This window comes from Archocentrus centrarchus, chromosome 1, assembly GCF_007364275.1.
Source record: "Archocentrus centrarchus isolate MPI-CPG fArcCen1 chromosome 1, fArcCen1, whole genome shotgun sequence".
In the NCBI taxonomy this organism is placed as follows: Eukaryota; Metazoa; Chordata; class Actinopteri; order Cichliformes; family Cichlidae; genus Archocentrus; species Archocentrus centrarchus.
In genome coordinates, this window is record NC_044346.1 from 17632556 (window position 1) to 17703916 (window position 71361).

The 71361-nt window shown below is 39.0% G+C and overlaps 5 protein-coding genes across 8 annotated transcripts; 3 read left to right on the forward strand and 2 right to left on the reverse strand.

Annotated features, from left to right (window-relative positions):
* The first annotated feature begins 300 nt into the window (after window positions 1-300).
* On the forward strand, window positions 301-2771 carry slc25a4 (solute carrier family 25 member 4). Its single transcript, XM_030731131.1, has 4 exons — window positions 301-489; window positions 1197-1683; window positions 1774-1914; window positions 2002-2771. Exons 1-4 carry the CDS (start codon window positions 379-381, stop codon window positions 2160-2162), a joined length of 900 nt encoding a protein of 299 aa, XP_030586991.1. The 5' UTR covers window positions 301-378; the 3' UTR covers window positions 2163-2771.
* A 345-nt stretch (window positions 2772-3116) lies between these two features.
* On the reverse strand, window positions 3117-13529 carry cfap97 (cilia and flagella associated protein 97). Of its 2 annotated transcripts, none has more exons than XM_030737429.1 (5): window positions 13363-13529; window positions 11307-12223; window positions 7456-7736; window positions 4469-4631; window positions 3117-3700 (listed from the first exon to the last, which is right to left on the reverse strand). In XM_030737429.1, the coding sequence occupies exons 2-5, from the start codon at window positions 12214-12216 to the stop codon at window positions 3594-3596; spliced, it is 1461 nt and encodes a 486-aa protein (XP_030593289.1). In that variant the 5' UTR covers window positions 12217-12223; window positions 13363-13529; the 3' UTR covers window positions 3117-3593. The 2 variants fall into 2 exon arrangements, with proteins under 2 accessions (XP_030593289.1, XP_030593281.1); XM_030737421.1 differs by having other exon boundaries at window positions 3117-3703.
* Window positions 13530-17728: 4199 nt separating this feature from the next.
* LOC115786068 (ufm1-specific protease 2-like) lies at window positions 17729-22853 on the reverse strand. Of its 3 annotated transcripts, none has more exons than XM_030738096.1 (12): window positions 22721-22853; window positions 22447-22528; window positions 21630-21813; window positions 21108-21174; window positions 20063-20217; window positions 19779-19971; window positions 19379-19525; window positions 19112-19276; window positions 18872-18996; window positions 18713-18789; window positions 18130-18254; window positions 17729-18034 (listed from the first exon to the last, which is right to left on the reverse strand). In XM_030738096.1, the coding sequence occupies exons 1-12, from the start codon at window positions 22721-22723 to the stop codon at window positions 17948-17950; spliced, it is 1410 nt and encodes a 469-aa protein (XP_030593956.1). In that variant the 5' UTR covers window positions 22724-22853; the 3' UTR covers window positions 17729-17947. The 3 variants fall into 3 exon arrangements, 2 of the variants coding, with proteins under 2 accessions (XP_030593956.1, XP_030593963.1); XM_030738103.1 differs by having other exon boundaries at window positions 21761-21813; window positions 22721-22781; XR_004020396.1 differs by having other exon boundaries at window positions 18017-18034; window positions 18713-18785.
* Window positions 22854-31456: 8603 nt separating this feature from the next.
* Window positions 31457-42242, forward strand: LOC115780295 (guanylate cyclase soluble subunit alpha-1-like). Its single transcript, XM_030729418.1, has 8 exons — window positions 31457-31831; window positions 32098-32165; window positions 32967-33055; window positions 33153-33868; window positions 35003-35488; window positions 38819-38962; window positions 40781-40935; window positions 41648-42242. Exons 1-8 carry the CDS (start codon window positions 31592-31594, stop codon window positions 41784-41786), a joined length of 2037 nt encoding a protein of 678 aa, XP_030585278.1. The 5' UTR covers window positions 31457-31591; the 3' UTR covers window positions 41787-42242.
* Window positions 42243-44147: 1905 nt separating this feature from the next.
* On the forward strand, window positions 44148-69150 carry LOC115780305 (guanylate cyclase soluble subunit beta-1-like). Its single transcript, XM_030729428.1, is given in 14 exon segments — window positions 44148-44281; window positions 44600-44673; window positions 47284-47384; window positions 47481-47599; window positions 56555-56752; window positions 57815-58045; window positions 58139-58255; window positions 60385-60518; window positions 62522-62719; window positions 64409-64596; window positions 64599-64645; window positions 65308-65448; window positions 67984-68138; window positions 68346-69150. Coding segments are annotated over 14 exon segments (1854 nt in total). The 5' UTR covers window positions 44148-44278; the 3' UTR covers window positions 68494-69150.
* Window positions 69151-71361: the final 2211 nt, after the last annotated feature.

A 71361-nucleotide genomic window follows, 5' to 3' on the forward strand; every position in this document is an offset into this window, starting at 1 on the left:
TATGTATAGACAAACTGCAAATGCTGTTCACTAGCTGGACTTTAGATAAGGGACTTCTCCATCACAAGGATTAGAGACATCTGATTTGCAATAATTATCAAATTACACACATTGTGTCCTTTAAACGTCCCCGGTTTGGCCGACTCTTGACTTCAGAAACATGGCGCACGAACTTTAACCTCGGAAATTTATTCAGCCTCGTTTATCTGTTCGACAAACTGCAAATCCATCACTCAAGAGTCTCGCGATAATTGCCCCCCATATATTAAGACACATGGGGGTGCCTCGTCCACTTGGAGGGGCGTAGGGTTTCCTTGAGGAACGTGGTAAGGTTTGGAACAGTCAGAAGTCTCAGATCTCCACAAGAAACAGCCAGCCATGTCGGACGCGGTGGTTAGTTTTATGAAAGACTTTTTGGCCGGTGGCATTGCCGCTGCCATCTCCAAAACAGCTGTCGCTCCCATTGAGAGAGTCAAGTTGTTGCTGCAGGTAAAATGACTGACCTAACTGCTGCCTATAGCATGGTCGCATGGCTACTCTTTTATGCGTAAAGCGTGCGTAATTGTTGGGTTTCTGCGATAAACCAAACATGAATTGTAAAAAAAAAAAAAAAAAAGAATTGTTTTAAAGGAAGAGAAAGTCAGCTGAACACTGACTCTGGCTGATTTGGTTTCGTGCGTAATGCCAACGGGCACGTGAGGGGTCATGAATTAATGTGGAAACAGTTTTACGCACCGGATTGTGCAGAAATGCTCTGGTGACCACAAAGGTGGCAGGCCCTCCTAATATGCGCTTCAATAAAACAACCATTATTATTCATTATGCTGTATGTGCTTTTACTGAGTTAATTAATCTTTTATTATTACAGATGACCGCTGTAATATTCAGTGAAAGTGGACTGCTAAATTTAACCTGAAGTGTGTAATATAATACACAGTGGGGTCTCGAGTGACAGGAATGTGCCTTTAGACTGCTGGGCGTACAACTACATAATGTCTGTTCAGAGAATATTAAACATAGTCTAAGATTATGTAAATACGATAAAAAGGTGTTATAAAAATCCAAATTTCACATAAATATTTTATACTATTTAGAGGAATTGGTTTCTGACATTGTTATTTTCCACAAAGCTTTACCTTTAGGTGTAACTCTGGCACAAGTGTCTCCAACATAGAACTTTTACACTTTGTTTGCAGGTACAGCATGCCAGCAAGCAGATCACAGCAGAAACACAGTACAAGGGAATCATTGACTGTGTGGTTAGAATCCCGAAGGAACAGGGATTCATTTCCTTCTGGAGAGGCAACCTGGCCAATGTCATCCGTTACTTCCCCACCCAAGCCCTCAACTTCGCCTTCAAAGACAAGTACAAGAAGATCTTCCTTGGTGGTGTGGATCAAAAAAAACAGTTCTGGCGTTACTTCGCTGGTAATCTGGCATCTGGCGGTGCTGCTGGTGCGACTTCGCTCTGTTTCGTGTATCCTCTCGACTTCGCCAGAACGAGACTGGCTGCTGACATCGGCAAGGGCGCAGCAGAGAGAGAGTTCACTGGTCTTGGAAACTGTATTGCCAAGATCTTCAAAACCGATGGCCTCAGGGGTCTTTATCTCGGATTCAACGTGTCAGTGCAGGGTATTATTATCTACAGAGCGGCCTACTTTGGATGCTTCGACACAGCTAAAGGTGCGCACACCTGTTGCACTAGCCCTTTAGGATGTGCTAACAATGTATTTTAAAGCGACTTGCAGGTGACTGTACTTGTGCTTCGTATAGGTATGCTGCCAGATCCCAAGAACACGCACATTATCGTCAGCTGGATGATAGCCCAGACTGTCACTGCTGCAGCTGGTCTCGTCTCATACCCCTTCGACACCGTCAGACGTCGTATGATGATGCAGTCCGGACGCAAAGGAGGTGAGCTTCACTTGTGCTTGTGAAATTATGTTCGATTTGGTCATTATTATTATTTATGCGGTTTATTTCCTTATCTTTTTTCCAAAGCTGACATCATGTACAAGGGCACAATTGACTGCTGGAGGAAGATCATCAAGGACGAGGGATCAAGAGCCTTCTTCAAAGGTGCCTGGTCCAACGTGATCAGAGGCATGGGTGGTGCCTTTGTGTTGGTGCTTTATGATGAGTTCAAGAAGTTGGCATACTAAACTTCTTAATCAGCCAGTCCCCAAGGAAACCCTTCACTTGATTTAAGTCTTATTTATTGTGATACAGTGATAACAGCTTGGTGAATTACAGTGTGGGTCTGTACCATATGACAGCCCGCTAAGGTGGGTAGGTGAACTCGAAATGTGTATATATCCCATCTAGGACATGCCAACAGGCAAGTCGTTCAGTAAAGTCAAGCCAGTGGAGATGTTGTGATGACGCACACGATGATGTCACTTCAGGTCATGCTTCCCATGTTAGTCAGTTTGGGAAGCAGTTGAGGAGACCCATGTGTTATGTTGTGACCACTCTGACCCTCATAAATTATTTTATTAAGAATAAAAATTTATTATTCTAACAGTCCGGTCTTTTTGATACATGCACTGTTATTGTAATCTTGTTGGTTGTCACAGTTGGAAAAATCACTAGAAACTCTTCATTGTTCTCTAAGTTCCCACAATAGTGACACCGACCCAATGCACACAATGCCTGTGCCTCAAAAGCGAAGCAGCAAAATGGACTTGCCAATTTATTATTTACACCCATTTTTTTTTCCTGTTGTCCCGTCAATTGTCTTCTGTGATAAAGGCTCATAAATATAAAAATATCCACAATTTTACTTGTGATTTTCTTTTTAGTAGCACTTAAATGTTGATGCATTTTATCTGACCCAAGTCAGTGGCATCGGCAGCATTTCAAAAAACTTAACAAATGTAGTGGAAGGCGTGTATGTACCGCAGCACATTAAAAAGTTGAACGCCATCAGTCCTGCAGAAATTAATAGCAGTTTTATAGAAAATCTTATAACCAAAAATTCTGTCTGTATTTACTATGGCTTTGTTTATTTGATGCAACAATGTTTTAAACAAAAATCTGACAACTTTAGGCAAAACGTTCTGTTGGACATTCTCCTGTTTAAAGATGCAAAACAGCACACTTTAAATTAGTGGGAAAACAGCTTTACTTAACAAGACACAGAATAAACATGTAAACCTTTAAGTAACTATTAAAAACAAGTTCTTTGTGTATCCTCTTTAATCAAAGGGATAAAAAAAAACAAACAGTTAAAGAAAATAAAAGTCAAACTATGAATTGTAGATTACTTTTTATAGTTTTGACATGGCTGTTGAATATAAGCGATATCTCCTGGAAATATGCAGCTAACCTTTGTAATGTGACACCGCTGCAGAAGCCACAGTTACCATATTTCAGAATCAAAGTTAATCTTCATAATGGATAATCATGGTGACACCAAAACCACTGAAGTTGATTAAGTCAACTAAAGGTAAGATGAACCCATTTATGTGAAAAGATCCTTTGCGCTTCGTACCTTTTAAATATTTTGCTGTGCAAGGACGCCAACTTAATATGAATAATGGAAACCAGTCGTGCTTTTTTAGTAGATGAAATGTTGTTAAACAGCAGCGCTCTCAGCACCAGGCTGGTCGGGTGGCACCTGGTTTTTTTGACTTGGGTGCAGGTCTGTTGCTGGAGTCAGCGGAGGGGAATGCTGCTCTGGAGCTGACTTGCCTGGGACCTGCTGTGTGGATAACAGAGAGATGCCTTCTGATTACAGGCTTTTCATTAGATTTTAATCAGAAAGTAAAACACACATTTTAAAATGTTATTACACCACTGAGAAAAAAAATGACCTGTTTTATTGGAACTTTTCATCAAAAACAAACAGAAAATAGGCAAGCACACACACAAGCACAACTGTGTTTTATAACAGGTGGAATCTGCTATTTATATGTTATTCAAATGTTACTTTAAAACTGGGTAGCAACAATAAAACACAAATATTACAAAGAGAGAAAAAAAAGGGTTTATGGATCAGTTACTGATCCATAAATTAATGGGCAAGTCATACCAGTACTAAGAGCTATTTTTTTTTTTTTTACAGTCTTCTCTTTCTGTTAATTAAGTCTCTACAACCATCTGGAGATAAATTTGCAGTACCACACATGCTACTACCTTAATTAAAGCAACACGCACAAATAACAGCAGGCTTCTACGAAATGCCTACACACATTTCTGCTGGTGGTAAGCTGTGCTTGTGGAGGTTTGCATGCTAAAGAATTATTTTTCATTATTATTCTGTAACCACACTTTAATTGTAGTATATGATAAACTGTAACTGGATGAGGATATAGCACAGACTAGAAAGCATGTGCCTGTTATCTAAACGGCTGTGTTTGGCTGCAAGTCTTCTATAACTAGGTCTTCAATACCCATGTGACCATACGGTCTAAGGTATTTAAAATGAACAAGTGTTTCAAAACAGAGAAAGATGCAAGACACCAACCTGAGGTAGTCCTACTGCTAGATCGATCTTTCTTTGTGGTGGACCTGCAGATGGGATATGAAGAACCTCCCAGGTATCCGGCTTGGCGCTGGTAGTCTGCCAGTTGCTCTGAGCGCCTCAGGCCAGGTGTAGGCTTCACAGACTCCAGTCTCTTCAGGAAAGCCTGAGAGAAACAAAAATTCTTGCCTCATAAATACTCAGAACATACTGTAAAAGCAAGCTGTCCTTGCACACCACTTCGGATATTTCACCAAAGATATATATATATATATAAGTCAAACTTACCAGTCAACAAAAGTTAAGTCAAATGATTAAAATACACAAAGTCTGGTACACAGTAACCCCAACAAAACAGTGTGAGGCAAATCAGTGTAGACAAGTGGCTAAATGTCATGCATTCACTGCCACAGACAGGGTCCTTATGAAGCAAGGCAACAAGAAAAAGCTCAAGCATCATCACCAGACTGTTGTGTTGGAGATCAAAAGTCCTCCGAAGGACATGAAAAGGCACTGCAGGCTCCTAACTGCACTCAGGATTATCACCTACAGTATTTCCAATGTTTGAATTAAAGGAAACCTCTTCAAACCAAATCTACCTGCCGTATTAATTTCATTTCTCTGAAAGAATAGTAAGTATGTAGTGTAATTGACCACTTGAAATACACATAAGTGGTACTACTTGTGCAGGACTTAAGTGTCTCATATGTGTGATGTGGGGGGCGTATACACTGATCACACAGCAGATTCAATTACTAATCTCTAAGAATAGAGAGGGCGAAAAGCACTCCTGACGCAGAGCTGGGCTACGGGGAGCCAACAGCCTGTCCTAATATGACACAAACATACTGTCGGATAGCAGCAACACTAGGGATTACATGAAGATATCATTACTACAGGGAAACATAGGTAAAGAAAGAAAAAGTATGCAGGTTTTCACTTAGTAACACAAACACCGTGCTGGCAACCAATGACTAATACAATCTTCATTTCCCTAGCTCATCTTTTTAACCTCTGCTGCATGTAGAGATAAGAGCATGTGTTTTTATCTCTATATGGTCATCGGATCAATGTATGGGATGAGAGACTAAAACTGCAGAGACTGAACTCTGTCATAATGTCAGTCTGTGGCACTGCTGCTGTCCTCCACCTGCTGCCATCAGTCCAAGTCCTTCTGTGTGTGTTTTCAGAGGTGGTGCTCTCAGACTAGTTAAACTCAACCATTCAAAACACATCTTAGACAAATTACACAGGCTAGAGATACCAAAAATAAATAAAATGTATTTTAAAGCATATATATATATATATATATATATATATATATATATATATATATATATATATATATATATATATATATATTTATATATATATATTTTTTTTTTTTTTTTTTTCCAGCTCCACAAAATGTTTTCTTTATGCTTCTTTAATAGTTTATTAAAGGCAACTGCAAGAACCTTGAAAAGAAGAGAAAAAACAAAACACCAGTATGCAGGCTTTCAAGGATGTTACTGACTTGAGTAACAAAGTCTAGTGGAAAAAGTAACTACTATATCTATAAGCTACATCTATAGGCTAGTTAAAAATTTAAATTACAGAAAGATTATTATTATTATTATTATTAGAGTAAGAACCCAAAAATCTTATTCAGACTTCCACTAACAAAAAAATAATGTATCTGTAAAACTGAATATTCAGTGAATAGTCATATTCAATTAATTCCACAACTGTAGACATTCAGATTTAATAAGAAAGAAAAATTACATTTATAAATGTAAGGAGTCTGAGTTGAAAATAAGTGACTGTCTGAAGATAAAGTTCAGTTTGCAAATGAGTTTTAATTTGTATCATTTTTCCTTCATCCTCCATTTTTATGCAATTTATCGCTCACAGTAGCACTGCATATGTCTGAATGGCTACATCAGGTTTTTCAGGGAAAAAAAAAAATCACACTGATAATGTGGAGGTCTCAAAAAGTCATGTATCAAATATGATACACTGGCATTACAGGATTAATCGTTGAGTGATATTATTAACCTATCCATTCTCTCACAGAGTGACAAACCTGTCCAGAGCAACACTGAGCCTCTCTGGGATGCTCTGTGACAGCCCTCTGCCTTGGCCAGGGCCTGCTGTTGTCTCCTGTTGATCTCTCCGTGTTGTCTTGGAGGCTCCTTGTTGGCAGGGTTAATTAGTGCAACTGGGAGCACCTGGCCAGTCTCCCTGGAGCATTTTAAGAACTGGCTGTTTCAGCTCTTAGCTCTCTATTCATCCAGCACCATGTTTTTTTTTTTTGGTTGGTTGGCTTTAGACTGGTTACTTTAGGTTTTACAATGTACATCAATTGGTGAATCTTGGTTAAAGTGGTGTCTCTGCTATTATTTGTCATGGGCCTCGAGCCAGATTATGACAGCTCTTTTTGATAGCCATTCAAGTTACTAATGACCTTTTATTAGTACTGAGAATTTCTGCCAGGTGTTTATTCTTTTTAGTCTTTGTCCTGAAAACCATATTGATGGGTTTGAAGAAAATTGTTTTCAACGAAGAGACACTTTGAGATACTTGAATATTTGAAAAACAAGCTGAATACTGAAAAAATATCACCTATAATAAAAGAGAAGATACTTTCTTTTGAAAAAATAGAAAAAAATAAAAAACAAAACATGAAAATAAAATCAGAGCAGCTGTAAAGGCTGATATGAATTTATAAAACTATAACAGCTAATGCTGCCATGCATTAGCTGTTATATTAACATTCTAATAAAAATGTAGTTTTCTGGGTGAAGAGTTGCACAAATCAATGGTGGAACTCTTCTCACGGTGTGAATATATGAGTGTGTATGTAAAATAAAATAGCTGTATGTAACTGAGAAATCATGTGTCTGTACTTCAAAGTGCATCTTTTTCTTTACAAATGTCTGCAAAGAAAGACTCACAGGTGAAATTAAGCAAATCAAGTATTGAGATTTGACCCAAGAAGGAAAACTTACCAGGTTTTCCCTCTCAATCCGTTGCTGTTCCCGCTGCCTGTTTACTGCACTGTGGGTGAGGCGAATTTGTGGAGAGGCACTCGGCCTGCAGGTTTTCTTCACCGGTACACTTCCCGGTCTGGGCCCTGGAGAGAGGTGAGACAGCTCACGAAGAAGTCGCTGATTCTCTAAATCTATGCGCCGGACCTCCTCATTGGAGAACGAGTAGTTTTTCCTGTTTCTCCCTCCAGGATAGTGGAAGACCAGTTTTCTTCCAAGCTGGCTTTCTAAATTGAGAGAGCCTGAATGGAAAAAGGGAGACTTGTATCATAATCTGAGTCTCCAATGACAGTTTGATGCATAGTGATGCAGGAAAATGCTTTATTTTACTGATGCTGGACCTGACCTCAGCCTTTGAGACTATTAACCATCACATTATGTTCGACAGGCTGTGGGACTGGGTGGGTGCATCAGGGTCTGCTTTGGAATGGTTTTCATCATAGCTGTCTGAACATTTCTTTTCTGTGGCTGCTTGTAAGTACAGGTCCTCTTCCAGCTCTCTTGCCTGCAGTCTATTTTTGGGGCCACTACTGCTTCTGTTATATCTGTTCCTTCTTAAATATTCTAACAGGAACCTTGGGGCAACTTTTGACTCAGCCTTCACTCTGGATGCTCACATTAAATCTCTAGTTCTCTCTTGCGTTTATCACTTAAGAAATATTGACAAGTTGAGTTCCACTGTGTCACACTCTGAATTGTTATTCATGCCTTTATTTCATCACATCTGGATTATTGTAATTTATTATTTACTCGTCTTAAACCTTTCTTAGAACATCTGCAAGGTGATCAGAACGCTGCTGCGAGGCTTCCAACTAAGTCTTCTAAGTACTCACAAATCACACTGTTGCTAATTCAGTTGCACTGGCTCCCCGTTAACTTCAATGTCCACTTTAAGATTCTGGCTTTGACTTTTAGAGCCCTGCATAGAAAAGCACCAGCATACATCAGTGAACTTTTACATCCATTCATCCCCAGTAGGTCTCTGAGGTCATATGATCAGGGCCTGTTGGCCATGCATCATACAAGACTGAGAACTAAAGATGACAAAGCTTTTGCATCAGTAGCCTCCAGGTACACTCTCCCTCTGAGCCTGAGATTTGTGAACTTAGTGGTCTCTTTTAAAAAGCAGCTAAAAACTCTTTTTTTGAACTTGCTTTAGGGTAACTTTTTTTCATAAGCATTTTTGTTATAAAGCACCTTATGATATTTATCTGTATAAATGAAATTTTATTTAATTACTTACTCTGCTTCAAAAACAGAATTTTTGAAAAGCCGTGTTCTCAATCTACCACGCAGATTCAGACAAAGTTGAGGTTATTGTACTTGGTCCTAAAAATCTTAGAAACCCAATATTTACTTTAGAGGGCATTACCTTGACTTCCGGTAACACTGTGAGGAATCTTGAAGTCATTTTTGATCAGCGTGCACATTAAACAAATATGTAGGACTGTCTTCATTTGTGCAATATTGCTAACATTAGAAACATCCTGTCTCAGAGTAATGGTAAAAAATTAGTTCATGCATTTATTACTTCTAGGCTGGAGTATTGTAATTAATTATTATCAGGTCACTCTAAAAGCTCCCTGAAAAGCCTTCATTTGATCCAGAACGCTGCAATGGAAGTACTAACTGAGGCTAGAAAGAGAGATCACATTTCTCTCATATTGGCTTCCCTTCATTGTCTCCCTGTTAAATTCAGAATTGAATTTCAAATCCTTCCTCTCACATTCAAAATCCTGAATAATCAGGCCCCATCTTATCTTAAAGACCTTATAGTACCTTATTATCCTAACAGAGCTCTTCTTCTCAGACTGCAGACTTACTTGTGGTTCCTAGATATTCTAAAAGTAAAACTCAGGCCCCTCTCCTGTAGAATGGTAAATGGACTAGTTCTTATATAGCGCTTTTCTACTCTGTCTGAGTGCTCATACAACACGTTTACATTTACCCATTCACACAAGCATTTCCATCAATAACTAAGCTAAGTGCTTACTGTCTAACATTCACACACATTGTGTCAGAGAGCAACTTGGGGTTCAGTATCTTACCCAAGGATACTTTGGCACGCATCCCAGAGCAGCCAGGAATCGAACTGCCAACCTTCCGATCAGTGGGTGACCTGCGCTTCCTCCTGAGCTACAGCCACCTTAACCAGCTCCCAGTTTGGATTCAGGAGACAGACACCCTCTCTATTTTTAAGATCAAGCTTAAAAGTTTCCTTTTTCATAAAGCTTATAGTTAGAGCTTGATCAGGTGACCATGAATCCTCCCTTAGTCATGCTGCAATAGGTTTAGGCTGCTGTAGGGCTTAACATGATGCACTGAGCATTACCGTATTTTTCGGACTATACGTCGCTCCGGAGTATAGGTCGCACCAGCCAAAAAATGCATAATAAAGAAGAAAAAAACATATATAGGTCGCACTGGACTATAAGTCGCACTTTTTTTTTGGGGGGGGGGGGGGGGGGGGGGGGGGGGGGTGATAGAATCCGAGACCCAGAGCAGAAATTCCATCTTGAACGGCAATTTAAAATAATAATGGATTAAAGAACAGGACGAACACGGTTACACCTACGTTATGCTAACGTAGCACATTCAGCTACATGACGCACAACGAACACGTGTTCGGTATTGTAACGTTGTAAACACACTTCCAAAGTCCGCGATATTCACAACAAAGGTCGTCTTTATTAACAGAAAAACGGCTGCTGTAGGCCACAGCCACGCCAACCACAACTACAACTACAACAGCGGAACAGCAACACACACACAGGCAAGCTCTCGGTCTTTTTCTCTCTCTCCATGCTGCCTTCACGAACCTCCCGAACAGTCCGAAATCCCACAACATCAACACGCTCTCTAACTAAGAGAATCGCTACAGTATGTTAACGTAACATTAAGTTATTCAGATAACCATAGCATAAAGAACATACTAACAAGTTAACCAAACCATCAATCCATTGAATTCTTCATCCTCGGTGTCACTTCTAAACAATTCCGTACACTCCGTAGACGAAGCGCCGCTTCCTGTTCTGTGTCACGTTAGTCAGACTCGTCATCAGCTGCAGTTCCAATTATTCCAGCCTTTCTGAATCCCAACAGGATGGTTTGTCACTGAAGCCCATGTTTTCTTGATCCATCCAATGACTTCCAGGAAAGTTGGGTGGCGCATTCTCCCAGTTGCCGTTAAGCTGTGCTCTCCATCCATCATCCACTGCGCCCACAGGTTACGCAAGACTGCCTTAAAGCTGCAGTTCACGGAGATGTCAAGTGGCTGGAGTATTTTGGTTCATGTGTTATAAATGTCACATATACGTCGCTCCGGAGTATAGGTCGCACCCCCAGCCAAACTATGAAAAAAAGTGCGACTTATACTCCGGAAAATACGGTACTTCTTCACACATCTCTTTTCAATCCCTGTGTGTTTATACATATAATATTAAACTCTGGCTCTCTTCTATAGCGTGTCTTTTGTCATGTTGCTCTCTCTTCTCTTTTCCCTCACGCCCAACCAATTGTATGCGTAACACGTAATTTTCATCACTGCAATTGGCCTTTTCCCAACAGGCATTCTGCATTTGCAGATTAATCATATTTATTTAAGAGCATTAATTATGGTTTTATCCTTAGTAATGTGCACGCTGGCTCTCTGAAATGACAGCCACATATTAAATGAAATGGTACCATCAATTACACATCTATTTACCCTGCTATGACATGTCAAAATCAGCGCTGTGAAAAGGGGCCTATGGCATAACTCCATGTGGGCTGAGAGATATTGGCATTATAATGTAAACCTCAACTGTACTCACACTCATCCACATCCTGATCTGAGTCCTCATCTTGATGCATGTTTCTAAAACCACTGGAGGGCACACTCTGCCGTGGCTGCTCCTCTTTATGACTTTCCTCTTCGACCTCTGTGACATTCAGGTCCAATGACTGGAGGGGACTGGAGTCAGGTGAAGAGAGCGGGGTCACATCTGTCACTGTATCATCTGACTCTACCGTACGGCCAGCAGGCAAATCCCGAGGCCTTGCTGAGCCTAATCTGGTCCTTCTTACTCCAGGACATGAAGAAGATGAGATTGGTGTAGGGAGGGCAGGGGACTCCAAGCTGCTCCGCTGACTGCTACTGCTATTGGAGCCCTCTGAGTCTGCATCTGCACTAGTCTCAGTTGATGAAAGAGCAGGACTCTGGGACCTTCTTGGAGGACCTGAAGGACTTTGGTTGTGCCTATTTCTTATTAGTTTTTTAGGAGATTGTTTGTTTCTCCTTTTTGAGCTGGCTCTAAATGGTAATGCTTCTTCTTTGGTCTCTTTTGGATTCTGGTTGTAAACATCTGTATCTTTTACCTCTTTGGCCTCAGCCAGCAAAGCCACAAAGGTTCCACTGGGCCTTTCAGAGTGCAAATTGGAGCAATCCTCACTATCACTGCTCTCGTTGCTGACTTTATCTGATGTACTGGAGACAGATGACATACTGCTGCTATTACTGTTCTCTACTTGTTTCAGATGTTTTCTATTCTGATCAGTCCTTGATGACAGGTCACTTTGATAATTTTCTCTGTGTTTTGCACATAACTTATGTGCTGCTGGAATCTCCTTCTCATCCTTCAAGACCTTCTCCACCATGTGCCCTACATCTGCGCTGTTTTCAGCAGAATCGCTGTCGAAAAATGAGTGATCCACTTCACCTTCCAATTCACTGGGGTTGAACATGGCACACCTGTAAGGATGCAATATGAGATACTTTAAAGTTTAAATAATCATGATTTTTTTTTAACCCATTTAGCTTTATATAACAGCTAACCTTTTTGCAAAACCTGCAAGAGTCACTGCTTTCAAAGAGTGGATTGGAGTGACCAGGTGTCCCTTTTTATGCTGGACTGCACAGCCGTTTTATCCTTTGTCCCCTTTCCCACATATTGAGACAATGTTCCACATTTGAACTAGTTTACTAAAGTACTCATGAGAAACATGTGGCTCAAACAGAAATTTGCAAATAGGGATCCCTACTGAAATCGAAAATAACAGTTAAAAGTTGTTGCAATATAAAAAGTTTGATAAAAACACGCTGCTTACAAAAAAGCTAGGAAATGCTCACAAATAAAATAAGTGTACAGTTTTGGTCAGAAGTTTGTATGCATTCATCATGGGAATGTCATGGTAATTTGGGGCTTTTAATGATTTCTTTGAACTGCTCTTTTTCTAGGGTGGAATGATTGTACAGCATACATCTTTAATGACTAAAAAAAACAAAACAAGAACTGAGTTGCTTATTCTGTGCTTTTATGTATTATCTTTGATTTGTTATGTTTTTACCTCTGTGCAGTGTCCTTGGGTGTCTTGAAAGGTGCTTACAAATAAAATGCATTATTATTATTATTATTATTATTATTATTACTCATATGTATGCTGGACAATCATTCCACCCTGGAAAAAGTCTGCATAGTTTGTGTGTGTTTGTTCATGTTAGATATACAAGACTAGCCTAGCTTTAGTAACATGTCCTACTTTGTCACGAACAAACACAGTCTTTTCCCTCAAATTTTGCTTGTTGGTCATCTTAGACTATCTACATTTTGCTTAAAGCAAACTCTAATAAACTAAACGTAATCGATCCAAAGTGTGCAGTAAGCTTTGAAAGACTACAACTGCTGGATATCGATTTAGCTGCACTTTCAACTTCCATTAATACAACAATGTAACAATGCATGTAATAAAATGCAGTTAGCTACAGTCCAAACCTTTTACATGTGTTTTAACCCATAAATAACACACTTTACAGGTAACAAACGTAGCTAACTTATTCTATTTGTTTAGTTTAGCTAACTTAAGCTGAAAGACCACGTAGAGTTATCTCACCTGAAGAAAGAAGGCACGATAAAGAGTTTGTCACGTCACAATTGATGTTCTTCTTTAGAAATGTGTACCGTTAGGAAGCCGAATAAATAAAACGCAAACCTGCAGTAAAAAGAAGTTTAGCGTTAGCGGGCTACAGCCGGAGTAACACGGTGCCTGGTAACTACGTGACGTCACTTCCTGGCAACTGTCGCTCTTAGGAGACCTCTGCAGCAGGCAGGAGAAGCTTTAGTCCCCTGTGGCATTTTATCGCTCTGCCGATTACCTAAGTTAGATTTATTTAATAACAATAATCACAGTGACAATACTAAGTAAAATTCAGCCGCTGCTTTACTAAATCTAATGACTTTAAACCCAAACTAAGTTAAACTGATGACAACTACTGAAAGCATGTTACAAAATAAATATCTTTTGTGATAATGAATCTAATTACGCATGCACTTCTTCAAAAAAGGGTTTATATGAAACAAAAAGGGCTTTCTGTGCAAATGACTCTTTAGATTATGTTATGATCTGGGATCATATATGTGTTACAGGTCACACCCACATACACTCCAGCGGGAGGGCCAAGTAGAAAAACAGGACATATATGATCTTGGATCATAACAATTATATTGTAAAGTGTTCGGGATTAAGTTCAGTTTATACACTATTTCCAAAATATTTTTTTGGGTGAATAACATTGGACAAAACTCAGTGAACTTTCAGGGTAAAATTTTAGAGTGATTATTTGTTTTTTCGGGATTTTTTTTCTGTGTAGATAAAAAATTATTTTGAGTGATGGAAAACATATTAACAATATGGAATACACACACTGGGACAATCGAGCATTATATAATTTGAATTTTAATCACCTTTAATTCTGATCTGTATGGTTTATTTATGTTGTGTTACTTTTACCACTCCTTTTGTTTATTTATGCATATTTACATGGGTTTATACAATTAGACTTTTTATATTTTATGATTTTCACCCTTTGCCTTGAGATTTTGTTAAATGCTTTTGCCCTTCCTGAACAACAAAATTTACTTCCACTTTAATGCTATCTGGTACCTTTCTGTTTTATGCAGAAACCAAACAAAGAGAGAGAGTTGCACTATAGTGATTTGTATTTTTGTGTAAACATTTCTAATCAACTCAAACACATCAAAAAACAGAGACTGGAGACAAACTGAGGGGAGGTCATAAAGTTTCTCCTTGGGGATCCATTATGCCAAAGTAACTGCTCTCCCTGGTGCATCTCCATTAACAAGAAGGGGATTATCTGGAGGCGCGTCCCCTGAAATTACAATTTGTCATGGTTTTACTCTTAATAACATAATTAGACCAAGAAGTGACACACACTAATGAAATGCCGATGTCCTGGGACAATAGTCTTTGCGGGAATCTGTCATATAAACTTGTGTCTGGTCACTGTCATACAATTTACATGCCAATGCAGGATGGGTAGAAATGAGGATTGAATGGGGCCCATACTCATACAATGAAGCCATAAAAAAAAAAAAATCACAAATATAAAAAAAAAAATCTAATGTCTGTTTTCATTGGGAAAAAAAAAAGACCTGTTTGATTGGGTGACTAGTGTTGAAACTTCAGTTACAGGGAAGAACTGTTTTCCATGAATAATCCATTCTCTTCCGCTTGTCCTGTTTGGGGTTGCAGGGGAGGGCTGGGGCCTATCCCAGCTGACGTAGGGGGAGAGGCAGGGTACAGAGCCAGCCTGCTGCAGGGCTAATACAGAGAGACAGACAACCATTCACACTCATGGGCAATTTAGAGGGACCAAATAACCTTCGGACTGTGGGAGGAAACCAGAGGTTGGTGGAATTGGACCCAGACCTTCTAGATGGCATTCTAGCTGTGAGGCAGTGGTGCTAACCACCACGCCACTGTGCTGTAGCCCATTTATTTTTATTTTCTAACAGAACTTCACACACAAGTAGGAAAAAGATGCCCAGATATCCTTCACATTTCCCAGCTGTTCCACAGCAAATTGAGAATTACTGTAACTTCACTGAAATGTATAGTCTATAAAAAAAAATGTTTTAACCACATAATTAATTTCTCTCCTTTTCTCCTGTAAATGGTTTACAAATTAATACAGAATGCATATCCTTAAAAACTAGAAAACGCAGCTGATGTGTAAAGTTGGGCTATTTAGTTGTCTTAAGAAAGGCTACAACTAATATTTATTTATATTTAGATAGTTTATTTTTAAAAAATGCCTTAGTTCTTTGGGGCATAGATTCAACGTGCCTCAGAGATTTTGACGTCACATCACACAGTTGTTGCAGATTTGTGGGCTGCACATCCATGATGAGAGTCTCTGGTTCCACCACATCCCAAAGGTGCTCTGCTGGATTGAAATCTGGTGACTGTGGAGCAGGGTTATTATAGTTAACGAAAACGAACGAAATAACGAAAACTGAAATTGAAAAAACATTGTCGTTAACTGAAATAAATAAAAACTATAATTAAAAGGAAAAAACGATAACTAATTAAAACTGAATTGTGAGTTTACAAAACTAACTAAAACTAACTGAAATTATCGATAAACTGACTTTCATTTTAAGCCTTGTGGATTGATATGAAATCATTGTTTCCGCTCTCCGAGTTTAAGCTGGGAGCGCCACAGGACAACTGTGTGAGTGCGCATGTGCGTGCGCTCACCGCGCTGGTCCGCAAAGTAATTGCTGCGGTCTGCCGAGAAAGCGGCAGAGTCCCGTATGGAGGTTCTTTGAGTACAAACACCTGCACACGACCACAAGGTAATAACACACACAATCCAGCTACACAAGCATAAATGCGGACATGAGGTCGGACACTTCTGTAGGTTGTGTACAGAGGCCGCAAAGACCCTGCAGGTTTAATTAGCAGCATCTAACCAAGCTAGCTCCAAAACAGAAGCAGCTTCAGGCGGTGAGAACATCAGGATGCAGCTGGATTTGAGCTTTGACTCCTTCAAAGAGTTTGTTTTTGTTTAACACCACATGTAGGCGTTATTAATCTGCTGCACTGATGCTGAACTTTATTGTGGAGTTTATTGTAGAAGTTATTGAGTTTGGGAGTTCATGTTTTTCTTTGTTTCTCCCTGTTGATGTTCATGTGTGTCCTTAATATTACACACATTTAGCATGTCTTGTGAACAGCTGGTTGTTGAATATATTTCTTTAAACTGTATCTTTTGTCAAGTTTTCATTACACAATAGTCACTTTTGCGCCTTGAATCTTGCACCTGATTAGGTATGAAAATACTAAAACTAATACTGAAACTAACTGAAACTAACTAAAACTAAGCATGAAACCAAAAATAAAAACTAATAAAAACGAGCAAAACCACTCTGAAAACTAATTAAAACTAACTGAATTAGAGAAAAAAAAGTAAAAACTAACTAAAACTAAACTATAATGTAAAATCCAAAACTATTATAACCCTGCTGTGGAGACAATTTGAGTACAGTGAACTCAATGTGATGTTCAAAAAACCAGTTTGAGATGATCTGAGCTTTGTGACATGGAGCGTTATATTGCTCGAAGCAGTAATCAGAAGATGGATACAGTGGTCATAAAGGGACGGACATGGTCAGCAACAAAAATCAGGGAGGCTTTGGTGTTTAAATACTCCACAGTCAGTGCTAAGGGGCCCAAAGTCTGCCAAGAAAATATTCCTCTGAACCACTGAGTGGCACCAGTGTCATCTTTTCTTGCTGCAGTCCATCCATTTCAAAGTTTGAGGTGTTGCTTGCATATATTTTTTTTTGTCAGCTTGAAGCAGACTGATCATTCTCCTGTCATCAACAACACATTTTCACCCTGAGAACTGCTGCTCACGGGATATTTTTTTCTTTTTCAGACCATTCTCTACAAACCTTGTGGGAAAGTAGAACTGCAGTTTCTGAAATACTCAGACCAACCCGTCTGGCATCACCTTTCTTCCCCTTTCTAATGCTCAGTTTGAACATCAGCAGGTTGTGGAGACCACATCTACATGCCTAATTGGGTTGTTGCCATGTGACTGGTTGATTAGGTATTTTTGTTAACAAGCAAGTGAACAGGTGTAACTAACGAAGTGACCAGTGAGTGCATTTGCCTTGTTGGCTTGCAAAAATAACCAGAGTACATGAAAAAATAATTAAAATAGTTACCCATTTTCTGCTGCTCAATGAAACTATTAATAAATCATTTAATAAATATATTGTTTCATCTTAGATTGGCAACATAGTTCAGCTTAAAAAAAAAAGAAGACATCTTTCAGTCAGTATTCACATCAACTTGATGTGAATACTTTTGTTCTGCTGGGACTCAAGGTCATATTTAGTATCTCTCATTTTCTACCAGGAACAAAAGGCAATGACAAAACAGTCTAAAATAATGTGATGTATTTCTATTTGAAACAAAGTAAGCACATTTAATGTAATTAGTTGATCCTTTGTTAAACAGTGTCAAACACTGAATACACAGTAAACATCTGATTTCATCAATTTGGAAATGTTGACACATGTTCATAAAGAAAACGGGTTATATTGCTCCTTCATATTTCTGCACACGATTCACTGAAATGAGATCCATCTGGAAGTCATGCGGGAGCTCAGAAGACCTTCGGCCTCAGAGGCAGACACAGATTATAATACGCAGTTTGATCCCAAAAGTCAGGTCCTTTCCAGCCACACCAACCCTGGAAACACAACACCCACACTGAGGTCAGCACCGTGTGCGAAAACCGGTTCAGCAGAATGAGAAATGCAGATGGTGTGAATGCTTTTAAGTCACCTTGTCTGTGATAACCTGCAAGTCCTCTGCTCCTGTGTAATGAGGATCTAAGATTAGGTAGCGGATCTGCCCTGTGGTCTCACTCCATGCCACACCCAGGATAGTGTGAGCTAAAACTCCCCCTCCTGCAACACAGAGCAAACAGAAATGTAGCTAAGTTTTAACAAGCCCATATTTCTGACAGAGAATTATTATATCTTTTTGTCTATGTTAGACAACAATAATACAGGCTTTTGAAAACTGAACTGCTTTCTTCATGAAATCCATAATCAATATTCAGTACAATTTATATTTCTGGGCCAATTAGTAAAACACTGAGGCTGCCAATCATAAACAAAGAGAGATTCAAAAAACAATGTAAATTTTGTTAAAGCTGATATATTGTCTCATCAAAAAATAAATATATCATGGGATTGATGGTAGGCTCAGCTTCTCTTTGGGTTTTTGTGGTGGTGTGACTGTTTTATACTTGGATAATTGATTATGATCATAAGGATTATTATTTTTAAAAAAGTGTTCACACACACAAAATATTAAGTTTCTGTGAGGCCACATAATTATAACACTTTGAAACTGAGCTCACCGATCATGACTGGAGTTCCTTCAGTAAGGAAATGGTTGGCCAGCTCTCTGCCTTTGGATGCCAGCTCAGATCCCTGACTAAAGAGAAGGCAGATTAGTCGTCAGATATACTAATTGTCATCCACAAATACAACATCATTCACAAGAAATGCAGTCACACCTCACAAACATGATCTTGGAGGTGATCTCAAGCAAATGGTTCAGAACAGCCTGAACCTCAATGGATCCAATCCACTGACGCGACCCCACAAATGATGCCTGCTTGTCTCCGACATCCACTAAAGCCTGGAAAACAGAGACCCAGATAGAAACACACAACTTGGACATGTCTAACATTAAAAAGCAGCAAATGTGGCCATATCTTCTATTGTACTGGGATCATATTTTATAGGACAACTACCTGCTGGATCTCCTTGTGAGTGGGCACAGACCGCTCTATGTAACCCTGTTGCTGGAACCAGGAGCAGATGGTCTGCAGGGAGCGATAAGCACAGCCCCAGCCACTGTCGTCTACACGGTCCTGCATGTAGTGGTGATAACTGTAGATCCCCTGGACCAAGTACACCTTGAGAAAAGAAAAAGAAAATCCTGGCAAAGCTCAACTAAATCTGCTTTCTGCAAAAGAGCCGAATACAGTTGAGGATTTGAATTCAGTAATTAGATATACCTTTCCATTATCCAGGGTTGGATGTGTGAGAACCAGATGCGGGTTTCGGAGATAACCGTCTTTGTAAGGCTCATTGGGAAAATGGTAAGCATTGGATCTTCTGAAGTAAGGCCTGTCATCTGGTAGCTCAAACTGCTGATGCAGCTCCTATTCAGACAAAATAAAGTGAAAGAAATATGACTAAAAAAGAAACATGCGCATACATTTTCAAGAAAAAGTGACACATTTCTTCACAAGGAAGTAAAAGTTGAGCTTAGTTGGATTAACTATCATACAGACAGTTCACCTTCTTATATCTCTGCGTCTGTGTTATTAGCTGTTTGATGAACAAAGACACATTAACAACCCTTTACTCAGGATTAATATATTTAAGACATTAAAGGAGCTCAGTGGTCCTCACCTTACGTAGTGTTACTAGCTGACTGTCAGGCACTCCTGTTGGATAAACCACAGTCACCAGTCCTTTTGGTTCTGGAAGGAGGAAGTGGACTGGTTCGGGAACAAGAAGTGTCATTCCCTTCATGTTTTCAAGAGTCACTTTCTCCATCTCAGTTAACTGATGTGTTAGTGCCTCCATTAGCTGCTCACAAGCACTACAGCACCAGGAAAAAAAAAAATAATTCACTGTAAGAGTCAAGCTTTGGTTAGTAGTATAAAACCACACATTTTGAATAACACACATACTCTTTGATTGTATCACTGGAGGCAGTACGGACAACACAGTCCACTGGAAGAGTCGCCCTCACAAAGTGGGATTTCTGAACTGTTTTGATGAGGATCGGGGCTGAGACGGGGCCTGGCTTTGTCACCTCCACCATCAGACGAAGGTTTATGACACTCTAAATGGCAAAAAGCGTGAATTAAATTCACAAGCAAACACAAACACCATAAAGACAACTAGAGATAAAAACAGCTTTAGGATTAGAGCTGAAACAATTAGTTAATAAAAAGTTGATCAGCTGCAAGTAAATTAGTATTTATTTTCATATTCAATTAAAGTTTCAAAGCTTATTGTCATACACATAAAGAAACGTGTATGACTCCCTGTGCAATGAAATTCTGTCTTTGCTGTACATGACAGATGACAGATTAACATCTTTTCTCAGTTTAAGTTAAAAATGAAAGTAAAAAAGAAAAAGAAATAAGATTCTGGTCTCTCAAAGTGAATATTTGCATAGTTAACTGATGTTTGGTCTTTAGAATAACCCTGGGAAATGTAACCGATATTTGTCCTTTATTTTGATGCATTTACTAATTAAAAAAAAAAAATCTATTAACAGTGAAGGATGCTGTGAACAACAACAACAAGCTGACACTTGATTTTTTTCCACCCTAATGTTATCTGTGATGACAACAGCTCCCTATGACTACCCCAGTGGAGGCACTGGCCTCCTGAGCCAGGAATTGTGGGTTTAAATCCCATCTGGGGTGAATAACAGGTTGATAAAGAAAGATTATTCCTGGCCTGTGGCTGAAGGACTGAACCTTTCTGACTTTTTCCTCTTATATTGTTATTGTGATATAGACTATTGATTAGACTGGAGAATGCATCACATTGGGCTCAGGAAATGTCACCATTTTCTCCTTTCTCTGGTTTATAAGCAGAAGAATTGGTCAGGCGATTAAGAAAAAAAAAATCACTGTCAAACTGATAATACCAGTGATCTTTTATACCAGCTATACTATATTTATACAATGTAAAATACTGCTATGATTCTTTGGTACATACCATTGTCAAACTTCTTTTGCTTTTCTTTTTTGTAGATTTTTTGCCAGAACTTTCTTGTTCATCTGCCCTGAAATAAATAGAAAAAAAAAACTTTTCAATTTAGCCCAACAAAAGACAAGGTAATAGCAATAGCAACAGCAACAAAAGGCCCAACACAATGTAAGGCACACAAACACAAATATAGAAAGTAGGAATTACAGTGCAATGCAATACACACATTTATTCCCAGAAAGTCTGTAGCACTGTATGGTGCATGTGGGAAAGTGCAACACTTTCCCACACTTTTTGACAACAAAGTTTTTGACAACATGAACTCAAGTATTAAGATTCAGAAAATGTAGTGATGTGATTCTTAACACTGTAACCCTGATACTGTAAACATGGTTTGCCATTAAGTTTTAAGTTATTCAGACTGTACGATGATAACACCAAATTAATCTGCAAAACTGCATTTGCTCTGCTATTTCTCACTCTCTTTGATGTAGTCATGATAAGAGCTGGAGAACACATGACTGAACGTACCGTATCCATTGATATATATCTTCACATAATGTACTTGGAGTTATTTCTTCAGGTGTGGCATAGGTGTCTTTGTTTGGCCATATAATAACAGGACTGTCACAGACTGCTAGAACACAGGATTCAGATTTCACCTGACAGCGAAGGGTCTCAAACGTTCTTGAGATGACCTTTTGTACCAGCAGCACTGTAAGAAAAAAAAAAATACTGTCGCTCTTTAATATTATTCAGGTGTTAAGACAATAGATTTTTAAGCCATATGTTTTTTAGAATTAGTATTTAATCAGGTACCAGCACACTGTTATGGCATTTACTGTGTTAAATAAACTAAAGAGATAGACATGCATTCATTTTTAGTTTACTGCATTTCTTATTTCTTTTCATTTGTCTTAAAATTAACATCATCATTTAGATCAGTGGTCCTCCTCCTGCCAACTGTTCCTTTTAAATGAGGACAACCAATGTTGTGTTTTTGGGGTTTAAATTTTTATTTTGTTTCTTAAAGGAGTTAGACCAAACATTAATATTGACATTACATTCCTGGCATTGTGGGTAAGGCTTGAAACAGCATTTAGACATTCAAATATGGAAATAACATTGTCTCACTCAATTATTTGGATGTCACAAACACAGCATCTAATTTCCTATAAGTACAGCTGTGGTCTGAAGTTTACATGCACTCATCATTCATCATGAATGTCCTGGTAATTTTGGGCTTGACTGAATTCAAGCTCAAAAATCAATGAATTCAGCTACAGGTGTTTAACTTTAGGAGTGTCTACATTGTACATTATTGTGGAAAAAACGTTTCTGCACACACCATCTGTGCTGTCCAGCTGACACCTGAACTCCAGCGGACCTTTGACACGAAGAATAGTCGCGGTTTCGGAGTCAGCAACGACCTGGGATCACACAAAACAAACAAGTCAGCAGCTGGTTGGTAAATTAGACAACAATATTTGCAATTATTATTTTAGCGTTACTGGCTAACTGCTAAACGAGGAACTGAAGGGCCGGCGAGAAAGGGCTCTGTCTAACATAAAGCTCAACACAACGATCGTCTCGTTTCGATAATTTAATTTCAGAAACCTTACCATTGTGGAGTTGTCTCGCAAAGAAACAATACTATTTATTAGCTGTTGTCTCTATGCAGTGGAGGCTGACATGTCTACTAAAGCAAAAGTTCAACGTGTCTCTGATAGCGACTTCCTATTGGGTCACACTGGCTCCGCCTATTTATGTTGCATTTAGAGAAACTCGTAAATTTTGACAACATTCTCTAAATAATTTGTCATGCATGTTTTTCACTTTAACAATTTTCCCTTTGAAATTTAAGGTGCCTTTAAATTTCCGTGTTCACCTTTGGTGTAGATATCATCTACAGAGTGCATATACATAGACATACTTCAAGAAATTTTACTTTGTTATATATATAACTCCCTGGGATTCACATTTACTGCATTCATTTTTATGGATCATCACATTAAATGAACAGACATATTCTTGATAGTTCACCAAAAAGCAATTTTGGAAGAGCACGGAATGAATGAAAAACGCCTTAACGTTGGTCCATCTGTATCTGGGGCAAATTAGCCAATAAATGCACATGAGAGGCCCTTATAACTCCAGAAATCCTCCTCACAGCTCAACGAGCGAGCTGCAAAGTCCTCTGCAGCTTTGTGCTTCATCTCCAGTACAATTTGTACCCATCTAACTAGTCCTGATTCAGTGCCAATGCCTCCCTTCTTATGCAACATCTGAAACAATGTATCAATATTTTTGTTCTTATTTTTGTTGAGGTATTTATTTGGATTTTTTGTTTGTTTGTTTGCTTGTTTTTTAAGTGTTTTGCAAGACCACAAATTGTCACACTTAATGTACAGGGAAAAAGGTTAAAATGTGTTTCTTGGTGTATTGCCGGTTTGCCTCAGGATATTCATAGTAACTATGTGAGTTAAGCCAGCAGTGTAAGTGGACACAAGGCTTTTGCAGGCTAAAATCATAAATTGCATGAATCTCCGTTAAAATTCTTCTAGTCAAAAACAGATAAATTAAATCAGCATCAAGGCTATGTTTGCATATAAATCAGATTAACACTCTCTGATTCATAACACACAAAGGACAGCTTTTGAGCCTAAGAATTATAAATCACAAGACTATCTGTAAAAAGGAGGCTCTACTAAAAATTATTCCCATTACAGGCCTTTTCCACCTCAGTTTAAAACTTATTAGCTATTCTTAGCTGTTTTGTCAAAGTCAAATAGCACAAATACCACATGCCAGGAAGCAGGGTTGAAAATGAGGACAGTTTCAGGTCACTGATGTTTTGTCCTAACAATGCCTCTGGATAAAATCATCACAGGTTTGTTAGGATTACTGGGAAAAGGAGCTGAAATGGTTCCTCTTGTACAAGCATGCAAAGTCAGTTGCCTAAATCTAATGGACTGTCAGGTGAAATGAAATAAACACACCTGACAGTTACAGTACTGTGAAAAAAATATTTACCCCATTCCTGATTTCTGAGTTTTTGTTTGTTTTTTTTTTTTGTTGCTATTTTTGCTTAAATGTTTCAGATCATCAAACTATTTTTAATATTAGGCAAAGATAACCCAAGTAAATATGAATACAGTTTTCAAATGATGATTTAATTTATTAAAGGAAAAAGCTGTCTAAGCCTCCTGTACCTGGCCCTATGTGGAAAAGTAACTGCCCCCCTTGTTAAATCAGAAATCACTTAAATAGACCCTGTCTGACAAAGTGAAGTAGGATAAGAGATCTCAAAAAGCAACACATCATGCCACAATCTAAAGCAACAGCTGAGAAACAAAGTCAGTTACATCGATCAGTATGGAAAAGGGTTCAAAGTCATTTCTAAGGCTTTGGGATGCCACTGAACCACTGTGAGAGCCATTATCCACAAATGGAGAATGAAGCAATTGGTGAACCTTCCCAGGAGTGGCCGACCTACCAAAATGACTCCAAAAGTGCATTAATGACTCATCCAGGAGGTCACAAAAGAACACAGAACAACATCTAAAGAACTGCAGGCCTCACTTGGCTCAGTTAAGGTCAGAGTTCATGATTCAACAATAAGAAAGAGACTGGACAAAAATGGCATCCATGGGAGAGTTTCAAGGAGAAACCACTGCTGACCAAAAAAAACAACAACAAAGGCTTACCTCACATTTGCCAAAAAAACATCTTGATGATCCTCAAGACTTTGGGGAGAATATTCTGTGAACTGACAAGACAAAAGTTTAACTTTTTGGAAAGTTTGAATCCCGTTACATCTCACATAAAACTAACACAGCATTTCATAAAAAGAACATCAGACCAACAGTCAAACATGGTGGTGGTAGCGTGATGGTCTGGGGCTGCTTTCCTGCTTCAGGACTTGGACAACTTGCTGTAACTGATGGAACCATGAATTCTGCTTTCTACCAGAAAATCCTGAAGGAGAATGTCCAGCTATCACTTCCTGCCATGAAGCTCAAGCTCACTTGGGTTATGCAGACACACACACACACACATGCACGCACACGCACACACACACAAACATGCACGCACACACACGCACGCACACACACACACACACACACACACACACACACACACACACACACACACACACACACACACACACACACACACACACACACAAAATTAAGGTTTTGGAGTGGCCTTGTCAAAGTCTAGACTTAAATCTGATTGAGATGCTTTGGTTATGACCTTAAAGAAAACCCGGCAATGTGGCTGAATTAAAGCAATTCAGCCACATTGCTGGGATGTGCAAGACTCATGCATCCATCCACTTCCGCTTATCCTGTTCAGGGTCACAGGCTGAAGCCTATCCCAGCTGACATAACATTTAGAGTTTCCAATTAACCTAACCCCAGTAAGTGCATGGACTGTGGGAGGAAACTAGAGTAAAGATACAGGGAGAACATGTAAACAGAGAGAGGGGGCCAAGGTGGAACTGAACCCAGGCCTTCCAGCTGGTATTTTAACTGTGAGGCAGCAGCTCTTTGCAGGCTCTTTGCCATTTATTGCAAATGCTTGATTGCAGTTCTTGCTGCCAAGAGTGGCACAACCAGTTCTCACTGTAGGTTTAGGGGGCAGTTACTTTTTCCACATAAGTTTGGATAAACTTTTTCCCTGAATAAATGAAATCATCGTTTAAAAATTGCATTTTGCATTTACTCATGTTATCTTTGACTAATCTTAAAATGTGTTTGATTATATGAAACATGTAAGTGTGAGAAATATGGAAAAAACTAAGAAATCAGGAAGGGGGCAAATACTTTCACAGCACTGCATATGTACATATCTAGCCTGTTGTGCAGACATACAGATGATGTGCTGTATGTATGGAACTCTTGCTCTATTTCTTTTATGTGTGAAAAACTCATTTGCTTGTCTTCTGTTCTCAGATTAGTGCACCATTTTTAATTTCAAAAAAATTTCCATAAAACAAAGCTTACTAAAGTACAAGAATACAACATTACCACAACCTCCAGTATTAAAGGTGTCTGTGTGCCTGAATGTGGCAGTCTGCTCCAGAACATTTCTTCTCATCAAACTGAGTGCAGCAGCGTGCATTGTAACAGTGTGAAGTCATGTCTGTTGAGTTCTCGTGGACTCGGTGTGCTCAGGAAGATTTGTGATGAGACTAGCTATCTCCGTTTGTATCATAAACAGAGCATTAAGATCTTTTCAAGAGTGTGTGCAAGGATTGATTATATGGCGGGCACTCACATTACAAATGCACATTCATCATATGTCCATAGGCAGAGTTTATCTTTGGAGTCTTTTGTTTATGTAACAAAGTGACAGATGTGGTGAGATGTAAAAATACTAAAACAACAAAAAAGAAAATGCTAAAAAACGTGAATATGTACAAATAATGTTACTACAATGATGATTGTAGAAGAGGCATCAAGGTTTGAAGTATATTTTTATGAAATAGTTGCACAAATCCATCCTGTGCACCCATGTGAACAATGAAAGAGAGGAAAATTTATATTCTACTACAAAAAAAGGATTGTTAGATATCCACTAGCTTCAGATAAATGTTGGAACAAACTCTCGTAATCTACTTTCAGTAGATTAGAAAGGGATGTTTTAACAACCACTTTGAACAGGAGGAATGATTCCAGTGAGAATCTTGTGTTTTAGTGTTCCTGTGAGAGCCTAGTGGCTATTTTAAGGTCCACTTGAAAAATCCTTTAAGTAATCTTAAGCCCCACAAGATACTTTTTTCAAGTAATGTCAAGAAGTGAAACATCTGGATCATGTAATGCTCAGGGACTTCACAGATGAAAGAAGCAGCTTTTGGCATCTGTGTGTTCTTTCAAAGCTAAAACAGTAATCTAGTTCTTGAAAATCCAGTAATTTGTCTGTATTGGACAATGTGAGCAGTATATAGATAATACTTTACATAACCATAATTACATTTTCCTCCATGGCTTTAGATTATCCAACCAGTTGGACCAAAAAATTTGAGCATTACCATTTCTCTCTGCTCTCAAACATCTGTCATGGAACACAACCACACTTGAAACAGTTATAAAGAATATGACATCTTATGGTCTTTCCCACATATGTTAGGGAACATGAAGGCTAATTAACTGTAAAAAAGTGGAAGAGGACACTGCATGAAAACCTCCTTTTGCTGCAGGATATCAAATGACCTTAGCTTCACTTCATTGGTCTCGTACTGAAACATGAGGTCTGCACGCTGGTCTCCAGTCATTCCTCATCACTAACAGGTTCACCCCAGGGCAACATCTGAGGGACAACAGAGGAGGCAACAGAGAAGGGGAAGAAAAAGAGTTTTGGGGGGTTTTTTGTTCGTTATTCTGTGTTTTTCAAAATAAAAAAGTATGCAAATATTTAATTCACAAATATAATATTTGAAAATTTCCACTTTATATTGTGGCCTCAGAAATTATGCTGTTTATCTAACTTCTCACCCTTCTCTCGAAGGGTGGCTGGCCTCTCCCTTAGAGATAAGGTGAGGAGTGCGGCCATCCGGGAGGGGCTCAGAGTAGAGCCGCTGCTCCTCCACATCGAAAGGAGCCAGTTGAGGTGGCTCGGGCATCTGATCAGGATGCCTCCTGGCCGCCTCTTGGATGAGGTGTTCCGGGCATGTCCCACCAGGAGGAGGCCCCGTGGTAGACCCAGGACACGCTGGAGAGATTATATCTGTCGGCTGGCCTGGGAATGCCTTGGGGTCCCTCCGGATGAGCTGGAGGAGGAGGTGGCTGGGTAGAGGGAAGCCTGGGCTTAGTTTGCTGATAAAATTTGTCTCATTTTTACTTGTGTGACTTCAAGCTTTAACAGTGTAACCAAGATGGAAATATCAGAAGACTTTATGCATGATTCCACAGAACAGATGAGCTGGAGTCCCTTCCCTCGTTTCCTTGTTCTCTTGTATGCATTCATTTTATTCTGTTAACTGACATCCTAATGATTTCCTTCTCCTCCTCCCTCCTCCTTCCCCAAAGTTCCAGCACAGACAACCAGAAGCAACACTGAGATCAACCTCAGCTCAGCTCTGTGATCATTGAGAGGATGAATGTGATGTTGAAGATATTGTGTCATCACTTATTAGCACCTCTTCTTTCTCTGGATTTGGATCCTCAGTCATAACAACTGCACTTAGACGAAGAACCATGTTCCACTTCCCCCTGTCGCTAAGGTGTTATTTGAGGACAAACAGAGGCAGAAACAGTTCTGCCTGCGCTTCTCATTTTATCTGAAAGCTGTGCTGAAACTCCCTCAGTCCAAGTTGAGCCCTTCTGAAAGAATACAGCGATAAGACACAAAGTAAAACAAAGCCGAGACCAACACTACAAAACTATTCGGGCAATGATGACAAAGATGTTTGTTCATGCCAGCGCAGCTGGTGCTCTCTCCACTGGGTCCTGGTGAGAGCCAGCAGCAGCTGTCACCTCTGTGGCAGCAGATGGGTCACTAAGACCCGGGGATAAGGATCTGCTTCAAGATGTTGCTCTCCAGCCTCATATCAATGCCCCAAGAGACAAATGCAAAGGAGCAGTTCATTGGCCTTTATTCATTTACCTCTTGAATAGCAGTGGTAGAGGCAATATTATTCACCTAAAGTGAATTAGTCATTTCTTTAATTTACTCATTAACCTTTGGACTTGTTGCAAAACACGATCTTCTTTCAAGCTAAAAATATCTAAAAAAAGAAAAAAACCCACAAAAACAAAAAACCAAAAAACCAAAAACAAAACCCACACACAAAAGTAGCTGCATCATAAATGTGATACATTTTTTGTAATTAATTTTTTTTTGTTAATAAAAAATTTGATAAATTTACACTCCATTAACAGCTGTTTTTAAGTGAATTTGCTTGTAAAAGAAAGAAGCCCTTTTTAAAAATAAGCAATCCAAAACAAAAGTATTTGAAATGATTAACTGTACTGTATGAGGTGGCTTTTAAATGGACTGATTTTACATAGTGCTTCTCTGACTGACCTCTCAAAACATTTTTTTACGCTTTTTATTCTGACATTCACGCAGCAACTTAGGCATATTTGCAGTTAAATATCTTTCCCAAGATATTTTCATCATGCAGTGAAGGAGGTGGGCATCAAACCATCTGCTTTCTTTTTAAATGAGCTGCAGTCGGGATGCGAGCCACATACTGAGTCCTGTGGCTCAGGAGACCCACCATAGGATCCCCATCATTTTAAAGTTAAAAGTGAATAACTTTAAGCTATGAAAGCCTCCATGAACTCTGAATGTAATTAAAGATTTTTGTTCTCCTACGAACAGCTTAAGTCCAGAAAGGAATTATTTTTAAGCAGTGTTCATTACAGCACCACCAGCACCAACAGTAATTTCAAAGATAGTGTGAACTAAGGTTGGATGAGTTACAGCACTTTATTTTGAAGAAAAAAACTGTGAATGTTATATTTTGTGTTAAAATACAAAAATTCAGTTGTTTGAATTATCAAGTTGCCAATAAATTATAAAACGTGGGCAGATTTGGTGATAGTATTGTTGTCGTGACTTCAGGATTCAGCACACGTTCAGCATGCTGCTCCACAGGACGTCGCAGGAAATCATTCCTACCTCTGGCCCTCAAACTCTACAGCTCCTCCCTATGACTCTAATCACGATTACAGACTGACACTGGATTATTTCACTTCTTGTATATGTGGGACATAATACTGAAGAGCTCTGTTCAATTCTGGAGGATTTATTTGACATATTAACATAGTTAATATTTTTGTATATTTCCTTTTCTGATTCTGACTGACTGTTTGGGTAAAATAACTAAAGCCAAATGATTTCCTTTAATAAGGTGAATTTTTATGTTCATTAGCACCTTTCTGCATTGACTGATAATAAATATTTCAAAGTGACATAGTTATAGCTACTTTAGATATCCACACACAGAATGAAGACCTTTATTTGTTATTTATTTAATTTTAACTTTAATTACCTACAATACGATGACTCTTAAGATTAAAAATCTCTTTTGCAAGCGTGTCCTGGCAAAGACAGACAGTAGCTGCATAGATGAGTAACACAGCAAAAATCCTCAAAGTTAGAGAGAAAATTACAAAAACAACCAAAATTTGTGAACTTATTTATGATTTACCTCAGATATGGGAAATGGGTAGTTTGCTTTTGTTTTAGGTTGCAAAGAACTGATAAATAAATTACTCTGATGTGGCATCCACCCTGGAGCCTAATGACACCCCCCCCCCCCCCCCCCAAAAAAAAAAAAAAACTCTAACCTATAAACCTTTTGTTTTATATGGTAGCAACATCCTTGGTCTTGACCTTAAAAGAAGCTTAGAGTTACATAAGAAAGATATCCTGTGAGAAACAAGAAAAGTCCCATGTGACAATACTATTCATTTTAAACTCTTGAAACTGATTTATGATGTTGTAGGGAAATTGCTCTTTTCAGACCAAACATGGCCAACAACACAGTGTAGCCTCATAGTAGCCAATAAAATCTATTTTTTGCCACGAATTTTTTATAAATGATCACCCGACATCTTAGTCATATACAGTCAGCTTAAATCTAATTTCGGTTTAGAACAGCTGCCTGATCCTATTCTGAACTATCATTTTCTTTTTATGTTGGATAAAAAAAATATTCATGCAACTGTTGTAAGTTGCAGCTCTACAAAATGTGCTACAAGGTTGTCTTGTTTGGGAAAAGAGTAAATTTGGCTGTACTGGCCTGATCCTTCACGTAATTAAGAGTACAGCTAATTTGAGCGTTTGTGCGTATAAATGAGTAGGCAGGCTTTTTCATACAGGAAATACTGGAGATTTTGTAATTTATTAAATAGATGCAGATAGCATGCAAGACAAAAAAAACTGCTTAGAGTAAGCAATGCTAGATTTGTAATGTCAAATATTACCATTAAAGCTAAAGCATTTAGAAAATGAGCACCATTCAACGTATAGTATATATATAAAATATAATAGTATATATAGTAGTATAGTATAGTATAGTATATAACAGTATATATAATAGAAGTCTGGTGAACCTATTTATAGCTTACTAGTTCTATATGATTGGGGCCCCTTCGGTCTAATTTGGAGAAAAAAAAATCTTTTGCATGCAAGGAGTCGTCTGGAAATAATTTCTCATTGCTGATAGGTTGCTTGGCTACACCATCCCCACTTGCGCATGGATTGGCTTAGTGCTCTTCCCCCCACTCTGGTTTCTCATTGGCTTTTGGTAATGATAGTTCCCTGCCATCATTTGCCCATGCTGTTTTCAATAAATATTGTATGTTGTCTTTGGCTTTGGTGCTGAGCATGTGAATCGGCGGGCTGAGCGGAGGAAGGTATCCTGGAGGAGCACACCAGATGATGGAATTTCTCCCAGAGACCACAACTGCGCGTCCACAACTGTCTCCCTCCGAAATTAGATAAGAGAGAAGCGCCAGGAGGTTACAGCCGGGAAGATGTTCTGCGCCAAGCTGAAAGAGCTGAAGATATCCGGAGAGTGTCCGTTCTCCGCCAGCGCCAAAAATAATGAGCTCGGAGACTTTGAGGAGCGCTCAACTGACACGGCAGATTTATTGCCTATTTCTAAGGACGTGCATGGAAAAACAGGTGAGGGTCTACCTCGAAAGAAGACAAGCAGAACCAAAGTTAACCTGCATACACTTGGGGATAGCATCCGAAAATTGGCGTGTCCAGAGGTGAGTTATAAATGCATTTATTATTCATCTCATGCGTCTATTGCAGTGTGTAATGTTTTACTTAGATTTGTGAAAAATCTATCACTGGATTTGTCGCATCTTTTTTTTTTTTTTTTTTTTTTTTTTTTTGCTTTAACGCACAGACACAATGCCTGTGTATCCACTTCAGACAATTAAATAGATAAACCTGCTTTCTATGAACATTAAAGCCTCTGTAATTCAGGTTTAAGCCTTGCCAGACGCTGACCTTTAACTTTGTGATACAGTTTCAAAGGCTGCACGCTGCCCTCCAACGAATGACGACACTATCAGATCACGGCAGGGACTCTGAAAGGTAACTTCTGTTTTTAATTTCAGCTGCCAAACAAACACATCAATAAAAACGCTACTCATCCAAGACACTCAGCCGCAGTTACCGCTGCTACTGTAAATTATAGGTCTATCCCACGGCTTCCACCGCAGCATGTATTCCTCATATTAAAAATAATGAGGGTAAGATGCGTGATTCCTTACAAAATACCTTCTGGCACTCTCACTACTAGACAGATATAAGGAGCTGTTATAGAGACTCTGGCTGCTATGGATACCTGGAGAAAAAGAGAAAACAGTTGCAAATGAAGGACACATTAGACTGCTATAGAAAATGTTACATGCACAGTGACACTAATGCATACTTTTCTCAACAGGGTCACAGTCTGTTGTGGAGCTAAAAACGATTAGTGCATTAACCAATTAGTTGAAAATAAAATTTTGGTGATGTTTTCAGTCATTTTTCAAGCATGCGTGCCAGTTGTTACCTTGCTGCAGCCTCTTGAATGTAAGATTTTGCAGCCTTTTTGGCCACACATGATATAAATGGATATGTAGAAATATAATTATGGAAACCATTTCTCTGGGTCTGTAGAGTAATGTCACCTTCAGCTCTACGAAGTTATAGCAGACATTTTCCATTTTGTCTCCAATGTTACAGACAGATGAGGAGGTATTTGGCAGGTAAATCAATAGTTTAAATGATCCTAAATGATCTGATAATTCCAGCCCAAGTCTGATGTAGCTCAGTGACTATCCACAGAAAGTGTGTTTGCGTATGTGTGTGTGTGTGTGTGTCTGACTTTGATATTTGTTGACTTTCCAGTCTAGCAGTTTCCTGTACACACTATCAGAGTTGCAGCAATGAACCAGAGCATTTAGTAGAGATGATGAACGTTCACTCAGTCAAAACAGGTAAAGACAAATCTGAAATTCACTGGGCAAAATATATAAATGGTTTTTAAAGCACTGGTTGTGAATCAAATTCCTATTCTCTTCACATATCTGACAGGAATCCCAATGGAAGCTTTAAAAATTGCTCTCGGTGAGGCGATCTTTAATATGTGTTATGAGGAGGACAGACACATTTTGACGGTGGTGGGGGGAGCGCTTCACGACTTCCTCAACAGCTTCAATGTCTTGTTGAAACAGAGCAGCATGCTGCCCGACCCGGATAGAGAAGATTGTGTAAACGAACCTTCAGTGCTCTGCTTAGACAAGGATCCGGGTCTGCTTACTGTCTATTTCTTCAACCCTTGCACGACCACTGAGCTCTTTTTCCCTGGAGTCATTAAAGCTGCAGCCCGCCTGCTCTACAGCACCACTGTGGATGTGCTGATGGACCCCCAACATGGCAGAGACAGCATCTTGCAGTCTAGCCCGCAATCCAGTCTCCTGTACACGGTTGTTGTTAAAGATACTAAAAATCTGAGTCCCAGTCCGCTGCGGGCTGCCTCAGCTGGGACCCTTCCTACCTCTCTGTTCTCCACTATCTTCCCTTTCCATCTGATACTTGATCAGGATCTGGTTCTGGTGCAAGTAGGACATGGGCTCAGGAAGAGACTGATCAGGAAGGATGGACTGAGACGGTCTAGTACCTTCCAAGACCACTTCTCTATTGTGTCTCCCCAGATCAAATGTACCTTTCAGGGTATCCTTACCATGCTAAATGCACAGTTTATCATTCGGATTAAGCATGGAGTCTCCGCCACAGATAACACAGGAAAGGTATGTTAATACATCTGTGAGATTGCTTGAAAAATGACATCAGTGACTAGAGAGGCTGAAAGGGTTTTTCCCATCATCATCTTTATATTTCAGGGGCTTTGATAAGAGAGGAAAGAGTGGGCTGTTTATAAGCATTGCAGCTTATTAATGGTGTACTTGAGTACAGTTGGCCTGAGGTAGATATCAACATTTTACCCCCAGTGGAGATCAGAAGCAAATGTCAAATCATTTTATCCATCAAAGGCACCGCCATGCTCATGCTATTTTTGTAAGGGTGCACAGTCGTTTGTGGCAATGACAGGTATTGGCGAGTAAGTGTGACATGATATAATGACACTCACTCAAAGATGCTTCTACTTAATATTTGGCACTTGTCTTCCAGTGGTGGATTTGCTGAGTCCAGTTAAAACAGGTAGAAATCAGTGAGTGGGTGAGCCAGCAAGTGTCACAACCTCTTCCATCTTGGGTCAATGATGTGTTACTTGTCCACTGCATGACTCAAATACCAGTAGAGATGACACATTAACGTAACATGAGTTATCTGACACATTTCAAAAGGCCCCCTCCTATACCTCTACATGTACAGCTCCGCAAATCACCATTGATTAACAAAGAATAAGCTGTCATTTAGACGAAAAGAGTTTTTTATTTTCAGACACAATGAAATGAACGGAAAAATTGTTGAAAAGATGATGTTAGATTGTTTTTTCTAAAGATAAACAAACAAAAACCCACACAAGTAATACTAATAGCACATTTTTAACTCTTGAAATCTTGATAGTAAGGCATGTTGACAAATTGACCCCATTGCATTCCCTACATAAATAAACCTTTCATCTTTAAAGTTGTGGCTGATTGCAGCCGTCATTTTATTTCACTGTAATATTTACAGCTCTTGAGAAAATTAATGGATGTATGCATTTGAAAAACAGAGCTTCTGTGGATAAAAACAACAAAGTATACATATCTTTTTCCTCATTTTGGCGGTAGGAAATCTGTACATAAAGAAAAAAATGGTATCCAGCAGTATGGATGCACAAAATTTTTGAGGCTACAAGAGCTGAAAGGATCTCATAGCCTTAATAATAATTTCTTGAAAAAATTGATTCTCATCCTTCTTTTTCTTCCTTTCAGCACATGGACCTTAAAGGTCAGATGATTTACGTTTCAGAGTCAAACGCCATCTTGTTCTTGGGCTCACCATGCGTGGACAAGCTGGAGGAGCTGACAGGGCGCGGCCTCTATCTGTCAGACATCCCTATTCACAATGCTCTCCGTGACGTAGTCCTGGTTGGCGAACAGACCAAAGCTCAGGACGGTTTGAAGAAGCGGTTGGGGAAGGCCAAGGCAGCCTTGGAGCATGCACATCAAGCTCTGGAGGAGGAAAAAAAGAAGACAGTGGATCTCCTTTTTTCGATCTTCCCTGGCACTGTGGCACAGCAGCTGTGGCAGGGAGAAACGGTCCAAGCCAAGAAGTTTGACCAAGTTACAATGCTCTTCTCTGACATTGTGGGCTTCACAGCTGTTTGCTCACTCTGTACACCAATGCAAGTGATCACCATGCTCAATGAGCTGTACACCAGGTTTGACCACCAATGTGGAGAGCTTGATGTGTATAAGGTAGGTTAATGTAAGGGTCTACTGCCGAGCTGAGCAGATTTTGCAGTGAACATTTTAACATGTCTTTATGTCCGGATTAAGAATTAACTCCAAATAAGTAGCTACACTGTAACTAAATTGTAGAAAAAAACATTTTGGTGTCAGTGTTGGATCATTGTCAAACATTTATATTTGTTATGGAAAAGTGAGTGACATGGTACAACATTAAGCAACATTTTTAGGATTTTTTTTTTCTATGTAAAAAGGGATTTCTTTTTTATGAACAGTCATGATGAAATTTGTGATTTTATTTAGAATTTTTTCAGTTTATTAGATTTTATATAAGGTGATATTTCTAGGTAATCTAAGTGTGTAAGTTTGCACTGGATAATACTCAGTCTCTCTCTTAACTGAACTGAACTGAACCACCCGCTTCAAATATTATCAGTCCATTAAATGCACTGAACTCAACTCAACTCAACTCAACTTAACTTATTTATATCTTTTATAAGACGCCTAAAATACAATACTAGTCGAAGGTTTGAGTGTGTCCAAACTTTTGACTGGTACTGTATAACTGAACCAACACATCTAAAATCCTCTTCATATCATTACATCCTTTAAACTCCCAGTGAAATTACTGTCGACATAACCTCAGTGACCTCAGTCACTATACAACCGTGCCTATAGCTTACTAAAAGCACCTAAATCAGCCACTGAATGAATAATTACGATGTAAGTGTGCACTGAACTAATATACACATACTATACACACAAGACTCTAAAACAAAGAACTGCCCTTGTAGCTCATTTGGTAGAATAAGTGCCTGCTGAAGCTCTTACTGCAACGTCCCAGGTAACCAAAATAAATATTAAAAAAGATTTATGTACATTCACCTCCAAAAGTATTGGAACAGTGAGGCCAGTCCCTTTATTTTTGCTGTAGACTGAAAACATTTGGGTTTGACATCAAAAAATCAATGTGACACAAAAGATCGACATCTCAGCTTCTATTTCCAGGTATTTACATCTGGATCTGACACACAGTTCAGAAGATAGCACCTTTTGTCTGAAGCCAACAAGTTTTTCTTGTGAGCAAAAGTACTGGAACATGTGACTGACAGGTGTGTTTTGTTGCCCAAGTGTGTCCTGTTACACTGATTATTCAAATAATAAATAGCACTGAATGTCTACGTTCAGTTTCAGATTTGGGTTTTGCCTTTGCAGACTGCATTTATGCTATAGAGCATTTTACCTGCTAAAGAGGAGACTGAAGGGAGCAACCCCCCAAAAAAAACAACAACTGAAAGAGGCTGAAAGAGGCATCACAAAAGAAGAATGCTTTCACAACTTTTTGAACAAAGTAATACCATTTTGTGTACAAAGGATTGTAGCTCAACCAGCTACCCAAGTGTCTTACATAGGCTGCTAATCTGCAGGGAGGCTGGATAATGTAATCAAACTGTCGTGGAAGCATAACAGAGAGAGAAGCACGTTTGACAAATATCTCGTAAAACGCTAGGAAGTCAGAGGTTCCTTGAGGACCCTGTTTCCACTCCACATGTGTGAGCCTAAAAATAGTTTCACTTTGTTCCAACCACATAGCAGCTGAGTGTTCTCCAGTTCAGAGTAACACAGAAAAGAAGAAGAAGGAAAAAAGCTGGAATTTTTATTATGATCAATTACTACAGTATTACAGTTTTATTACTCCTCATTTTCTGCTACCTGATGAAGGCAGATTGTTACAGACACATTGATGAATGTCCACTTTACATTAATCATTCTATTTAAAGTTCAGTGTCTAATGTCAAAATATATATTTTAACAGTTAAATTTCATAGTTTCAGGTTACAAAAATTCAGACCATGTTTTGATATGGTCGCGCCAGCCACAGTGTCACTGACTCACTGACTGAACTTCAAGAATATCCACCCATCCATCCATCCATATGGATCGTGGGGGCGGCAGCCTAAACAGAGAAATCCAGACCTCCCTCTCCCCAGCCACCTCCTCCAGCTTATCTGGGGAAACACCAAGGTGTTCCCAGGCCAGCTGAGAGATATAATCTCTCCAGAAAGTCCAGGGTTTGGACATTCCTGGTAGGACATTCCCAGAACACCTCTCCCAGGAGGTGCACAGGAGGCATCCTAGTCAGATGCCCAAACCACCTCATCTGGCTCCTGTTGACTCTGAGCCCCTCTTGAATGGCTGCATTCTTCACCCTATCTCTAAGGGTGAGGCCAGCCACCCTTCAGAGGAAGCTCATTTGTATCTGTGATCTTGTTCTTTTAGTCGCTTCTGAAAGTTTGTGAACATAGATGAGGGCAGGAACTTAGATTGACCATTAAATCGACAGTTTCACTTTTATGCTCAACTCTCTCTTCACCAAGGCAGACCTGTGCAGCATCTGCATCACTGCTGCTGCAGCCCCAATCCATTTGTCAATCTCCCGCTACCCTCTTCCCTCACTCGTAAACAACACCCCAAAACACTTAAACTTCTCCACATGCGGTAGCAACTCGTCCCTGACCTGGGCAATCCACCCTTTTCTGGAGGTGTTAATTTTCATACTCACTGCTTTACATTTGGCTGTGAACCATTCCAGTGCGAGCTTGAGGCCACCACCTGATGAAGCCAACAGGACCACATAATCCACAAAAAGCAGAGATGAGATTCTGACCCCACCAAGGCAGAAGCCTTACACCACTTGGAAATTTTTTCCATAAAAGTTTTGAACAGAATCGATGACAAAGGGCAGTTCTGGCAGAGTCTGCCACACACCAGAATTTATTGCTGGCAATGTGGACCAATCTCTCGCTGCAGCTGTATACGGACTGAATGGCTCCCGTAGCACCACCCACAGGATACCACTTATATCGCTTTTTTATATCAGATAAATATATCTCACATGGGAAGGCTTACTAATCCAATAGAAATTAAAAAGAAGGTGGGACTGGGGGTAAAATAGTAGTACTTCTGGCATAAGTACTTCTCAGTACTTGAGTCAGACCACATACATCTTTGAAGTCAACCTTCATTGTTTATACTATAGTTGTATGCACACGCGCACGCACGCGCGCGCGCGCGCGCGCGCACACACACACACACACACACAAACACACACATACACACACATGCAGGTAGTTCGTGCCATAGTAGGTGACTCCTGGTCAACATTCGCGATAATAATGCACCGATGTTGTGGCTGATAGATCAAACATGATATGCATCTTTAGATGCAATATTGAAACTCTTGACTTTGAGTGGGAGACACAAGAAGCTCCTGAAACACTGTATGCTGTTTTATTTGTCTTTGTAAAAATTATTTTGACAATCTTCCACCATGTTCAGGTGGAGACCATTGGTGATGCATACTGTGTAGCTGGTGGCTTACACAGGGAGAGTGACACTCATGCTGTCCAAATTGCACTCATGGCTTTAAAGATGATGGAGCTTTCAGATGAAGTTATGACGCCAACTGGAGAACCAATACAGGTGAGGGGAAGCACTAATTACTGTGCAACTCTTTATTCAATCAGGTTATGTAACTACCAACAGAGTGTTTTTATTTGAAGAGTTTTCAGAACAAGAAAGAGTGAACTATGACTACATTGTTGCTGTTACAAAGTGATGTTGATTATAATTTGAATATAAACCAGATGATCATTTGCTGAAAGCATTTTTTCATTAAGTAATGCTTTAATGGCTTCATGCATTTTAAGCTGTTGTCACTTTTACTGGTGACTGTCCAGTTATTGTCCTTATCCCCATAGAACTTGGCATAATTAACCAACAATGACATTAACAGTCACTACTGTAACTGTATCAGTGAGTCAGACAAGTTTGTTTTTTCTTCAGCGTGTTTCTGTCAAATCAAGAAACAGAAATCTCAAACGAAAAGTATCAGATCTTTAATTATTTAGAATCTGAGTTTTTTTTTTATTGCACCACAGTAAGAGCTACATTGTTGCAACATCACAAATAAAGTAAGTAAACAAAACATTTACAATTAACACAGAGTACAAATCATAATGTTTCACTAATACATGACTCACAGTAATTTAATGCATCAATTAAGACTGTGTCTCTTGACTTCCTGTTGCTCTCCATTAACACGCAATGTGGAAATATTAATTCACACTAAATATATCATCTGTTAAGGAATGCCAATTCACATACTTTACAGAAGGAGTTTATATATCAAGTTAGCTTGATTTCTGTAATGGAAAAGTGTATTTATGCATTTAGCCTGTCTGTGCTACAAAGCATGAAGAAAATAGGTAACTCACATGTATTTCTAAATAGTGTGTAAATGTATTATTATTGAAATATTTTTAGATTTTTTGAGAACAGGTGCTGCTCTACTACAAACAATTGTAGTGCCTGAAAAATATTGTGAAAAGTATGAAATCTAGCTGATTTGTTTGCAAATTAAATCATGAAAAAAGTAACTGTGGATTATTAATCCTTAATAGATTAGGCCCACTAGCCTTGAACTAATACCCTAAATAGATAGTAGCTTGATCAAATGACATAATTTGTGTTTTAAATAAGTTAAACATCACTGAATTTATACCCTTTATAAGGTTTTACAAATTGTGCATTACAGGACAGTGTTTACTACGCAGCAAGTAAATAAATCCTATTTGAATATATTTGGCCCAACAGGTATTAGACTCAGCCAAACCAATCATGTAAAGTCATGTCATTAATTTCCACAAATGCCAGAAATGCTGTTCAGGATGTTTTTGCTTCAGTGGTTACAGGGAACTTTTTGCATGTCTCTAAAAATACCAAAAACATTATTTTGTGGTGACTGTGTTTGCTAGGAACTGAAAACTATAACACATACAATTGTAAGAAAATTTTGCTTTTCTTCAAATTTCGTCAGATATGTTGTACCATCAGAGAGGAATTTGATTTATCCCTGATTTTTTCTTGACTTTAATCTCAGAATTCTTACTTTTTCTTAATTTTGTCATAGTTTTGGGGAAACAAAAGGTCATAATTCTGAAATTAAAATCAGTATTTTGATATTAAAGTCAGAATTCTGAAAAAAAAAGGAAAAAAAAAAGAAAAAAGGGGCATGGAGACACCCCCCCCCCCCCCCCCCCCCCCCCCCCCAAAAAAACCCCCCCCAAAAAAAAAAACCAAAAAAACAATTTGGTATATTTGTTCAGGTGTTACTTCCCCACCTCGCATGATGACGAGCATAGCATCATGAAAACAAAGGCAGGAGTGTTGATCAGGTAAGTCCTCATGCACAAAACAGCACAAGCAGAAACTAAGTAAAACATTAAATTTTCTTTCTAGATGCGCATTGGCCTCCACACTGGCTCAGTACTCGCCGGTGTAGTTGGGGTTAAGATGCCACGCTACTGCCTTTTTGGGAACAATGTCACATTGGCCAACAAGTTTGAGTCATGCAGCCAACCTAGAAAAATCAACATCAGCCCAACAACCCACAGGTGAGGTAACTCTGCAAGGAACAAGCAATGTAGCCCATAGTAATTTGTCGCTACTGTCTCAAAACATATTATCTGACCAAAAAAACTCCAGAACAACTGTCAGCCACTCTGAATAATGTATGTTAAAGTGTTTTTTTGTCAAGGGTTTGCAAGTTATAAATGCCAAAGTCCACACCAAATGGAGCCATTATCTCCTATACACAATGTAATGTCTTGTTTATAGTCACATAAGCATTTCTGCTGTGACTTATCTGTATTACTAGGTAACATGTGATAATTCCCTCCTACAAACTAATTTGTTTATAGGAGGGACCCACAAACAAAGAAGGATCAGCCACTCTGGTGGCAGCTCTTAGAGCACCATGCTGCTACTTATATAATTATGACTGGTGAACACTGCTTCATTTTTGTGAGGCATGCTGAGCAATCAGCAGAGATAGTGGGTGAAAAATTGCTGCAGCAATCTGCACTAACACAACAATAAACATTAAAAGTAAACCTATTCCAGTGGAACCCCCAAAATAAAATTAGAAACCTCTCTTTCTGTGTAGTATAATTTGTTTCCACAAGTGGTTGTTGCAGATAACAAAAAGCCCAAAGTGCTCTTGACAGGAAACTTAACATTTAGAAGAGCACTGTGTTTCCTCTTGTGTCAAATAATTTGCCACATTGTTTTGAGATTCATGTTTTATCTGTGTGCTCTTTGTTCCAGATTGCTGAAGGATCGTCCAGAGTTTGCCTTTGTTCCCAGGAGCAGACAGGAGCTTCCGGCCAACTTTCCAGAAGACATCCCTGGAGTTTGTTACTTTTTGGAGGCGCCCATCAAAACCTCTAAACTGAATATGAAATAAAGTCATGCGGCAGATCCCCAAAACATTAGATATGGAGAAATACAAACCTATCTAGTGAACACAGTGCAACTACCTTGTATATCTTGGTTTTGGTTGAGTCGATATTGATGATAGTGTCTACAAGTCAAACTCTTGCAGTTGTTTAATTACAGAGATGTCAGTTTACTGTCAAACATGAGTGTTGTCTCTGTACAATGATCCATTTGTACAGTTGTTGTAGAAACACACTTCATCTTTCTTCCAGAATGAGTCATCTGTGCAAACTGATATGATATAAAAGTAGCTTTCATTTCTAGCTCCTGCCAGAGATACAGATATGTTGTGAAGAGAAGACTGTGAGACTGTTGTTCTAAGACTGTTTCTGTACACTAAGAGATAAAAGTAGTGTAAAATGTACAGTAAATGCAGCAACAAGCATACAAAATTCAGAAAACGAGTCATTTAAGTTTTTAATCTTGAATAACGTGACTGTGCTACAGAAATAGGTTTCTGATATGGTGATCTGTAAATGTCTGACTCGTGCATTCATAACTGCCCAGACTAGGTGCCTGCTAAAGCAACTAGTCCTGGAGTTACATATAAATAATAAAAAAAAAGAAAGACAGAAAAAACTATAGATTTTTTCATAACATAAAATTTGAAAATGCTAAAGGAAAAACTTGTTATTTCAAGATTTTGGATTAAACCTCTGAACAAACAAAGCAATGCAGAGCAGATTCAGGTGCCTTATGCAAGCTCCAGAGGCAGGATCACATGTTAGTTTCCAACAAATGGTTTTAGTTATTTTAATCTTTTTTAAATTATTATAATTAAAAAAGACCAATAATTTCTTTCAGTATCAGACAAAAAAAAAAAAAAACCCAAACAGATTGCATTGTTTTTGAGGTGTGTCGTGTGATATAATGCATTCATAAAATGTCCTAATATAAGTAATGTATGTGCATTTTTTAAAAAACCTTTTCCACCACACATTTATATTATATTTATATGTGTTTCATAGGACTGCTTTCCCACAGAGGGAATATGACACAGCAAGAGTACAATGAATGTCACTCATAATGATGTGCTTTAATCATTATTGTAATGTAATCAAAGTGCAATAAAAATGGACCTTGACAGATTTAAGTGAATGACTGTAGCACATTGCATTATATAAATAATTGTCAAATTAAAGCTACTGACACATATATGATGCAGTATATGCATTGAAAAGTAACTACAGGCATTTACTCAGCTACTTCTTTTTGGTATAATTTTAGGCACGTGTATTTTACTGTGTTTTCAGTTTCAGAAGAAAATATTTTACTTTTTACTCCAGTACAATTATATGACAGCTTTCCACTGGTTAATTCAGAGATTGTTTGAAAAACATATGAATTTCCTAGTTATGGCTATTTCTCATTATTCTTATTCTTACATGCTCATTTAAACGTAGGAATTGTGAATTTCTTGGCTGATACAGATGTTTCAAATAAGAAGTTGATACCAGTGTTTTTTTTTGTTTTTTGTTTGTCTATCTTGTTTTTGTTGCCATTAATCCCTCTTGTGTAAGCAAAGAAATTATTATAATAAATGACTGCATTAAAGTATTTCAGTCCTTTATCATACTGTCTTTAAAAGTTGTATTATTGATCAAACTGGATAGAGGAGCTGCATTAATGGGACAAAAATAAACATCAACTAATACCAGTTCCAGTGTTGAGCTCATAAATTGGTACATCACTACTTAATGACTTTAATGAGTTTCTAGTGATTTAACAGTATAGTAACACATAAAGTTTTTTTTTTTTAACTCCCTGTGACCAGCTACAGTATTAGAATGCTGGATGGAGAGTAATGTAAACATAAGATGCACATGTAAAGTAGGGTTGATTTTCAAAATAAGGCCTTTTTGTACATGATGAAATGATTCTGGATGTGTATATGGCTGCAGAAGGAATGAATACAACCCCGACGGACAATGCATGCAGGATAAAAGACTAAAAACTGCACAGGTACTGGAAAATAGTTCTGCAGTAGGCAAAACTTTAGTAGCATTTCTGTACTTTCAGCATATTTTTAGAGGAAAAAAAATAAACGTATGACCTTTACTTTGAAAAAAAAAAAAATAGTGGTACTTGCTTTGTAGTTTAAGTGCATTATCTGGGCGCAAACTGACAGTTTTCGGTCGATTTTAATGGTAAACTGTTAATATATTTGGCAGAATATATTATCAGAACATTAAGGTTGGACGCTCTTATCAGAAAATATGTGCGGAGAGTGCAGGTTGACCAGCATCACTTGGGCAACAGCAGCTTCGTTGCCATTAGTCAGAGTTTGCTTACGTAATACCATCTCACATCTGCTATTGGACAGTCCGGCTGTCAGTAAGACGCTGACTGAAAAACGGGGAGCTGGACGCAGACACTCAGCATCTGTACCAAACGATGAAGATTTTGCCGGATTCTACTGATTTTGCTTAGAAATAAAGAAAAAGAGAACCGGCGGCCATCATGGTAAGTACTGAACATTAATATTTCCGATTTTGTTCGAACACTAATGAAACAAACTGTTTCTTTTCGACACGGTGTATTTGCGGTTGACATTTCCTGTTGGGATACCGCTATAGCGGTTATACAGTAATATCCCTGATAGCACTTTTATTAAAGTGTCAAATTAACAGGTGGACAGAATACGCCTGCACATAAAAGCTCATGAAATGTTTAAGCATATTTAACATAACAGCCATATTTATATTTATACATATACACGTTTGAGTAAAATTGCTTTGGTTCCATTAAATGTTACTGCTCGTGTTTTCTGTACATTTACAGTATGGCTTTGTGAATCACGCCCTGGAGCTTCTCGTTTTGAGGAATTACGGTCCGGAAGTGTGGGAAGACATCAAGTGAGTTTCAGGATGTGTTTACTATTCAGCCATGTTGGTATCAAAGGTTACACTGTGGCAACTCAAGTCACACCAAGGACACAGGCCAGGCCTACTGTATACTGTACAGACAGCAGCACACATTGTCAGAGTGTTAGCAGCAGGAATAGACATTTTCCTTTTACAGTGATTAACCTCCATCCCCTGTAGGTTCATGCAGACGCACACCAAAAGTGGGTAAAGTGATAACCTATTTCAAATTATAAACCACTGCAGTTTTAGCTGTAACAAGTAAATGTAATAAGCAATAATTGTGCAGCACAGGCCAGAAAACATTTGTCTGATCCAATAACCCATCAAGATGTTTTTGTCACGGAAAAGATGCAATACACGACGTAAAATACAAAAACTTCTGCGTTCAAAATCTTGCTTGTGTTTAAAAAATATGCATAAATGATCATCAAAATCAGCTAAATTAAAGTGCTAATTATTTATCAGTATGTTATTTATCAGTTTTTGCTTATGTTATCTAATTATTACCTATATGTGTAAATGGCTAAAATAAATCTTTAAATGTTACTTTTTTCATGTAACTAGCTGAGTTGGACCTTTGGTACTGGTTATTATATTTACTGCTTTATTAAGATTACCCACTTTATTAGTGGGGTTTTAAATTGCTTAATAATTCTTCACCAAATTAGGTAACAAGAGTTCAGATGTAAAAAAAAAAAAAAAAAAAAAAAAAAAAAAAACAACTTTAAATCCGTGTGACATTTTTTGTTTTAAATAAACATTTTTTTTAAATCAGGTTCCCATATTAAGCTTTAGGAAGTTCACTTTAATTGCACTTAAAAGGTTATCAGTCACTGAATGAAATCTCTTATTTTCCAGAATGTAACTTACATCAATTCATATATTTTTAACAAATGTGACTGTCTTTTGCAGCCAACCTGCAATGTGTGTGTGTGTGTTTCTGTTTTTTTTTTTTAAACAAAATCTAAAGTCCACCTCTTTAGACAAAACATAGGAAACAGTTGCAAAATTGCTAAAGATGCAACTGGAAACATTACAAAAGATGAAAACTGAATTTGCTTGACTTGACAGCAAACTTTATCCCTAAACAGTAGCAGAATAAACAATAAAGAGCAGACATTCTGCAATAACAACACCATACACTCAAAATAAATAAAGACAGATATAAAATTTATGTAAAAATAAATCACTATAAAAGAGTGTACTGTTGTCATGTCAAGGAAATTAAGATACAAAGTAGTCCATGAAGTTGGCAAACAGCATTACATTATGATAACAGTGTAAACAAACTAGTAAATGAAACTCAACTTCTTTGAACACAACAATCTGATTGGTGTTTGGTGAACTCAGGGGCTTTTGCTGACAAATGAAAGTGGTGTTTAGAGCTTTCTGCCAACAAACTGTGTTTTGTAAGAGGATCAGTGACTGATTTAGCTGGTTTGAAGCAAAAGTACTTGATTATCAGATACTGTGCACTGAGAGCTTTCACTTTTTGACAGAGGTGGCCTTCCAGGCTTTTGCCTCTTAACATGTTTTTTGGATCTGGACTCTACAGATTGCCAAAAATACAACAGCAAAACTAATAAATCCTTTATTTATTTATATACAGCAAAGTATAATGTAAATATACCCCAGTTGCAAAAATCCCATAAACAAAATAAAATCCTGAATATGCAGCCTTAGAGTCTTTTACAGTATATCAGCAGTCATTTGAAGCGCCCTCTTGAATGGGAGCTGTATAAAACATTAGGTTTAGTCTTACAGATTCCTCTCACCAGAATAATGACCATTTTTTCAGCATGTTGAAATATTTGGCTAAAGTGAAGTTTATTTTTCATCTGTAGTCTTAACTGCCCTATGCATGACCTTGGGAGCAGCAGCTGCCTTGTGTAAATGTTTTCAAAGTGGTCATTTTCCAGCCACCACAAAAAAACACACACACATTGCACTGCAGGGTTATATGTTACATCTCTAAATGTAACTCATTGTTATTCACTGTTCAGTTTATCAGGTTCCGTCTTGTGTTGTTTTAAGGTTTTCACGAACTGAGTTATTTTTTATCAGAATTCTTACTTTTTCAAAGCTTGGTATGTTTTTTCAGCTGTGACACATTATGATAAAATTGTGGTTGCTGGTCAGGCCTGTAAATCATTTCTGTTTACTCAGTTAAACATTTGTAATCAGAAGCTCGTTAAGTTTTTCTGACAATTTTGTGAAAATTGGATTGTCTAAGATATAAATAGCAAAATGCACTATGGAGCTTGGAGTGCATCGTATCCTGCAGTAGGACCTGCAGTAGATCTAAACCTGATTAGCGAGCTCTACTTGTTCAGCAGTGCAATTTTGAATCCACACAAGGATTTCAAAGCAATATCAAAAGCTTTTTTTTTAGTGTTATAGCTATATTTATATATATATATATATGTACATATCAAGAAAAACAGACCCAACCGTTGCTCTTGGCTTGTTCATAAAAACAGAAAAGCAATTGCAAAAAGGCAATGCTATTGGCTGTCTGAACAAGTTGCCTACGAGACTGTTTACTGCTGCTGTGACATTTGCTGTAGCTCGTGAGTAACAGCTTCCCTTTGTTTTCAGGAGGGAGGCTCAGCTTGATATTGAGGGCCAGTTCCTCGTTAGAATCATATATGAGGATGCCAAAACATATGATCTTGTTGCGGCTGCAAGCAAAGTTCTCAGTAAGTGACAGTATGCATTTCCTTTGATGTAGAATACAAATGAAAGCTTTAGCACACACCGACACAATTTTAATAAGCTTTATTTCTGTATTGCAGAAGTTGATGCAGGAGAGATCTTGCAGATGTTTGGCAAGATGTTTTTTGAATTTTGCCAGGAGTCAGGATATGACACCATCTTGCGCGTGCTGGGTTCAAATGTTCGTGAATTCCTGCAGGTAGAGTCTTTCTTCTTTGCCTTTAGGAGGTCATGCTAATTGGGTTTATTCATCATACTGAGTTTTTAGCCTGTGAAAACATTTTTATCATATTTTCTATCACTTGGGTGGAGCTTTATCATCAGGGTTCTTCGGTTAGAGATTTGAGGCTTTTTAACAGAAAGCCAGATTTACACGCTGTGGGTGTAGAGTGTGAAAGACACAAGAATTTACTGAGTACAATAAAAATGTTATGCTGTGATATATTTGGGGTTTTTTTTGTTTTTTTGAGTTAAATTGGGTATGTTACACCACATAAATCAGCTATGGGTGTCATGCAAGAACGCTGACCTGTTGTAAATCGCTCATGTCATGCTGATACTGTAAATACCACTTGTCCAGGCGGTGTGCGTTTGTGAGATTTGATCATGACTATAATCAGCATCCTTATAGTTACCATATACCTGATCTACTTTGTTTGCTGGAACACTTCAGAAATAATGCTAAACGGCAATTAAAAAGAAGAATTTCACACTGTGCAGCTGCATTCTGCTGCCACGAATCAGCAAACTTAAGCAGAGCCAGGAATCAGTTTAAAGGGCTTAAAACAATTAGCAAACACTTGTAGTACAGTACTGTGCAAAAGTCTTAAGCCACCCCTCAGTTCTTTATATTTTGCTAGAAAAATGGGACATAGGTGCAGCATTTTTTTTTACACATGTGCAAACATAAATGGGAATACAGCATGAATTCATCTCTTAGACAGGCTTTGTTATAAAAGTAGTCTTTAGGAATAGTTCTTCAGGCTTCCCGAAAGACATTCCAAAACTCTTTGAAAGTTGGATGCCTTTTGTTCCGTGTCACAGCATCCACCGTGTTCAACAGATAGGTGTGGACCAGGGTTATAATAGTTTTGGATTTTACATTATAGTTTAGTTTTAGTTAGTTTTTACTTTTTTTTCTTTAATTCAGTTAGTTTTAATTAGTTTTCAGAGTGGTTTTTCTCGTTTTTATTAGTTTTTATTATTGGTTTCATGCTTAGTTTTAGTTAGTTTCAGTTAGTTTCAGTATTAGTTTTAGTATTTTCATACCTAATCAGGTGCAAGATTCAAGACACAAAAGTGACTATTGTGTAATGAAAACTTGACAAAAGATACAGTTTAAAGAAATATATTCAACAGCCAACTGTTCACAAGACATGCTAAATGTGTGTAATATTAAGGACACACATGAACATCAACAGGGAGAAACAAAGAAAAACATGAACTCCCAAACTCAATAAATTCTACAATAAACTCCACAATAAAGTTCAGCATCAGTGCAGCAGATTAACAACACCTACATGTGGTGTTTGACAAAAACAAACTCTTTGAAGGAGTCAAAGCTCAAATCCAGCTGCATCCTGATGTTCTCACCACCTGAAGCTGCTTCTGTTTTGGAGCTAGCTTGGTTAGATGCTCGCTGATTAGACTTGCAGGGTCTTTGCGGCCTCTGTACACAACCTACGGAAGTTGCCGACCTCGTGTCCACATTTATGCTTGTGTAGCTGGATTGTGTGTGTTAATTACCTTGTGGTCGTGTGCAGGTGTTTTATATGCGGTGTTTTATTCTTGTTCGTTTCTTTCTTGTAATTCCTCAAAGAGCACAAACTCGGTCCACTTTAACTCATAGGGTCTTTAACTTTATTAATTCAGGCGTGTAAACAACAATACAGCTCGGTCTGGATGCCCTGCTGCATACGCTTCCGGCCCCTAAAACTGTCCGAGCGCTTCACCTATACAAACAGTAGTTCCTATTGTAACATCCCTTTTCTTTTCAGAATTACAGCTTCCCCTTAATTTCAACATCTGACTAGTACCTCTGAAAACAAACTATTCATCTTTAGTGACCTCTGAAAAAATTCAAAACAAAACATTGACTGTCACATGACTCGCATCATTCCGAGCCTGAACATAGCTCATCCCCATTTCAACATATACAGTACAGTTTTTTTTTTTTTCCAGTTCAGAGTGCATTTCTTTATAACAGGTAATTCTTAACATAAACATATTCCATTGTCCTTTTTCTGTTTTGAACACTTATTGTCATTTTCCCCATTTTGATGTAAACCCCCCAAAGGCCATGAGCAACACTGAGTACTTTATCTGTGTGACAGGACATAGTCCTTATAGTGTTGTGGCATCTTGACTGTGCGACCTGCTCTGGTTGTGACAGTGGTCTCTCCGCTACCAATGTCCTTTGGTGTGTGGTCTAAAACCCTGTGCGGAGGATGGACAGACCCTGCCTGACCCTGTCCTGTAACCTCTGCCTGAATTGGGAAGTTGATGTCCACATCAACGGGGTCCCTGACTGCCCTTTCCGGAACCAGTCTGAGGTGTCTGCGGTTTCTCCTGATGACACTCCCAGATTGCAGTTGTATCTCATAGGACCTTTCATCGATCCGCGACAGCACCTTGCCGCATCTCCAGACGGTCTGTGGTGGGAACGGCTGTATCCTCACTGAGTCCCCACTTTTAAGCACAGGCAGATCCTTGGCTGAGCGGTTGTAGTAGGTGCTTGGATGTGTTTGCCTGTTCATCAGTTCCTGTTGAACTTGAACAACCCTTGGTTTCAGCAAGCTACTTTTCATTGGTAGCAATGTTTTGGTGCGCCGACTGAGCAGTCTTTGTGCTGGACTGGTGTTCAGGCCCAGCGACGGTGTGTTACGGTGGTCCAGCAAGGAAAGATAGGGGTCCTGTCCTGCGGCTTTGGCTTTGTGCAGAAGTCGTTTTGCTGTCTTAACAGCTGATTCTGCTTTGCCGTTGCTCTGGGGATAACCTGGAGATGAGGTCTTATGTTGAAATCCCCACAGTTGGCTAAACTTTTTGAATTCTTGTGACACATATTGTGGGCCATTGTCTGAAATCACTATATCTGGTATACCTTGACGGGCGAAATGAGCCTTAAGTTTCTTTATCACCGTGGTTGATTTTGTGTCGGCCAAGTAATCTATTTCCCAGAAATTTGAGAAATAATCCACTGTGATGAGGTAATCCCTGTTGTCAAACATAAACAGGTCTGTGCCCACCTTAGCCCATGGCCTGTTTGGCACTTCGTGTGGTATTAGTGTTTCCTTTTGCTGTTTGTCATCCATGGACCGGCAAATGTCACACTTCGCTATGTACTGTTTAATCTGCTCATTCATGCCTAGCCAGTAAACGCACTCTCTTGCCCTTCTAAGACATCCTTCGACACCCAGGTGCGATGCATGTATACGGCTGGTGATTTCGGTTCTCATGGCATCTGGTATAACTGCACGCTCCCCTCTGAAGACTATCCCATGCTGGTGACTGAGTTCCTCTTGGAATGAAAAATAAGGCCTGATTTCACTTGGCACATGCAGCTTGTTCTTTGGCCATCCCCATGTCATTGTGTTGATGAGAAGCTGCAGTGTTTTATCCTGTTCTGTGGCTGTCTTTATCTCCTGTAGTCTGTCTGCTGAGATCGGTAGATGTTGTACCATGTTAACTGTTTCTAGCTCAGCCTCCACAGGTACGTCCTCCAGAGGATAGGCTCTGCTAAGGGTGTCTGCTAGCACTAAATCCCTTCCTGGCACATACAAGACTTCTGTATCATATTTCTGTATGCGCAGCATCATACCCTGCAGCCTTTTGGGAGCACTCAGCAATGGTTTTCGCACTATGGTTTCTAATGGCTTGTGATCGCTCTGAACCGTCACTTTGTGGCCATATGTGTACTGATGAAATTTCTCCAGGCCAAAGACCATTGCCAGAAACTCCTTTTCTATCTGTGCATATCCTTGTTCTGTTTTTGTTAGTGCTCTACTAGCAAAAGCAACTGGCTTGCCCATTTGCATCAGTGCTGCACCTAATCCTGTGTCTGATGCGTCACTCTGCAATGTCAGCTCTTCTTCTGGGTTATAGTACTTTAACACAGGGGCATTTGTTATTGTCTTTTTTAGATTAAGGAACGCCTCCTCTTGTTCTGCATTCCACGTCCACTCACTATCCTTGTGTGTCAAGTCTCTTAACACTTTACAGTGATCTGACAGGTGAGGGCAAAACTTGGTTAAGTAATTAGCCATACCTATCAGTCTTTGCACTGCTTTCACATCTGTCGGCGCTGGCATCTGCTCAACAGCACGCACCTTTTCTGGGTCTGGTTTGAGGCCCTCAGCAGTCAGGCGGTGTCCGATGTATGTAGTCTCCTTCTGCTTCAATCTGAACTTGTCTGCATTCAGTTTTATATTCTTTTCTCTGCATCTGTCCAAAAACTGCTTCAATTTTCTGTCGTGATCTTGCTCTGCCTCCTCTTCCGTCTCTCCCTGCCCTGTGATCAGAATGTCATCCGCTATGATGTACAGTCCAGGCATATTGTCTAGTGCTTGCATCAGTTTTCTCTGAAAGATTTCTGGGGCTGTACTTATCCCCATTGGCATCCTCAGCCATCTATACCGACCAAATGGAGTGGCAAACGTCGTCACATAGCTGGACTCCTCCTCCAGCTGTACATGCCAAAATCCACTCTTGACGTCGCACACTGTGAACACTTTAGCTTTCGACAGGTCTGGTAGAATGTCCTCAATAGTTGGCAGTGGAAAGTGACTACGCCTTAGCGCTTTGTTCAAAGGTTTGGGATCGATACACACTCTAGGCTTGCCATTTTGTTTTTGGACAACCACCATGGCACTGATCCATTCTGTACTGCATTCCACAGGTGTGATTATCCCTCTCTGTTGTAGGTTTTGTAATTCTTCTTTAAGCGGTTTCATTAAAGCCACTGGTACACGTCTCTTTGGTAGCTGTACTGGCTTTACTGTACTGTCTATCTCCATTTTATATTTTCCCTCTAAACACCCATCTCCAGTGAATACATCAGCGTATCTCACTTTAATCTGCTCCACCGTCCAGGGTTCTATTGCAGGCTTTTTTGCCGTTGTGACTATGCTATCAATTGCCATGATGTTTTCATAGTGCACTTTAATCAGCTTCATTGCCTCACTGGCTTTCCTACCAATCAAAGGCATTACACCATCTGTATCCACCACTTGGAACTCCAGTCGGTACAGTTTATTGTTTCTTGGGTTTCTTATCTTAACTTTACACTTCCCTATAGGTCTCAGTTTGCTTTTGTTGTACATGACTAGCACACTTTTGGTATGTTCCAACTCAACGTCTGGATTTAGCAGGTTGATTGGGATAATGTTGCAGCTAGCTCCACAGTCTATTTGAAATTGTACTGTGTTTTTCCCTAGCAGCATGCCTGCGTACAGAAGCTGGGAGTCTTTTTTAACTGTACCTGTCTCTTTTCTTTCTTTTATTCCCTTGTCCTCACCACATCTTGTCTCCTCAGTGTCCACCTTCTCCATCTCTGTTGAGGTGACACTGGCGATATCCTCGTATTCATCGCTCACACTTTCTGTCTTTATGTTACTCACATGTTTGTGTCTTGTCCGGTCCATTTTTGCTTTGCATTTAGCTGCAAAATGGTTCTTTGTGCCACACTTAGCACACTTTTTCCCAAATGCAGGACATTTTTCTTTCCTCTTCTCGTGCGTTTTCCCACAGAATTTACACTGCACTGTGTTGCTGTCTGTACTCTGGTACTGTGCTCCTTGTACAGCATGCACCTCTTCTGCAATTGCGCTGGTGATTGCTTTCACATTCTCCTTGGACAGTTCGGCCGCTCTGCACAGTTGAAGACATGTGTCCAGTGTGAGGTTCTTTTCACGAAGCAGGCGTTCTCTCATGCTTGTATTGTTACCTCCACACACAATCCTGTCCCGAATCAGCGAATCCCTTAATGTCCCAAAGTTGCACGTTTTTGCTAGCAGTCTTAGTTCAGTAACGTAGCTGTCAATGCTCTCGCTGGCCCCCTGACTCCTAGTAAAGAAACGATAACGTTCAACCGTCTCATTCACGCCGGGGTTGCAATGATCATCAAACTTCTTGATGATATCCTCTAGCTTCCAAGCATCATGAGCAGTATCTCCCATCAGCGTGTCCAAAAGGTCTCTGCCACTGTCACCGACTAGATAGCTGAACAGCTTTACCTTCTGTGTGTCGTCTGCATCTGTCAGCGTTAGATCCACATACAGCAGGAACTCGTCCCTCCAGCTCTTCCATGTCTTTGCGATGTTGCTGGAATCCAGGCATAGCGTCCGGGGCGGCTTCAGGCCATCCATGACGTGTTGTAGTGGTCTCTCTCCTCGTTAGCTCTCGCTACCGCTAGACGGCACACACTGTAGTGCTACGCTACTGTAATCCAGACCAAGTCCTCGCCGCTGCCACCATGTTTTATTCTTGTTCGTTTCTTTCTTGTAATTCCTCAAAGAGCACAAACTCGGTCCACTTTAACTCATAGGGTCTTTAACTTTATTAATTCAGGCGTGTAAACAACAATACAGCTCGGTCTGGATGCCCTGCTGCATACGCTTCCGGCCCCTAAAACTGTCCGAGCGCTTCACCTATACAAACAGTAGTTCCTATTGTAACATGCGGTGCAGGCTGGGACTTCTTTTTTGGTCCTCGCTCTCTGTGCTCAGTTTTTTGGCTGCAAACATATTTGTCCCTGTTATTTTTTTTGTTTGTTTTTTTTTCCACTTTCTTCATTCCTTCACGTCCATCCTGATAGTTTCAGCAGTCTCCTACCAGGAATTTGCTGACAGTTGTGAGTCCTTATATTGATGCTTTGATTATTATTCCTGATTGTTATTCTCTCACTGATAAAGTAGCCGGAAACGCACAAGGACGCAACAGTTTAGTCACAACGTTCTGGGCTGCGTGGACCCGACAAGTAGTCCCGTTTCTCCAGAGGCGAAGGCCAGGTTACCTGGTAGGATCAGAGTGGTTTCTGTAGCCGTTGTGCACTTCTCAGGTGGACTTTGATGTTGCTGGTTTTTCCTGACTGAGAAGTGTTCCAAACATTTTTCATCATCCACAACAAGACTTTCGATTCTATCTGTGCTCTTGTACTCAAAGAACCTCCATACGGGACTCTGCCGCTTTCTCGGCAGACCGCAGCCATCACTTTGCGGACCAGCGTGGTGAGCGAGCGCACATGCGCACGCACTCACACAGTTGTCCTGTGGCGCTCCCAGCTTAAACTCGGAGAGCGGAAAAAATTATTTCATATCAATCCACAAGGTTTAAAAAAGAAAAAAAAAAAAAAAAAGTAAATGAAAGTCAGTTTATGAATAATTTCAGTTAGTTTTAGTTAGTTTTGTAAACTCACAATTCAGTTTTAATTATAGTTTTTATTTATTTCAGTTAACGACAATGTTTTTTCAATTTCAGTTTTCGTTATTTCGTTCGTTTTCGTTAACTATAATAACCCTGGTGTGGACAGTCACCGTGGCAGTGATTTCAGTCCAGTTCTTGTGTAATTTGGTGTGCCTCAGTCTTTTCTCCCTGTTTCCCTTCCTTAACAACAGCTTCATAACAGCCACCCTTCCAGTGACACTTCAGAGATGAGGCTTCAGTGAACAGTAGATGGATCAGCATCTCTCAGGTCCTGTGACAGGTCTTTCTGGATTCTTGCCCATTTCTTAAGGACATGACTTTCAGATAATGTTCATCTGCTCTACATAGTTTTTAGGCCTGCCATTTCTTCTTATGTCCTCCACTTGTTCAGTTTTTTTTTTTTTTTTTTTTTAGATATATCAAGTTTTCAGGTAATAGTATAAAATATTATTTAATGGATGTCAAACTGTGCTATCTTTGGTGGTTTTTGCTGATTCAACTAAGGAAATGGGAACAAATTATGTATTTTCATGACAGGCCAGCAACAAAGAGGCTAAGCATAGAATTTTAAATTGGTTCTTGGCTAAGTTGTCTGTTATGTGTAGACAACACTGGTTCATTGCTTGAGTTAGATGCATTTTCTATGCTTGAATGATTCATAGGTCAGTGTTAAGTGATTTAACAAACAAAAAACTGTTCCTCTGAAAACGGTCAGGTACGAGGACTGGACTGAAAGTGTGTGGAAAAAGCAGCCAATGTCCAAAGAAAAACTTTGAAAGACCTTCAGAAAGCCATGAGAACTATTGCTTGAGAGTACTTTAAAAAATTACAAGATTGTCTGGCTTCCTGAAAGCAAAATAAGAGGGGTGGCTCAAGTGTTTTGCACAGTACTGTACCGTAATAAAATTAATTACACACTGTGCAGCTGCATTCTGTTATCTGAAATCAGCAATGCTAGTGTTCCTTTTAAAGGCCTGAAAAAATCTAGAAAATGCAAAGACTAGTTACATGAAGTTAAGATACTAAACAGAAAGCAGTCCATATGCAAGATGGTCAAGGACAAAAAAAATGCTGAGATATTATATTTCAGTTTATCGCAGTAGGAAGGGTGACACTGCTGTGCACAACAGAGAATGATACATCATTCACGAGCTTTCCATCCTGTGTTCAGTAATTGCTAAAATATATAATCCGCTGTGACAAAATATGTTGATAATAATACTTCTCAGTAAAATGGTGTGTTAGGATGAATATGATATTGCCCTTCATTGCGCATTGGGTTTGTTAGGATTTTTTAATCATGTTGATTCAGATGAGGTCACACTCATCTGAGTGGCCTATTTTCACCCTAAAAAGAAACAAGACTATCCCTTCATAGCTTGTAGGACATCTGTTTGTACAGCTGGTTCTTGCATGAGGCCCGCAGTCTGTATTTTCCAAAAAAACAAGTAGAGGAGGAGCAGCATTTCCAAAGGCAGAGGCAAATTGTCATCAGGGGAGTGAAGCTTCTTTCTGCAGGTGTACATGTGTAGAAGTGATCGCATTACTGCTGTCACATGTGGTCTGATGATGAACACCTAACTGCACTTTTTTTCTTCACATTTTGTATATTTTTCATTTGTACAATATAAAACCTCTTAGAAAAATAAAAAAGTGTTACACCATTGCCAGCTGCTAGTTGTGCTACGACTGGTTCTGATGAGTACGATATTTCTTCTTTTATTTGAATTTTCAGAATTTGGATGCTCTCCATGATCACCTGGGCACCATTTATCCCGGGATGAGGGCTCCCTCATTTCGCTGCACCGATGCAGAAAAAGGAAACAACCTGATTCTTCACTATTACTCAGAGAGAGAAGGCCTGCAAGACATTGTGATTGGCATCATTAAAACTGTTGCTCAGCAAATCCATGGAACAGAGATAGAGATGAAGGTCTGCCTTGTTTTTGTTACCTTTTTGTACACCGTGAAGCCCACAGCTCTTTGGCTCACTCTGTCACTGCTAATGAATGGATATGGCTTCTGCTTGCTCCCCTCTAATTTATGGTACAATAGTCAAAGGAGCCCTTGTGTCAGAATGTGTAAGTCTGTGTCACAGAATATAACTGAAGAGGTTGTAATGTGAAGATTAAACAACAGAAACTTCTCAAATACCCAAATGGGAACGCTGTGACAGCTGCAGTTGAGTAGTGAGTTTTTGGATAATGTCTGTGAGTCAGAGGATATTTTTAGATCTAAGATATAGAGCATAGAGATGGTGGGAATCTTTCAAGGAGTTCTATTCTTGCTCCTCTTTTTTTTTTTTTTTTAAATAACTTTTCTCTCACTGTGGCAGAACCTAAAATGGCTTTGGACTTTATCAGCCAATTGAGGAATGAGTCACATTATTTAAAACTTTTACTTAACTCAGCCAATCTGAGTAATGTCAAATTAAAATTTATAACAACTGGTAACAAAAAGTGTTATACGTATTTCTTTATTGTATGCCACCCAAAACTTCAGCCTTAATCTGTACCAATCCCTGCAGCACGTTATTCTCCTCAGACATCTGCTGTCTTTAGATTGAGTTTTTCCCTCTTCATTCAGTCGGTGACATTTTCTCCCAAACTTAATCACATACAGACAGGAAAATATCTTTCAGAAATTCTGTAATGAAAGAACAGAAAATGGCAGACGCTCCAAACGTGACACACAGTTTCTGGAAATATTAGCCAGTGTTGCTGTGGCAACAGGGTGCAGAGACACCAGGTTGACGTCAGCATGCCTTATGCCCATAAACCCACAGAACGCTGACATTATTACCTTTCTAATTCTATATAATAGATGTGAAATTAACAGTGTTATCATTGGTATAATGTTAATGACATGAAAATTGCAACGTTAAGGTTCAAATATTTTGTTAAGGCCGTCTTAAGGCTTTAATAATGTGCCGCAGACCTAGTCTTGCACCAATATCATCGATATTCCATCAGTTGATTAACTTCATGTGCTGCAGATGATCCAACCGAAAAATGAGGAGTGTGACCACATCAAATTTCTGATTGAGGAGAAGGAGTCAGAGGAGGAGGCGTTCTACGAAGATCTCGATGGCTTTGAAGAGAACGGCACACAGGAGACTCGAATCAGCCCATATACATTTTGCAAGGCCTTCCCATTCCACCTCATGTTTGACAAGGACCTGATGCTCACACAGTGCGGAAATGCCATTTACCGAGTCCTGCCACAGGTCTACATTCACATTCAGTTATAAGAATGCCATCGTTTAATATAAATAATAAACTCTACATAACTAAAATGCGTGGATATTTTTCTCATATAGCTCCAGCCGGGCACCTGTATCCTTCCTTCTGTGTTTTCTTTGGTACGTCCTCACATTGACTTCAGCTTCCATGGCATCCTTTCCCACATCAACACTGTCTTCGTTCTGCGTAGCAAGGTATGTATGATACACAACACTGGGTTTGTAACAGTGCTATTGGCTAATCACTTTTCATGTACTAGTTGGAATGAATCACTAAAATACACCAGATCTAATTAATTAAAACATGGATTGAAATAATGTGTTTGCGGTGTGTTAATATTCATAAGCCCACTGATATTTTTAGAAGCTGTAAAATTCAACTCTGTGGAGCTCATTGAAAAAAATAAATGAGAAGGAAATCATTGCCATGCAGGGTTTACATATCAGAACATAATTAAGATAATCAGGTCCTTAGGAAGTCTTAAAATTTGGTAAATCTAACCTCAGAGGAACAACATCACCTGACATATTACATGCATTATTTATTTAACAAAAATTAAGCCAAAATAGCGGGATGCAGGATGTGAAAAATTTAAGTACACTCTTGTTGCATCCATAGGAATTAAGTGAGTAAGCATCAGCCAGGGGCTGATAATCAAATGCACTTGATTAACTTGCTAGTCTGGAGCATTCAGGTGTGTGTTAACATAATGCCAGTGAGGAAAGACATCCAAAATTATCTCAGAGATGTAATAGTTGCTGCTCATAAGTCTGGGAAGGGTCATTAGGCCATTTCCAACCAATGTGAAGTCCATCATCCCACAGTGTGAAATTATTCACAAGTGGAAAACATTTAAGACAGCTGCTAATCTTCCCAGGAGTGGACGGCACAGCAAGTTCACCCTAAGGCCAGACCATGCAGTGCTCAGAGAAACTGCAAAAAACCCCAAGAGCTGCATCTCAGCCTCTATGGGCCTCAGTTTGCATGTTAAATGTTAAAGTTCACGACAGCACAATTAGAAAAAGACTGAACAAGTACGACTTACATCTGAACAACAGCATATCAGCACAAATACCTCGTACCAACTGTCAAGCACAGTGGTGGAGGGGTGATGATTTGGGCTTGTTTTGTAGCCACGGGACCTGGGCACCTTGTGGCCACTGAGTTGACCATGAATTCCACTAAACACCAAAATATTCTAGAGTCAGATGTGAGACCATCTGTCCAACAGCTAAAGCTTGGCCTAAACTGGGTCATGCAACAGGACAATGATCCAAAGCACAGCAACAAATCTGCAACAGGATGGCTGACAAGCAAAAGAATTAAGAGGTTCTAAGTCCAGACCTCAACCTGATTCAAATGCTGTTGCAGGACCTTAAATTGAGCTGTGCATAAACAAATGCCTGCAAACATCAATGAACTGAAGCCATGCTGTAGAGTGGGCCAAATTCATCCAAACCAATGTGATAGATGGATAAAACCACATAGAAAACTACATCAAGCTATTAGTGCTAAAGGTGGTTCTACAAGCTACTAAATCATGGGGTGTACTTGTTTTTTACCCACTGCGTATAAATTTTATCTTAGTTTTTGTGAAACACATAAAGACATGGTCATGTCTTGTTCATCTGAGGTTTCATTTACCCAATTTTAAGACCTTGTAACAACTAGATAATTTTTTTATTATGTGCTAATATGTAAAACCTTAGAATTTACAGAGGGTGTAGTTTCTTTTTATCATTACTAAACTGTTTTATAATGCAGTTTATGCATGAAGCAAAGAGGGTCATTTAGCACAGTTAGAAGTAGGCTTTTAGTTGATTTACATGATAGACAAAAAGTGGGAGAAACTGAGAAAAGACTAAGCAGAAAGATGAAACAAATTTTATGAGCACAGAGGTCATTGTGAAGATGGAGCGAGAACAGAAAATTGGTTTAAAGTTTATATTTGTGTAGCTTGGTTTCTCATGGGTTGATTAATTCATGGGATGGTAAATTCTTAAGTGACAAAATGATAGCTGCAGGGTTCAGCAGCTATGCTCAAATAGATTAGATTCATTGTGATGAGACTGATACTTGAAGCACTTCCACTCTTGGGGCATAAGCTACATGGCTACGTAAAACCTGACAATAAAAAAAAGAATTTAGATTTTTTTTTTTGTTTGTTTTACACACATGAAATTTGAATTCATTTTCATTTTTAAAATGAAAAACCAGATTTAAAAATAAAGAGTGAGCTAAACTGGTGCCCAGTTTGGAAGCAGATTTAGAGATGAACACAGTGCATCATGAAATATTCATAAGAGGGATGTAATCCTGACAGGAGGGCCTGCTGAATGTGGAGACTGTAGAGAATGAGGACGAGCTGACGGGGGTGGAGATCAGCTGTCTGAGACTGAAAGGACAGATGATTTATTTGCCAGAGGCTGAGAACATCCTTTTTCTTTGCTCACCCAGGTAAGCCCATAGTGTGGTATATCTTTGCAGGAGCCCCGAATGAATATGCACACCAAAAAAACACGGATTTTACTTTTACCCACAGAATGAGAATGCACCGATTTCACGTGAAGATATTGTGAAATCCCAAATAACAAGGTGCTCGCTTAGAGCAGAGTATCATTTCTTTCTATCAGTGCAAAAATATTTTTCCCACTAAGACCAAAATATGAGAAAAAGTCACATGATTGGGCTTGGAATATGACTGAGAAAAACTATAAATATACAGTAAGTAAATATAACTATAATCTAACACTGCTAATGTAACACAGGTGAAGTGGATGCAAAGTTCACATTGGTTTGAATCAGAGCTGCTGTCAGAAGGAGTCAATTACAGAATTAATGGTGGTACTCTAAGTCCTCCAGTGATATCTGTATTAGTGTTGTTCTTTGTGTTTTTAGCACTTCTTGTTACTAGCTGCCAATGCTTAAGCTAATGCTAGATGAACAGAGACAAATCAGGTCTCTTCAAACACCCAGAGTGTCTAAAAGCCAAAGTTAACTGGATCGGAGTTGGCGAATAACCCAAGTAGTGCTTATATTTACTAAAAGACCAAGGGCATGATGGGCCACATTATGTTTTCACTCAGCTAATTAATGTCTTCTGTTTTACCTTTGGTCTTAGTAAGTCTCACATCTGTGAATCTCTACACCCTAAGTTTGTAATTTAAACCTGCTGCTGTTAACTTTATTTACTACACAGCCCTGATTATGTCATTATAGTAACTTTCTCTAACAAGTACTGAAGAGCAATGGTTGAGTAATTTTTGTACTGTGCGTTTGCTGTATTAATGAAATTATAAAAGTAAAATAACATATAATAATAAATAATACAATTATTTAACTATTTTTTTTAATTAACAAAAGAGAACAAGGGGGGTTAAAAAAAATCAAGCGTGAATGTTAAATTCTGTATTTTCCTTCATGATATTTACTTTGTTTTAGATTTAAAATTCATAGCTAGAGAGACTGGGACTAGCTTTTTATGTGTATGTATCCATGCTAGCCACTGCTACTGAGTTCCACAAAATGAAGAGGATAAGGCACCAGGCAATAGTTCATTGCCATGTCCCTCCCAGAGGACATCACTGGAGATGGGCAAAAGAGCTGCATGTGGCTCTGGAGCTGCAGGTTTGAGTTTGTGGTTTAGATGATCGCAGTACTACATATTGTAGTAAAAACAGTATTCTAGGTGCATAAAATGTGTAAGTGCAGTTAATTAGAGCAAGAAGATGATTGATGAGACATAGAAGAGATGTCAACAGAAGATCTCTTTTTGATTTACTTGTAATAGAGATCTGATAATCTCACTAATGAAAATGAGGTCATTTTTCCATATAGTTACACACTCTATCAAACAATTACCCAGAAAACTCAAACGTGTTTTCCTCTTAGCCTTTCAGAAATGAAAATGTGCAGATAGATCACGAGAGACAAAGAACTGGTAATTACATTGGTTCTTTTGTTTTGACCTCTATTATCCTCTGTAACTCTTATGTAACCAGTCAGTATTAGATGCAGGAGATAGCAGGGTTAAAAAAGAGCTTGTTCCCTTACATTGAAAGCAGTTTGCAGATGGTAGGATGAGTGTTTTCACTAAAGGTTGCTGCCTCAGAAGACATTAAGTGCTACTGACTGAAAAAGAGATACAACCTGACCAAAGAAGATCTGCACAGCCCAGTGTCTGACCTCACCAGACGAAAAGCAGCATTTATACAGAGACATTACAGCAGGCTCATCTCTCACAAGAGGATGGTGATTTCACTACTCATGGTTCATTTTTTATGCCCTGTATAATTTATAACACCTCTTGAAATGAACAAGAACAGCAGGTCTGCAGTTGTTCAGCAGACACAAATCATACATTTCCAGCAGTTTCACTCTGCAAAAATCTGTCATAATTTATGAATCTCACATTTTTTTTTTGTCATCTCTTTGTTAACCTGTACTGCTTTTGTGGTTAGTGTTATGAACTTGGACGATCTTACACGGAGAGGGCTCTACCTAAGTGACATCCCACTACATGATGCGACACGTGACCTGGTGCTGCTGGGCGAACAGTTTCGCGAGGAGTACAAGCTGACCCAGGAGCTGGAAATCTTGACAGATCGCCTCCAGCACACACTCCGAGCTTTGGAGGATGAAAAAAAAAAGACAGACAGGTTTGACTATTTATATAGATTTTATTCAAGTAGTCTTGAATTTAGCCTAAACCAAATAAAGATTGTAGTGCCAGCTTTTACATAATGATAGTAGAAGTATTGTAACAGGCATTCAAAGTAAATTTAACTAATTTTCAAATGGCTTTTTGCCATTATAATGTGGCTGGTATGTGCAAGTGAACTCTTATCTTTCCTCCATGTTACCTGTCTGCTTTCATTTTTTTTTCATATTTATTAAAAAAAGCAAAGCATTAAATTATGTAATTACATACCACAATCATGTCATTATCTGTAGGTTGTGAGTCATGTTCAAACTCATTACTATAAATGTGTAATAGCACTGTTATGATTCATTTGCTAGGAAAAAAAATTAGCGGCAAAGATTATTTATTATCAGTCTTGTGTAGAGAGATAAAGAGAAGTCTTATCCAGTATTCCCTTTTAAGGGCAAATTGCTGAAGATACAGAAAGATACTTGTCTCAGTACCATAAAACTGCATTAAGACTACATGACAGCAGGACAAGCAGGGGCTGATATTTACCTAAGCTTACCTAAGCTTCAGCTCCTGTCAGAAAAAGGCCTGCCATTGTATTTTGTCACAGCAGTGGGTGACAGCTGGAGATAAGTGCAAGGGTGGAGCGTGATCTTTATTAAGACTGCTGTAGCAGATTATCTTCTCTTAGGAAAAGACTTACACTGTCCCACTGGATTCCCGTGTTATTATTCTGACCATTCTCTGGACTCAGACTGCCTCGGGCTCCAAACATTGATTTGAATTCACGGCTCCTCTAAAATTTAAGAGTACTGCTGCTGCACTGTTGTTGCCTTTTCAGATGCTGCAACACTCTATGTTTTTGCTTCTGTTTAGGCCTGTACCTAACTAAGATAAAATATTAAAGATTTTAGATTTATTCCTCTGTGAATCACCACTTTTTGATGGTGGAGGGGTTTGTGTGTCCCAGTGATCGCAGGGGCTATGTTGTCCGGGGGGCTTTTGCCACTTGGTAGGGTCTCCTAAGGTTAACTGGTCTAGACAAAGCAACTTTAATGACGCTTATGGAAGAGATATCAAGGGAACAGTTTACCTGGGATATGATTACCGGGGCCCCACCCTGGAGTCAGGCCTGGGGACGGAGCTCGAGGGAGCACCTAGTGGCTGGGCCTTAGCCATCAGGCCAAAGAGGAAACATGAGCCCCCCTGTAGGCCCACCACCCGCAAGAGGCGTTGTAGGGGTTGGGTGCAGTGTGTGTCAGGTGGTGGTGGTGGGGAGAGAAAGGCCTGGGCTTCTCTCCTTAGACTGCTGCTGACCTGGCCCTGGATAAGCGGAAGAAAATGGATGGGTGGATTTTAGATTTGAATATGTTTTTTTGTCTGGTGGCATTTTTTTTTCTGTACAGATTTTAATGTTTGTTATCTGTATGCATTATTCATCCTGAGATTATGATGCATCATGGAAGGTATTTTGCTTTTAAGAGGCAGCCATGCTCTAACCAGTTACCATAGAAACACCACCCTCCTTTCTGAAAGCAGCTTGGATAGCAAAATGACCAAAAGGCGGTGTGTGATCAAACAAAATGCTGATCCAAAGGACAGACATCAGCCTGGCATCCCCAGCCCATTGCTCTACTGCTTTAATACACCATAACCTGCTCTCATGCCGAGCGATCATTTCTCTTCTCCTTCTCAGATTGCTCTATTCTGTCCTGCCGCCGTCTGTTGCCAACGAGCTGCGACACAAACGCCCGGTGCCTGCAAAGCGCTATGACAACGTGACCATCCTCTTCAGTGGCATTGTCGGTTTCAATGCATTCTGCAGCAAGCACGCCTCGGCCGAAGGGGCCATCAAGATCGTCAACCTGCTCAATGATGTTTACACACGTTTGACATCTTGACAGACTCTCGGAAGAATCCTTATGTATACAAGGTCAAAAGCAGGAACCTTACAATCACATAATGTCGCATATTGGTGTAAATTTGTTGTCAATAACAGGGTAGGAAGGAAGGAGTTTTGCTACTATTCTGGAGTTCTGGCTCTGCACTAGCCTGCTGAATAATGTTATGCAATTACACACATTCAACTCAGTTACAGACTATTTATATCAGTTAACTTAGGGTTTTCACCAGAGTAATACCAACTTCTAAACACGGTGTAGTTTTACATTGGCACTGCACCGTTTTATAGGCCTCGTGCAACAGATTTACTCCCCAGGCTTTCAGACAAGAATGCACTTTAAGAAGTCAAACAGACCTCTTCCAGGGGATTGGCTTCAGGCACTGGGTCACCAAAAAAAGTAATATTTACTCTACAAGCTGAATGGCTAGGTGGTCCAGGGGTTTTAACAGGGCTTAAAGAGTCGCTGAATGTCTTACAGCTGATGTAAGTGTTTAAGTGTTTATCTCAGGGTGTTTCAGTTTATTTCTGGCTGCATAATAGATTCACACATGCCCCCCCATCCCCGTTGCACTGCGGGAACAAATCATTCTGCATGAAGCAAAAGTAAATCAAAGTTTTAAAAATAAAAAGTGGTCATGATGTCACTCATGTGGTGAATTAAAATGTGTTTTTGTTTTGTTTTTTTAATACAGGTGGAAACAGTCGGTGATAAGTACATGACGGTTAGTGGCCTGCCAGAGCCGTGCACACACCACGCAAAGTCGATCTGCCACCTTGCTCTTGACATGATGGAGATTGCTGGACAAGTAAAAGTGGATGATGAACCAGTGCAGGTGTGATATGAATTTCAGGTTTCAGAATAAACAAATCTGCATATAACTGAAAGTTTCACTGTGTGTGAAATTCAGATTTCAGCAGTACTCGCTAAACATAACCTTACATAACCTTTTATACTGTACTTCTGCTGGATACTAAAAGTTACATGTTGCTGCTGAGAAAAATAGCACAATATATTAAACAGAATTGCTTTTTTTTTTTATTGTAATTTTTTCCCTATAGATTCAGCAGTTTCCTTTTGTTCTGTGCCACCTCAGAATCCCTTTGCTCTGACACTGATAGAGATTTGCTGAAATACTCATTGCCCATCATGTTGCAAAAATTGAGAGGTGTATGACCATCTTTAACAACACCAAAGCGCACCATCCTCCAGTGGCACAGCCATCATTTTTGGTGTGCCTTAATACTGTGGGCCTGAGAGGTCAAATGCACTGTAACTTAAAAAAAAACACCAGCAAATAGAAAAACGCTTCCAAAGCACACAAAACAATGGAAGTTGAATAAAACAGAAGCAGGAAAAGAAAATCTCAGAAAACATAACAGAAATGTTTCTGGGGAGATGATAATGTGACGGAACAGCTGCAGAAGAGACAGGAACCAAAAACAGAGCAGCGAGGGAGAAAAAGACATGTTACTGTGTGTTTTAATCGTATGATTCATGTAATACTGTAGATACATGTTTGCTGTCAGCTGTTTGTGACTTCCACATCTGTTCTGTCATGTTATTGTCTCTCCATTGCTTTGTGTGCTTTTGCAGCATTCTTTGTATTTGTTGGTGCCTTCTTAAACCGGGCCGTTAAGCATTTGACCTCTCAGGGCCACCATACCTTAAGGCAATAATGGCGAGCGTGATCTTTAGGCCTCACACTTTGGGGTCAGAGGTGAATGAAAGTTTATGATTTGACTTTAGTACATTTGTTATAACTTTTATCTAAAATTTGGGAAATTCTTTTGTTATAGCAGTTGAAGTTATGATCAAAGTATTATAAAGATTTACTGCACATAATGTGAAATATTTGCTGTATCTGTTCTTCTGATTTAATTGGGTAGAAATGGACAGTGTGAATCTACAAGATACATTGCCTCCACCTGCTGAGGCTCAGTGTGGCAGTCTAGTCTAAAGCCGGGTCAGAGGTTGTTCACGTTTGTCCTTTCGCATGTGTATAGTAGACGGCAGGAGATTGTCTGACAAAGTGAGACGTCCTCGCTACAGGAAGTAAACGGTGTAGTTTGTGGTGGCAGGGCATGAAGCACATCAACACACAAAGTGACTCACTGTGGACTGTTCACTGTGGGCCAGCCCACTATTGAACCTTTGTGCTCTTACATACAGGGGCTAGTACAGTTAAGAGTGTAACAGTGTAGACCTTAGTACACAGGGACTTTTAAAAAAAACTAAATTAATGGGACCAAAAACAAGGACTAGCAAGAAAATAATTTCATAGATTTACATGTTTTCATCTTGCCTCTATAATACATCTTTTATATTCCTATTGGATTATTTCTCTTTGGTGATGCAGGCTGACTGACTGTTTTCCTTCACATTTAATTATTTTTCAGCTTCTCAGCGCTCCATCTGTTATTTTGGCACAGATCATTTTTGGAGCACTGTTGGCTTTCTAATATTAGTTGGAAATTCTCATATTAGAGTGTCACATTAATGTGTCAGGCTTTTACTCAATTACACTTCACGTATACACATTTTTATTTTAGAATAATTATATCAGCGCATCTGGGAGTATATTTTCATGCTGAAGTAATAAGCAATGAAAAGTTGTTTAAGTGACTGCTGGCAATTGTTATTGTATCAATGACTGTTGAGACTTAACTTTGGAAAATCGTGTCTGATTAACAAAAGACTGTTTATTTTCAGACATGGTGAAAGAGGAGTCTGGCTTAGTAGCAGAAACAGACTCGAATCATCTCACGATCCAGTGGCTAAAAATAGATTCCCATTTGTCCCAAACACTCCTGGCATGTTCATGCTCTGACAGCAGCAAGCAATGAAGTACCTACAAGATTAAGTTTAAATATTAGTCTCTCAGTTGCCAAGGACTACTTTTGGAACTGTTTATTGCAAATCTGAAACTACAAGGAAAAATCTAATTTTGTGCATGGACAGATCCCAGGCACAGTCAAACCATATATTTACCAACCAAATGTTTTCGGTTGATGGCTTTAAGAATTTGTGCCAACAGACTAACAGATGCATTAGGCGGAAGAGTTTCTTACAGTTTTTCACGTCTCTTTCTGTAAAGCAGAAATTCTTTATTCAAGTCACAAAGTTAAGATTTACTCAGGTCTGAAAGTCTGAATTTTTGTTGCTATAATAATTACATAAATAAGGTGTGTTGTGTGCTGTTATAAAAATAAATGTACAGCAGATAACTAATGATCAGCGCTGTGAATATATATTAAGGTTGAGTTTGAAGTAGCGATGTCTTTAGGTATACACAGCATTTATTTTTGCTTTGGTTATATTATAACCATGTGCTACAGTCACATGTTTTCTTCTATCTTTTTTTCTCCAGATTACTATTGGGATCCACACAGGAGAGGTGGTGACTGGGGTCATTGGCCAGAGGATGCCCAGATATTGCCTTTTTGGAAATACGGTCAACCTCACAAGTCGTACAGAGACAACTGGCGAAAAGGGAAAAATTAATGTCTCTGAATATACATACCGGTGAGCAGCAGTGCTTCCCTGTTTCTTATTAGTAGATTTTTTTTTTGTTATTATTATTTTGAAGTGAGAAATTAGGAGCTTTCCAGCAACATGGAATGAGCTTTTTAAGAAAATACCCATAAATAACAAGGAAACAAGGAAAGACACCCCTGCATACTGTGGAAGTGGAAGTAGCACAATATGTGTACATCATGTGTTGTATTGCAGGTGTTTGCAGTCTGCTGAGAATGCCGACCCTCAGTTTCATTTGGAGTATCGGGGCCCGGTCACCATGAAAGGAAAGAAGGAGCCGATGAAGGTGTGGTTTCTTTCCAGGAAGCCCACCGACACAGAGCCCACCACAGCTAAAGCTTAAGGATCGTCCAGTGTGGCATTAGTGTGGTTATGTCTCGTGACATTTTGAGACAGGGATGAGATGGATCAGGTGACACATATGCAGATATTTTTATTATGATGAAACACAGTTGTGTATTTTTGAACCCCGGCTCTCTCTACATGCCCATGATCTGCCATTATTTCACTACATTTTGTAACTGTGCAGCATTTCATCAACAGCTTAGTGATACAGTATTTGGTGCAGTCAAGTTTCATACATTTGATACATACAAAGTATTGTGTTAGACTGTACACTGAAGGTTTTAATAAGCAAAACAATTTACATCTATTGTAATTTCTTTTAGTTGCCATTTTTGCCTGGTGTGTTTGTGTAGTCTGAAGCGTGCCAAAAAAAAAGAGAAAATTTATAGTTTTAACTAGCCAGAAATAAATAATTTCACTCAAAAATTTTAAATGCACTTTATTTTATCATCAGTATATTAACTTTTAACAGTGATAATGACAATTTTTAAACTTAGAGTCCAGTTTGACTAATTAGTGTAATGAAAATGATATAGCTTGGTATACATTGATATCATGTTTGTATCCGTTGCGTGACTGCCCTTTTTGTGCTCCACATTATTGCTCACTGAATGTGAGAATTTAGGTTTACACTGAATATATTACACTGGTTTCAAGATCATTATAAGAAATATGAATTTAGATTTTATATATATATATATATATATATATATATATATATATATATATATATATATATATATATATATATATACTGATGTCAGATCATTGTCATAACAACTACTGTGCCAATTACATTCATTTACAGTATTACAGAAGTAGTTATATTTTTAAAAGCCACATATTATAAAGCGTTGTATCATGTTCATGTATCATGTATCCATTACTGAACTTATTAAAAGCACTACACATTATTTTGTATATTTATGTCACCTCTGTACACATTGCACAATCACTTTATGTGTGCTTCTGTTAAATGATATTGATTACCATTGATTACTATTTCAGTTCTACTGTATGTTACTGAGATAGACCTACATATTTATTGTTTGTGTCTTGCTACTTTGTATTTATTCCTTTATTTTGAGAAAATAACTCTTATTAATTTTAGAAAAAAGAAAAACAGTAAATGAAATAGTAATAGTAAATTTTACTATGTGTGACACTGCTCTTTGTGCCTCCATCACATATTGGATTAATCTGACTTGAGTATATGTACTGTATGGTTTTTCAAGATATTTACCAAATTCATTATTACTGAATTAAACATAATGTTCCACAGGTTTAATGCTTAATAACAAACAGGTGCCTCTTGTATTATAAGGGTGCATTTCTGTGCTTGTAATACAAATTGTTTTATCTGGTGTTATTTTGGAGGTAACTAATAAATAATATTGAGAAGTGTGGATTATTTGATATATATAATGTTTGCACTGAATCAGTCAAGAAATTGAGACTGAACTTTACAGACGTTTAAATGATTTACTGTATCACACAACAGATCTCTGACATTATAGATTTATTGAGAAGCGCTCCCTCTAGTGGCGTTTCAGGAAACTGCACTCCTTTTAGTCTGAGCGTTGACCACGTACACATACAGTACTGTGCAAAAGTCTTGTGCCACCCCTCCTTTCTTTATATTTCGCTTTCTGATTGGACATTGGCTGCTTTTTCGTACTCTTTCACTCCTGTCCTCGTACCCGACCATTTTCAGAGGAATGTTTTTTTGTTTGTTAAACCTATGAATCAATCCAGTATAAAAAGGCACTAATTTCAAGGGATGAACCAACGTTGTTTCTATACATAGCAGACAACTTAGCAAAGAACCAATTTTAAATTGCATCTTTAGGCACTTTGTTACTGGGAGCCTGTCAGAAAAACACATCATTTGTTCCCATTTCTTACTTTAATCTATGAAAAACACCAAACATAACAGTTTGACAGGCATTGAATCTGTGCATTTTTTCACCGATTAGGTTCCCAAAGAGCTTTTATTCAAAAACTTGGTATATGATATGTAGTGTGTTTGAAGAAACTGGACAAGGTCTAAAAAGTATCTGCAGCAGATAAGGAGTATCTGAAAGTCATGAGCTTAGGAATTGGAACAGACACAGGACCTGAGATATGCATCTGGCCCTTCAGCTGATCCATCTACTGTTTGCTGAAGCCTCATCAGAAATGGTCTCAGTGGAAGGGTGGCTCTCAAGAAGCCATTCTTAAGGAAGGAAAACCAGGGGGGAATGGCTGAAAGGTATGCCATTACACAAGAACTGGAGTGAAAAAAAAATGGAAAATAGCAACAGGTCTTATGGAGTGATGAATCCAAATTTGAATCCAAGTTTTTGGTTCAAATTGCCACCAATATGGGGAGGTCAGGGAAGAGGTACAACAGTGACTACCTGTAAAACATAGTGGAGGCTCTGCCATGGTTTGGGGATGCATTTCAGCTAGTGATGTTGGAGATCTCGTGAAAAGTGATGGAATTGTGAATGCAGAAAAGTACAGACAGATTTTGATCCACCATGCAATACCATATGGAAAGCATTTGATTGGCAGGATGACAATGATCCCAAACACACTGCTAATGCAGTAAAAGCATATCTGGATAGAAAAAACACACAGTGTGTGGAATACTATCAGCCATGGACTGGCCATCCCAGATCCCGGATCTCAGCATCCCTTAGTTATACTGCATAGGCCTGGCCTGCTGGGGGGTTCCCAAGATGCACTGAGTATTTTTTTTATTCATATCTTTTTACTCTGTTTATAAACCAAACCACATTTAATCATTAATTATTAATCTCTGGCTCTCCTCCACAGGGTGTCTTTTGTCCTGTCTCCCTCCCCTCAGCCCCAACCGGTCTCT

Excerpts from the sequence above, each read along its gene's own strand:
- slc25a4 (XM_030731131.1), top strand. The coding sequence starts at position 379 with ATGTCGGACGCGGTGGTTAGTTTTATGAAAGACTTTTTGGCCGGTGGC. Across the intron at positions 1,684-1,773 it reads ATGCTTCGACACAGCTAAAG|GTATGCTGCCAGATCCCAAG; the intron begins GTGCGCACACCT and ends TGCTTCGTATAG. Across the intron at positions 1,915-2,001 it reads GCAGTCCGGACGCAAAGGAG|CTGACATCATGTACAAGGGC; the intron begins GTGAGCTTCACT and ends TTTTTTCCAAAG.
- LOC115786068 (XM_030738096.1), bottom strand. Across the intron at positions 21,814-22,446 it reads TCAGCTGGACAGCACAGATG|TGCTGCTGGTACAAAAGGTC; the intron begins GTGTGTGCAGAA and ends TTTTTCTTACAG. Across the intron at positions 19,277-19,378 it reads CAACCCTGGATAATGGAAAG|GTGTACTTGGTCCAGGGGAT; the intron begins GTATATCTAATT and ends TCTTTTCTCAAG.
- LOC115780295 (XM_030729418.1), top strand. The coding sequence starts at position 31,592 with ATGTTCTGCGCCAAGCTGAAAGAGCTGAAGATATCCGGAGAGTGTCCG. Across the intron at positions 31,832-32,097 it reads GAAAATTGGCGTGTCCAGAG|TTTCAAAGGCTGCACGCTGC; the intron begins GTGAGTTATAAA and ends TTTGTGATACAG. Across the intron at positions 33,056-33,152 it reads CGTTCACTCAGTCAAAACAG|GAATCCCAATGGAAGCTTTA; the intron begins GTAAAGACAAAT and ends CATATCTGACAG.
- cfap97 (XM_030737421.1), bottom strand. The coding sequence starts at position 12,216 with ATGTTCAACCCCAGTGAATTGGAAGGTGAAGTGGATCACTCATTTTTC. Across the intron at positions 7,737-11,306 it reads AGATCAGGATGTGGATGAGT|GCTCTCTCAATTTAGAAAGC; the intron begins GTGAGTACAGTT and ends TTTTCCATTCAG. Across the intron at positions 4,632-7,455 it reads GGATTGAGAGGGAAAACCTG|GCTTTCCTGAAGAGACTGGA; the intron begins GTAAGTTTTCCT and ends TGTTTCTCTCAG.